The sequence below is a fragment of the Anolis sagrei genome, chromosome 1 (genome assembly GCF_037176765.1).
Source record: "Anolis sagrei isolate rAnoSag1 chromosome 1, rAnoSag1.mat, whole genome shotgun sequence".
Taxonomy (NCBI): Eukaryota; Metazoa; Chordata; class Lepidosauria; order Squamata; family Dactyloidae; genus Anolis; species Anolis sagrei.
This window is the reverse complement of record NC_090021.1, coordinates 277,305,618-277,377,706: the sequence shown is the minus strand read 5'-3', so window position 1 is coordinate 277,377,706 and position 72,089 is coordinate 277,305,618.

Below are 72,089 nucleotides of genomic sequence, written 5' to 3'. Positions count from 1 at the left end.
GATACTTCATAGTGACTTTGACAGATTATAGAATTTCTGGGATTCTGAATGTTTTATGACTTAAGTTCAAATTATTTGAAGGATGGTATTCTGCCTTACAAACCTGCCCATGCTTTGAGATCTTTTGAAGAAACGCATCTCTCTTTGCTATTACCTTCAAAGGTGCATCAGGCAGGAATGCAAGAGAGGGTTTTCACAGTGGCTTTATCCAGATTCTGGAAATTTCTTCCCAAAGAAGTTAGACTGGCACCCTCTCTTCTTCCTTTTGGACAGGGATTGCATGCATGATTGTGTAAGCATGGTGTCATTCAAGCAAAGTGCTGGATCTTGCAAATAGCTGTGTTAGAGCATTCACAAGATCATAAAACAGCTGGCCATTGCAGATGTGTGAAAAAATTACAATTAGTATCTCGGCAATTATGGTGACCAAACATCAGGGGGATATGAAAAACTATGTAGAAGAGTGTGCCACGTGTGCAAGGCCTAAACAGTTGATTGGGAAACCAATGGGATTATTATTATTTATTTATTATTTATTTACTTTATTTATATACCGCTTTTCTCAGCCCTCAGGTGACTCAAAGTGGTGAACAACATTGATACAAAACATCACGAGACAAATATAGGGCAATTAAAAACAATTGTAACATAAATCATTAAACATCAGTATAAATCATTAAACATCAGTATTATTATGGTCAGTGGCCATTCATTCTAGACCATGGAAACGGATTGCACTGGACTTTAGTGTGGATTTACCTGATAATAAAGGGTTTACCCATAACTGGACTGTCATAGACTTTCTCTCCAAACAGACTCAATTTGTGCCACTGAAAAAGATTCCAATTGCATCACAATTGGCGAAGTTGTTAATACAACATGCCGATCGTCTTCATGGGTGCCCTGAGAGAATGATATTGTTCCAGGATTCACAATTCACCACAAGATACTGGAAGGTGTTTCTACGCATGATGGGAACAGAGCAAGAGTTGAGCTCTGCCTTCCATTCCATGATGGACAGATGCACAGAACAAGTCCAGAAGTGTTTGGAAGAATTCTTGAGGTGCTCCATCAGTCACCAATAAGATGACTGGGAACAGCTGATTCTGTTTGCTGAGGTGTGTTATAATAACACGACTCACTTGTTTACAGGCATCACACCATTCAGGGTTGTGTATGGACCAGACTTGTGCCAATTAGGTTTGGCTGATAAAAAAAGTGGTTCAAAACTTGTTTCAGATGTAGGGGGTGCTGGTGATTTGATTCTAAAATCACTTCCAAATTTTTGCCAAAAAAGGTTGGAACTTTTCAAAGCTTCCAAAACTTCCAAATCGATTCGTTAATGGCTGACGCAATTGCACAATATGTGGAAATCAGCACTGGCACTGGGGAAACTCCGGGGCCTTCTTCCCTCCCTCATTTTATACCAATCTTGATGAAACTTGATATACCACTACAACACATCCTCCTCTGTTAGCATACCAAATTTCAACATGACCAGATGATCCACCAATTTTAAACAATTTTTAAACAATTGAAAAAAAATATTAAAATAAAAATAAAAGAGCTACCTCATTGAATTTTTAAGGAAATGACAAAAGGTTATAGGGGATCACTCCCTGCAACTTTCAGACACATTCATACTGTTGGAAGTCACCATTTGTGCAGCTGAGGCCCAGCAAGGTTGGGAAATGTAGCATCAAGTCCCCAAAACACACCCCAGAAAAAAGGGAGAGAGCCCAATAAAAATAGCAAAGCTTTAGTGCCAAAAAAGAAGTTTGCAGAAATGACTTTATTAATTTCACCCTCTCCCTGCCTCCCAAGCAAACTCTTCCTTCTTTCTCGCTCTCCTCTGACTCCAAACCCTTCTCTTTTCCCTTGCCTTCCTCCATTTTCAAAAACTCCTTTCCTCCAGCTCCAAAGCCTTCCTCTCTCTAAATCTTCCCTTCTCCCTTGCCTTCCTCCATTCTCTAAACCTACTTTCCTCTGGCCCCAAACCCTTTCTTCCACCTCACACCCAACAGCAAAAAGCAACAGCAACAGCTGTAACAACAACAACGGTCCAACCTCCCCTCTCCCTTCCGTGGCTGCAATGAGCTTTCCAGCCATGTGCTTGGGTTTATATACAGCAATGGCTGTCTGACACTGCAAACCCCTCCCCTCCCCAAAACGTAACCTCTCATTGGCTGGTAGGCAAGCATCTTAGGCTTTGCCTCCCAGCAGGCTTAGTTACATTAAAAACACTTCATCATAGTTCCAACTTACTTCCGCATCCCTGAAACCAATTGCGCAAAGTGATTTGAAACTATAGGGGACTACAGCCTCATGGAAATGTATCAGAAGTCCCCTCAGAAGGCAAAAACATCTGATTTTTTTCTGAATTATGCCACATCCGAGCCAACCTATCCAACCCTAGTGCCAATCCCTGAATTAAAGATGGGGAAAGAGGAGGGGGGAAGTCCCTTGATCGAGGCAAAAAGATAGCCAAGAGTTCACTTATCATCAAAAGTGCACTGGAAAAGTCCAGAGGGGACTATAAAAAAGAATTCTCATAGAAAAAGTTCTCTACAATGGGATTTTAAAGTCAGAGAGAAAGTCTATTTGCCAACCAAATTCCTTAAGATAACCCAACCATCCAAAAACTGGGCCCAACATTCTTGGACCCCTTTAAAATTATAAAGAAAATCAGTCCTTGCTCCACAGTTTGAGGAGAGTGCATCCGGTGTTTCACTGCAGCCCAACCAGGTGGCACACACCTGTCAAAGTACCTAACCCCATCATGGTAGATGAGGAACATCATTTTGAAGTTGCAGACATCTTAAACTCTTGGAAGCATCATGGGACTTTGCAGTATTTAGTGAAATGCTGAAATTTTAATAATTCTGAATGGGTGAGGTAAGAGAATGTTTGGGAATCAAAGTTGGTTAAGTGTTTTCATGTGAATTACCTTACAAAACATTGTTGAGGACACAGTAGATCGATATTGCTTGAAGTCTGTGTTTTTCCCCCAGAGAGAAATCATGTCAGGATCTGATTTCTGCTGTTTACTGAAAACATCATAAATCTTCTCTGTGACATCTAGAGGCCAGCAGGAGGTGTCAGGGAAGAGGCTTCAAAACCTATGAATGGACTCTTTCCCATGGAAAGGTTGTGAATGGGCTAGGATATGGGGGTGGGGAAGATCAGTAGAAAAAACCCAATGGTTGTTGGTGAAATCGCCATTAGCATCATTCTATAGCTGTAGAGATCTGACCAATTAGAGCCAATTTCAAAAGAGATTTTGTGAGTGGTCTTCATTGCTGGCTAGACTCTGCAGGGACAGACAGTATGTACTGATGTATCTTTTTATCTGGTTGTCATTTTGTATTGTTTAATCTCTTTTAACTTTTGTATTTTGTGAATTATTAACACTGGTTTTTGTGTGTGTTGCAAAATGCATTGAATCCTGCACTTGGAAAAACATGCGATGAAAATAAAGATATTAATAAAATTATTTGCAGTCTGTACAAGTACCTTTCCCAACATCTGAATTCTATTTTTTATTGAGACCACTGACACTAGTGCTTTATTCATTGTTTGTTTTTGCTATGATTTCACTGCTTTCATTCTAAGGAAATAAATAATTTAAAAATTATCTAATTAATTTTGTAGAATTAAAATAAATATTATATTCTCTCAGTACAAGTGATAATTTAAATATTATTAATCAAGCATACAGCTTCTCTTGTCTAAGCTGAAAAAAATCCCTCTTCTCCTAGTCATAGAGCTCTAGTCTGAAGAGATATATATGTTGTTCACAGCAATGCTAATGGGACGGAAATATTTTCATGCGTGTTGGATTATATTAACATCCACATTATACTGATGATGAATTAGTAATCATACGTACTATTTGATTATCTCCAATGTAATCTCAGATTCCTCATGCAATGGCATCCAGATTAAGTCCAATAATGCAGAATAATCAGAGGGCAAAAAATGATCAAGAAATGCACATGTTAAAAATAGGAATGTAAAGAATATTCACAGCTATTCTTGCCCTTGAAGGGAAAAGGTGCCTCTGCCTATGAGCTATATCCAAGTAAATCGCCATTACATTATACAGCTAATGAAAGGGAAGAACTGGGTGGTCACTTATTCATGAAAACTGATCTGAGTAAAAGTCAGTGAATTTGGAAACAGTCCCTTCATCTTGAACTGTAAAAATCAGCAAATCTAACCCAATTGCATTTCAAAAACCTTATATTAAAGCTCAATATATTTATATTCAACAGATTTTGTGCCAAAATAAATGGAGGTGAATGTGATTGGTCAACACATTCAACCACATTCCCTGACCATCAGGGAAACATTTCCCTCCCATACACATCAGAGAAACAGCTGCATCTAACCGATGCAGAGCAAAACCACATTCCACCCCAGAGCAGAAGAAAATAAAAACCTAGATGAAGGGAAACCATAACAGCTAATAGATGTCTTTGCTACCCAAGCATAACTTTCTCTGTGTGACCTTAGAGATTGGGAAAAGAAGAGAAATAAAAGGGAGAGGGGAACCCAGGCCACATTAGCAGTAAGACCAGCAGCGTCATAAATACAAATGCAAGTTAGTAAGAAGCTGAACAGATGCTCACATAAAATGAATGACTTAGTAGTGAAGGTTTCCAGAGTGCAGCATAAATAGTAAGCAATCCAATAAGTCATTGCCACATAACTTCTTTGGCCTTAAGGGCTGAGCAGGATTTGGAAGACTATTCTGAAGAAGCTAAAAATGTGACTGAAACAATGCTTTAACTATCAGTATAATATTCATGTATACATTGACCTCATATATAAGTTCAAGGCAGGTTTGGGGACCATAATTATGGATTTTGATATGACCATTCTGTAGAAAGAGGGAAGTGTCAGCATTCTCAGGGGGGTCAATCACTCCTGCTATCTTGTTTTCCCACCCAAGCATTCAAAGAGGCCATAAGTGGTATCATGGCAGAGAGAACAGAGGAGGTTGGTGCTTCTTATAGTTTCTCCCAGGACAGACTAAGCTCTTGCTTGCCTTTTTTCACTATACTCAGAGAAAGGGATGTAACCCTTTTTGATAAGAGTTTAGGTACATTATTCCCATTGACCTAAGGATAGGTTTTTTGTGTTGATTTTTTTGACTAAAAGTTCTAGACTTATACATGAGTATCCATAGTCTGGATAGGCCCAAAACATATGAATCAAGCAAATGAATACTTCTGAATGCTACAGACAGGGACAACGGTTCTGGCCCAGCTTACCTTTCCGGATGTATCTCCTCCTATGAATCATCTCGGAGATTAAGATCATATGGGGAGGCCCTGCTCTCGGTCCTGCCTCCTTTGCAGGTGCAATTGGTGGGGATGAGAGACAAGGCCTTCTCAGTGGTAGTCCCTTGGCTGTGGAACTCCCTCCCCAGCAATATTAGATCAGTGTCTTCCCTCCTGACTTTCAAAAAGAGACTGAAAACATGGCTTTGGAATCAAGCCTTTAGAGAATAATATAGTGCAATAGATGGATTTGGAATTATATGCAATGACTACCAGAATGGTCTGGATTATGACTGCAGATAGCATGGTTTATAATAGTAATTGTAATGTTTTTAAATGTTTTAATGTATTTTAACCTTGATTTTAGTTTTAATTTAAATATTTATTTAATTGTATATTGTTTTTAAGGCCTATGTTATAAGCTGCCTCGAGTCCCCTTTGGGGTTGAGAAAGGCAGGATATAAATATAGTAAATAGATGAATAAATCTCTCCACAAGGCTCTATGAGAAATTCCTTCCTGACACAGTAATCCCTAAAACCGTAAGACATGAAGCAAAATGTTTCCAATAAGCCACCTCCCACCAATGCATGAAAAATGCTTGCTATATGGACCAAATCCATTTAGTTTTCATGTTTCCTTTGGAAACAGTGGTCCAAGCACATATTCATAACTCCACTTTGTAAACCATACTGGGGCAATCACCCAAGAGAACTGGTTCTCATCCTGGGGCACAACAATGGGGAAAGATTATGCATACCACATCATATTAATAGTGAACAAATTGTCTGGATGAGTTATTGAATGGGGAAAAATCTGATTTCAGTCATTAGAGTAGGATCTTTCATATCCTATACTGAACATCACTTTGCATAGTGAGACAGCTGAGTATTAGAGCCCGAGTCCAGGAATCAGCTACAATTAAAGTAGATCTACTTTTTTTTCTTTTCTCCTCCTTGGGAAGAGATTGACAAAGCATATAACTATTACATTAACTTTGTGTGGGTTGTCAATATAAATAAAGGCTGATCAATGTGTATTCTCAGTTGGTTATACATTTCATTATGTAGCAGATTTGTATTTATTTTTCTTAAGAGAAACTATTTCCCCTAAAAGTAAAAACATGGTGCATTTTCCTTCCTTTAGGGCAGAAGTGTACTTTTTTAGTTTTGTCTGAGTCTACTGAGAACTGCAAGATGCCACCCCCTTCTCTTTCCCCATATGCTATGTTTGAACCAACTGAAGTAAACCGAGGATGAAAGGGGAAAGCAAGAGAAGACTGGGGCATTTAAAAAGCAGCTGCAAAAGTACCATGACAGAGGGATGATCAGGAGTGTCTCTGCCAAATTGGGACTATGTCATTAGAGAAAGGACTGATATAATTACAATATGCATTTAACTGCTTAACTGTTTTTGTGTGTGTCAGGAGTGACTTGAGAAACTGCAAGTTGCTTCTGGTGAGGGAGAATTGGCTGACTGCAAGGATGTTGCCCAGGGAATGCCAGAATGTTTTGATGTTTTACCATCCTTGTGGGAGGCTTCTCTCATTTCCCTGCATGGGGAGATGGAGCTGACAGAGGGAGCTCATCCATGCTCTCTCCGGATTTTAACCTCTGACCTGTCAGTCTTCAGTCCTGCTAGTACAAGAGTTTAAACCATTGTGCCACCGGGGGCTTAACTGCTGGCAGAATAGGAAAGATGCGGTAACAAACACTATACTCATTCCCATAACTACACATAATTAAGAGAAGAGCATGTTAGTTTTGGAGGCCACTTTATGTTCACCTTCCTGTCTGCTTACATTCTGATATTCCTGCTGGTAAATTGTAACATGCAACTGATATTTTACGCATTCTCCGCCAAACTCCTCAAAGGTGCACATAATGAACGCAGGTATTTCTTTCACCCTCAAGTACATTATCTCTGAAACTTCTTTCAAAGATCAAACCCATCCTACGGTTCCTATAAAAGGTCACCCTTTGCAATGTATCCTACAAAACAATGACATTTCAGGGATCAAGGAAAAGGTTAAAATATTCCAATAAATCTACTCTTGGGACTTTTAGTACCTCCTATGCTGAAGGAAATGTCATTTTTCTTCCTCAGGGCTGCCTGATAAAGTAATAGGTCTGATAGGCTTTCTGTGATAAAAAAAAGAAAAAGACACACTTTGCTCTTTGACTCATGGAAATGAAATCTAATTTAATTTTCCAAAGCTCATTTATTTATTTAGATTTAATCCATAACTCCCACATAAAAGAAAACAGAAGAAAACAACAACAACGAGTGGGGGACTGAATAAAAAGAAATTGCAGCAAGTCAAAATAAAACTCAGAGGAGCAGCCTCCACATAATGATATAAATTATGGCCTTGTCGAGCACCCTGGTCCGTGAAATCCTTTGCTCATCAAGACCAATGCCAAGCAAACACCAAGGATTTAATTCAGTTGCTTAATGCTCTGTAAATCTGAGCTGGCGTTGAATTTTGAGATTTGGAGCACAGTTGTTAGAATTACAGCAAGTGGGGTGGAGCAGCTTTTGTGGTGAGGAGAAAATGCTCCCATTCCTTTGCTCCCAAGGGTTCGTTTCCAGGTTTTAAATTAAAATGAGTTTACGGTTCCCACTCACTTCTTAATTGGCACTAAATTACATTCACACGGAGAGATGTTCTACACTGGGGACAATTGGTGGTAGTGCAGAAGAGACATTTGTTATCCCCCCCCCCCTTTTTCTTCTTCTTCTACAACTTAACATCATCCCATGTCCCTGGTGCTGCAACAGCTCTGTGTTGTTGTTTTTAGACATTTTAAACCAGGCCAAACCACAAGGATGTCTGTCCTTCTATTTAGAGTGTTTTGCCTACTTTCTTTACAAGCTGCTCTTGCCTTCTTTCTGGTCATGCATTAAAAGGTTATCCTCCCTCTGTGTCTCAACCAGATATGTGTCTGACTGTGGAGGAATCATAGGTGCAAGTGTATTCCTGAGAGTGTCTCTACATTGTAGAACCAATACAGTTTCATACCACTTTAACTGCCATGGCTTAATCCTATAGAGTCATGGGAGTTGTAGTCTGACAAAGTCTTTAACTTCTGCCAAATAGTGTTGGTGCCTCACCAAACTACAGTTCCCAGGATTCTATAGCATTTAGCCATGGCAGTTAATGTGGTATCAAGATACATTAATTTTACAGTATAGATACATCCTGAATTTGTATATTTGATGAGGGATTGGGCCAGGCCTGCAACTCTGTCTTTTAGTTGGTATCCTACTATGAAATAAGTGCACATGAAAATACAATTCAAATCCTTAACACAGTAAGCGATAACTCTAGGATATGTCCTGGACAGCATTACATGACCTTCAGACCTTTTCTGTTCCCAGTCAGTTGTGAAAATGATATCCTAGGGTAGTCCTCAGATGGCCCTTCTGACTTCCCCAATACTGTGCCCTCATAACACCATGGTCAGGTAGTTATCAGAGTCTAAATGCAACCCCACCAATTCTAAAAGGCTGAAATGTCTCTCCTAATAGTTGTTCATATTTAGAGGACAAACCATGGACTGCCAAAAAGACAAATACATGGCTCCAAGAAGAAATGAAGTCTGAACTCTCCCTAAAAGCAAAGATGACAGAACTGTGATTGTCATTCTTTATCCTTATCATGAGAAGACATGACTTATTAGAAAAGACAATAGTGCTTGGAAAGGTTGAAAACAGTAGAAAAGGGGGAAGGCTCCATTCCAGATGGATATACTCAATCAAGGAAGCCATGGTCCTCAGGCGGTAAGATCTGAAGAGAATTGTTGATAACAGAGTGACTTGGAGGTCTCTTATTCATAGGGCCATCCTAAGTCAAAATTGATTTGATGGCAATTAAGTAGTAAAATAAGCTTATATTTTGTTCCCATCCTTTCACATCAGGCTGTCCCTACGACTAGAAAGTGGCCCCTGATGCATTTTCAGAAACTTAATTAGCTCTCTAGCTGAAAAGGGAGCATACCTTTGTACTACAGGTTCTGGGTGAGCCTTTCTTCTTTAACTAAAAAAAAATAATCTGACAACCAATTACAACTCATCTTAGCTACTTGCTTAACACAACTCACACCTGCCCTGCTTCATCTGACCCAGCATATTGTTAGCATGAATGAGTAAACTATGTATATTTGCCTTGTAATCTCTATTTATTCCTATTTAAAATGAAACAAAAAAGGGGACAGTTACCTGACAATGTTGTGTTTTATTTGAGTTTCTCTTTCTTTAGCTTGTAAGATGTGTGTGTGAAGTGTGTGTATGATTCACAAATCTCTTTCCATCACATGAGCTATCATTTCTTTCCCAAGCTCTACTTTTAGTTCTCTGGGGAGGTCAGGTAAAGTGCATCTTTCTAACCACCTCTTCATATGCAGGATGGATCTGTGGTCACTTTGTATTGACAGGGGTGACTTTTTGCCAGAGAAGAATGGGATGGAGGCTGAAGGGTCAAGGGAGACACTGAGAGTGACCTTGTTTCTTTATTCATGTATCTGTCCTGTTCACAGTGTTTGAGGAAAGGAGGGAAGGGTAGCTTTTTAAAAACTTCAAAGTAGTACATGGTGGGAGAGCTAGATGTTCCCCTGCTCCCCTGCCTCACTTCTCAAGAAAACTGAAGACAGCGCCTGTATCTTTAATGGTTGTGTGGAAGAAGTGATTCCAGCAGATTTTGCTTGTTATTTGGTTGTGTGACAATCAATACCTGACTGCAGTTTCTTCTTCTGCACAACCATTAAAGGTATACAAGCTGCTTCTAGTTTTCAGTCTGGCAACCCTAGCAGAATCCAGCAGTTCAGTTCCCATTCACGCTCTGTGACTCCGATGAGAGAGAAAGCCAAGTCTGGCAAGAAGGACGGTTCAACCTCCTCTCACCTGTGGACCCTCTTCCTGTGTAGAAAAGTACACAGTACTCCCAACTCATGCTTCACAGCTGCACCAGGACAGACACTGAATAAACAAACAGACCTGCCCCTGTTGGATCTTGTTTGGCCTTGAAAAATGACAGGTTTGCAATGATATCTGAATTTTGTGAGCTTATGGAAATGTTATAGGGAGGGTAACTTCACCAGCCCCACCTTATGCTCTCAAAGCTCTCTCTTTGGAGGCTGAAGTAACCATTAAATGCCCGGAGGGCGGGCAGGAGGGGAGGCGAGGAAGCAAACAAGAAAGGAGACTGGCAGAAAACGGGCATTTGTGAGGGCATATCAACTTATGAGGTTTTCTTCACAAAAAGCCATTGCTTGTTGGAGACTGCCTGGCAGGTTCTTTCTGTCATCCTCAAGAGCGGTGGTATTTGCTTTTTACTTCTCTTCATCTTTGCTGGGGGAAGGGAGGGGTGCTGGGTTGAGAAGAATGTGTGCTTAGGATATCGGGTAATGTTCAAGTTATCAGAAATTCAGAGACAAAACAAGGGGAAAAATCAATCTCTCCCTCCCCCTAAAAAAGAAACAATAATCCTACCTGTATGTTAGGTAAAGGATATTTAGTCCATACAGTCCTGCCTGGATTAAAGGGAGATTAATGGGGTGGTGGAGAGAGACAGAGACAGAGACAATATGATTTTAGTCTTAGAAAGACTTCTGCAGCACTCAGGCGCTCCAGTTCAAGCCAAGAGGTTATTTGCAGCAGTCAAGTCTGACAATGGAAAGAAATCACCTGCTTACCCGCAGCAGCCTGACTAAAACCTTTATAATCAACAGGGATGCAAGAAATATGCCCCTCGGCTCAATGGGCTGGGTAAAAGCTTATGGAGGAAATTAGAAGAGCAACCGATTGCCCCCTTTCATTCAGAATAAGCTCAGGTGTAAGTGACACTTCAGAGAAGATGGCAGCTGTGAGGAGATATATCAATGAACGAGGGAGTGCAGGTGTTCTTTCAGCATGCAAAAGAAGTATGGCTTATGCTGGTTTTCCCCCCATAAAGATGATAATGAAAAGATGCACGAGAGGAGAGATAATCCTACAACATAAAGATTCACTTGACAGGCAGCAAACAGGCTGAACTAGTCAGGAATTTGGACAACCCCCCTCCTCTCGGCACAATATGCTCTTAAGCCACATTGAGAAAGTGTGTGTGTGTGTGTGGGGGGGGGGGGGGAATGGTCTCTTTCTTCAACAGCTAGATATTTGTGGTGTTTAGAAAAACAGCATGCCCTGTGCCAACTCTAAAAAAGCTCTACTTGTATTTGTCATTTTGAAACCTTGTGAAAATGGCCACAAATAGCCTTTCTGGTACTCATTTAATCTTGCAGAAATTAGGAATTTATTGTAGTGGCCAAGTGCTGGGAGATTCAAGTGCTTAAATTCTCCCCAGATATTGGAAAGCACCCTCCAATCTTCTAGGAAAATACAGATGCTGGGGAAGGGGTATTGAAGCTTGTCCCCAGCAACCAGTCTAATGACCTTATCCCTAGTACAACATTATCTGCATCACAGACAGATTTGGCAAAGCCCTCTAGTTTAAAAAGGACCAGGTGAGAAAAGCATAGGCTGCAACTGTTCCAATCTGGCACAGGCAAACTCAATATCTTTTTTCTCCCTCCATTTCTCCATTTTGTCCTTGTACTTGAGAAATGAGAGTAAGATGCCAAATTCTGTTCTTCCTGTAGGCTGATGTAAAAAGAAATTACTGCAGTCTCTCCTACCTTGTGCAATTATCACCTATAAAGCCCTAAACCAGTGATGGGCAATCTTTTAAGCTTGGTGTGTCAAAATTTGCCAAAAACCTGAGCATAACTTGGGTAGAGTGTCACTTCGAGGAAAAAAACCATAATTTTGCAATATTTATAGTTTAAATAAGAAAAATGTATAATCCATGCTGAGTTATGGAGTGAACAATGCTCAAACGTGCAGATGTTAAATTTGTAGAGCCTTTTACAAATTTAAGGATGGAATTAGATTGGCTCTTATAAGGTGTATTTCTCTGTATGTGGCCGCATGTGTCTGTGTGTCATCAAAAATTGCCATGCGTGTCAGTGCTGACACACGTGTCATAGGTTCACAATCATGGCCCTAAACGGTTCAGGTTCTGCCTATATTTGTGACCGCATCCTCCCACCCCCTTGAAATGGGATGGGCTTTAAGATCTGCTGGGGAGGCCCTCCTCATGGTCTTGCCACCATCTCAAGTGTGGTTGGTGGGGATGAGGTTGAGGGCCTTCTTGTTGGTGGCCCCCTGGCTCTGGAACACCCTTCCCAGGGAGATTAGGTAAGCCCCCACACTGTCCTCCTTCTCTAGGGACCTGAAGACCTGGCTATCCAAACAAGATTTTGAGAATGCCTAGTCCGTAGTTGATCTATGAATTTGTTATGCAGTGTTGCACTTTATCTCATGCCCTTATCCCATTGGTTACAACTTTGTACTTTTCCAATTCCCTGGCCCTATTGTTTACAGCTTGACCATGTTTACATTAGCTATTACCACTGACGGATGTGCACTGTTTTATTCTGAGTTTTATTTTGTTGTTACATGTTTATATGTTTTATTCAATTGTATTTTATATTGTGTTTTATGTCATGTTTTGTTTTAGTCACCTTGTGCCTTGTGTAAGCCATGCAAAGTCCCTTTGGGGGGATGGTGGTGGGATACAAGAATAAAGTTATTATTATTATTATTGACACTCAAACACAGTATGACACAGGAAAGGAGAGATATATATACTGAATTTCAAATCACAAAATCACAAGTCGAACATTTCTCAAGTGTTTAGGACTGTGTGATGTAGTTTTGAATGATGCGCATATTATTATTATTATTATTATTATTATTATTATTATTATTATTATCTCGATCATACACTGGTGTTGTTTCACCATATGTATTCAGTTTCATATGTGAAAGAGAGTCCGTGAGAGATGGGAAAGGAAGCAGGAAAAATCTTTTCCATATTCGTAAGTAAGGCATGGTTCACCCCATAACTGCCCTGCTTCGGTGGACATGGAGCTTCCATTTACAGCAGAGATGGGATTGGCCAGAGGTGACTCTACCTGCTAGCATTCTTTGGGTGGCTCCTTTCCTTAGGAGCCACCCAACTCAATTGGTGACAGCATGCAGAAAAGGCTCCTAGCCGATGATCTTGTGATCCAAGCAGCTGTACATAGGAAAAAAAAAATCTTTCCAGTAATGTGTCCCAATACCACTTGGGAGCTTTAAAGTTTAATATCAACAGTTCCCATAAAGAAAACACAAGGATCTATTGAAGACAGGAAGCTAGCACTTTCATGCAGAAAGCCCTTTGAAGAGTTTATAAAGGGAGAAAGAAAGAGAGAATATGGGTAAAGAACATTCTAAAACAACAACAACCATGACTATACAGAATTGCCTTTAGGCAGGCAATAAACAGCACAACTGTGATGCTACAATGGAGGCAGGAGAGGGGAAGACTTTCCAAATGCAACTGTCAATGAAAAAAGGAATGGAAGAAGTGAACTTAAACTTAAAGGAAGATATGACAACAAAGATAAGAATCATTCAGGGCAAAAAATTTTTGAGGATATGGGTCTCAGAGAGAAATATGGCACGGCTTTACTGAGTGAGAAAGAGAAAAGCTGTGCTCATCATTCAAAAGCTGGAGTTCAATGGCTGAAGATGAGGTGTCAAGGAAGGGTACAATTTGTCTGGAGATTAATGATGAAGTGTCAGGAAAGATAAAAGGTAAAGGTACTTCTAGTGTTTTGACTCATCTACTCCAGGGCTGGAATTTTCTTAGCCAATGTAAAATTGAACCAGGTCAGGGGACGGGTGGGAATAACCGGATGTTCTGAAAGCCTCAGTGTTTTGAATTGACACAAATTAGTGACATCTCCAAAGTTCATAATTATTTGATGACGTCACTAGCTTGACAACAGACACTGGCAATGCACGGCACATCAACCACACACACTAGATTGCCCAGTTTTTGGCTAACGTACTGCTACGCAGTTTATTGATGCACCACAAATTTCTAGTGATTGCTTTGACTATGTTTTTAATCTGTTTTATGTATTTTAACTTTTAATTTTTTATTCTTACCATTGATGTTTAATTCTATTTCAATTTTTGTATATTTGTAGGTTTTAAATGGAGACAAAAAACAGGGTATAAATAAACAGAATGATTATGATGATAATAAACAAATTAATTCCACATTTTTGTATTCCCAGCTATAGGTTTCCCATAGAGTTGCCATAAATTAGAAATGACTTGAATGTGCACAACTAGCACCACCACCACAAGGTACCGATCAGCACAGTTTAGGATGAAACACAAAACCCATTAAAATCAAAACCTGAGTCAATGGAACTTTTGTGGGAAAAGATTTTATGCAGTAATAAAGGAATCTGTCCATGGGGTAAACTTGACCAGTAGCACTTCTTTGACCTGTTGTATTAATCTAAGGGTCAATAACAAATTAATGGGATCAGTGGCCCCATTAATCTTTCTATAATGAAAACTAGCACAAGTAAGCTTCCTCCTAGAATTTCTTGAAGACATTTTATACTGGCAGCAAATTTGCCTTATACAACCTAGAATCATATAAAAGTGATTTAAAGGTACTGAATTGGACACATTCACTCAGAGACACTGCCTACGGTAAACTGGCACAGTAAATGAGTGCACTAACCTTTCACTTCTGCAGAATTAAGTGAAAGCACTATGGAAACACATTTGGTGATGTCTACAGAAGTCCAAAGGCAACAAGACCTGCCAATGTTTGCCTCAATGTGACAAATATACAAACAATACTTGTCATAATCTTTTTTAAAAGTTAAGGTGGAAGATATACAAGAAGAAAAGAGTTAAGACAGAGACCAATATATTTAAGTTAGGTTAAACAAAAGGGAATGACTTTCGAATAGGTGTTGTGAACAATCAGGTACAATGGAACCATATGAATATCAAAAATGTTTGGGGCAAGATTGTTGCATTGCCTTTCTAGCTTCACCGTTGATGCACTACTTCACTCATGGAATTTTGGGATTGGTGGTTTGTTTATCCACTACTTTTTAAATTTTTCATACTAAAAAAATCTATTTAGAGAATAACACACAGCTGCTTTTTATTTTATTTTATTTTTCTATTAAAAAGGACCCTAAGAAGCATTGTGAGACAGAAATCAGTCAGGATTTCTGTGACTAAAATGATCAAGGGTCTGGAGAACAAGCCCTATGAGGAGCGGCTTAAGGAGCTGGGCATGTTTAGCCTGAAGAAGAGAAGGCTGAGAGGGGATATGATAGCCATGTATAAATTGTGAGAGGAAGCCACAGGGAGGAGGGAGCAAGCCTGTTTTCTGCTTCCCTGGAGACTAGGACGCGGAGCAATGGCTTCAAACTACAAGAGAGGAGATTCCATCTGAACATGCGGAAGACCTTCCTGACTGTGAGAGCCGTTCAGCAGTGGGACTCTCTGCCCCGGAGTGTGTTGGAGGCTCCTTCTATGGAAGCTTTTAAACAGAGGCTGGATGGCCATCTGTCAGGGGTGATTTGAATGCAATATTCCTGCTTCTTGGCAGGGGGTTGGACTGGATGGCCCATGAGGTCTCTTCCAACTCTTTTATTCTATGATTCTAGGATTTAAGAGAGGAAAAATGCATCCCTCACATGAGCTCAAGCTGGCATAACAAATAATAAAAAAATACTTGAAGGTGCAGTCCAACAATATCCATAGGGCAATACATGCACAGCTCTGATTTAAGAAAAGGGAACATGACTAGGACTTCCATTAAGCAGTGGTCCTATTAGAACTTGCTTGCAAATGACATCTCCAAAGTTCATAATTATATGAGTACAATATAATGGCTGGAATATTGGAAGGCTGTCTGTAATTTATGCATATGTGCACATAGTATGTATGTATGCTTGCATGCATTTATATCCTGCCTTTCTTTTTTGCAGGAGCCAAGTGTCATGGAAAATCCATTATGATTTGCCAACAACAACAACAACAACAACGTCCTTGTTTCACTCTGTGTTCTGCATTTTTAAAACAAGCCTAAAATGTTCTTGCCTGTGTAAAAGACAGAGAAAGATGAAATGTTCAGGGTGAATTAGGATTCTGGGCATTACCAGACAAAACAAAACAAGATAAGAAGAAACTGACATAGAGCTAGCTTCTCCAAGGGAATCCATCTGTCACTGTATGGGCACATTGCCAAGCAGGTAAGTCCCACAGCTGGGCATACACAATAATGGAGTAATGCAATATAAGGGTAGCAGGAAGCCTGGGTAGGAAGCCAGAATTGTCATTTTGGTTTCCCTCAAAGAGTCTTGCTTAGGAAGTAACACTTTCAAGTTTAAGTGGTTGAGAAACTGATAACCAAATCCCCACAATTGATATAAAAAAAGATAAGGACTGTACCACACAAGGCGACTGAACTGCAATTACAGCAGGATAAAGGTGCTCATTGATGAGGCTTATAGCACAATGCTGTGACTGCCCCATAGTCATACTGCAATTAAATCCTGATGAGATCATGTTTTTCCTGATTGAAAAAACCCATCAATCAATCCACTGTTGTTTCTCCACTCCTCTTTTCGCGATAATATCCTTTCACTGTAGTCCCAGTACTGTGAAGAGAAGGAAGGTTCTTATAAGAATGGTGAAACTGGCAAATGTGCAACTGTGGCAAAATAGGGTGAATATAAAGAATTAAAAAAAACCCCACATTTCACATACATAGGTAGGGTAGAATGTGAGACTATGCAGAAGGCTATTCATGGGAATTTGCATCAACAAAGTGCCAGCATTTTATATCATTTTATATCAAATATTATATGTTTTTAAGGTTTTGTATTTTAATTAGTTTGACTCCTTGTGTTATATCATGTTTATTTAGTTCATCCTTGGTTAATTTCGGTTGTTTATAAGTTATATTTATTTTGTTTTATTTTATTTTATTTCATGTTTTGTCCTGACTACTTTTTGTATTGCACTCCAGACCAGGAAAAGCCCTCTGACTTTAAACACCACAAAGTTGAGTAGGGAAGCAATCCTTTTATTGAAGATAATTAAAAAGCGGTAAAGTAAAAAGTACTTTAAAGGAATAGGTAAATCCAATTAGGAAGAAGGATAAGCTGGAACAAAATAGTCTAGGGTACTTGGGACTTTTATCTCCTTGTTAAGGTATGTCCCAAGCACTCAGAAACTGGTTTCGCTTTAGCTTCGAATCTCTTATTTTTCTCTCTCTGAGCCTGACCGAAGCGACTGTTCAGCTCTTCTGTTTTGACTAATCTCCTCTGGTCTATCTATTTGCTCATTAATTTCTGCAGCTGGGCCAGGTGCTGAGTTGTTTTCAAGCTCCAAATCATGGGAATTCTCTACAAATCATGGGTATCCTGGATCTTCATCAGAGATCCAGGGTATCTGCATGCCCATCCCCCTCCAAACACCCCACCTTGTCATGCCCAGCACTTTTAATTTTAATTATTACATTTGGCCCGGCCAATTGAGTCATTGGGTGTTGTTAATGTTATTGCTTTGTTTTTTGAGTTATTTTGTTGTTGTTGTTGCTACTGTTTTTATTGTTGTATTTGGGCTCAGCCTCTTGAAAGCAGCACCGAGTCCTTCGGGAGATGGTAGCGGGGTACAAATAAAGTTTATTATTATTTATTGTTATTATTATAGGAATTCAGGGAGCACATAATCATCCCTACACCCTTCAGGGACATTTTCATGAGAAACTACACTTTGAACGGGGATCTCCTGGTCATTCTCTGCATCAATATCATTGACCAGACCATTGCCATCTTGAAACTTATTGTCAGCACCCCCCACATCTAAAGGACCCTGATCCTTAAACACAATCACAGGCTGAGCTCCAACGGTTTATTTGTTTTTGGCAATGAATGTTTGCCATTTTTGTTATGCTTTGGAAACTGCCCCGAGTCTCCTCGGGGAGAGTGGTGGGGTATAACTAAAGTGTTGTTGTTGTTGTTGCTGCTGTTGTTGTTATCATTCAAAATCACCAAGGTGTGAAAGTGATCATTCCAATAACAGTATGTGTTCATTTGCTTAAACAATGTGGTAGCACCAAGACAACAAGCTGGTGTAATGTAGTCCCAAGATTTTGCCTACAGGTATTGAGCCTGCTTGGATCGCTGGCTTAATGCAACCTGTAATTAGAAGAGTTTGACTTTACAATACAGTAGCCATTGGTATCCATTGGGGTTTGGTTCCAGAATCCCTCATGGATACCAAAATCCATGGATGCTCAAGTCCCATTAATGACATAGTTTGTGGCAAAATCAAAGCTTGCTTTTAAAACATTTTTTTTTATAAAACATTTTCAAGCCATGTATGATTGAATCTGTGGATGCAGAATCTGAGGATACTGAGGGTGGACTGTATTGTGATTGAAATGCCAGTTCACAGATAGAGGTAGAAATAGTTTCTATACAGAATTGAAAATAGTTTCTGAAGAAATGATTACAGCTGTGCTGAATTAATGCAGTATATTGGAAATGTTGAAGTGTTACTAAATGCTGAAATGAATGTGAATACCCAGTATGAGATATATCTATGAAATTCCCTGGCACATGAAATGTGAGAGATATGATGCCTGATATACTATGAATATATTGTGTAATATGGTGTTCCTTATTTTTTTGATATATACTGTAAGGATCATATGTCTTATCGGCATGAGAAATGTTCATTATAAGAAGATGTATGCCTAGACCAAATAAACTGTATGAATGAAAATGAACCTCTACTGGAAATGTCCTTGTGGTATGATGAAGCAGTCCACAGGGATAGTGTAACTAACTGCATAAGTAAATTGCTTTATATAATAAATATATAAGTGATTATAAAGCCACATGTTTATTCTCCTATAATATACATTTCCTGAAAGGTCAAAGCCTAAGATATTCCAATGGAAATGTTAATGTGGATGTACCTATTAGACAATACTGTTGTTTTCTGTCTCAGGAAGCTAGGCGACCAAGATACATTTGCTCTGTAGAATTAATGCTGTTTGACTCCACTTTAACTACCATGGCTCAGTGCATAGGAGTTGTGGTTCTATATGTTCTTTAGCCTTCTTTACCAAATAGTGCTAGTGCCTCACCAAACTACAACTGCCATGATTCCACAGCATTATTGGATGGGGAAGCCACCTGTTAAGCAAGGTATCTTACAAAGGATGGAGGTTACAGACAAACAGAACACAACAAAATAAATATAATATTCAAGAATATTACAAAAAGATTAAGTATCATTGGATGGAATTCAGTATGTGGCTTATAGCTATGTAAATGGACTTGTGTTTTCAGGAAATACAATTGAGCAGTTTCATATTGTTTTATTCAGGAAGGCATTGTAAAAACATTAAAATATTAAAAGGGTTCAAGAAGTACAATATTTCCTATTAAATTATTTGTTGTTGCTTTTGTTCAAGTCATTTCTGACTTTTGGCAATCACAACGTGAACCTATCACAGGTTTGTTTTTTGGAGGAGGGAGTTGGCAGGATTTCTTCAGAGATGGTTTGTCTTTGCTTTCTTCTGAAACTGAGGGAATGTGATATGCCAAAGGTCACCTGGGGGCTTCCATGGCTGAATAGGGATTTTGGCCTGGCCTTCAGAGTCATAGTCCAATGCTTAGACCAGTATATCATGCTGGCTCCAAGCAATTAAAAATTAATGGCCAAAATGCCTGACAGTGGGAGGAAGCTAGAGAGGGAGATGGGCTGTTAAAACACATTAACAGTTACGGAAGCTCAGTTCTTGTGGGTTTTTTTCGGGCTATATGGCCATGTTCTAGAGGCATTTCTCCTGACGTTTCGCCTGCATCTATGGCAAGCATCCTCAGAGGTCTGCTGGAGCTGGGAAAAGGGGGTTTATATATCTGTGGAATGACCAGGGTGAGACAAAAGGCTTTTGTGAGTTGAGCTAGGTGTGAATCTTTTCAACTGACCACCTTGATTAGCATACAATGGGCTGACAGTGCCTGGAGCAAACTCTTCTTGAAAGGTGATTAGATGTCCCTGCCTGTTTTTCTCTCTGCTGTTTTAATTTTAGAATTTTTTAATACTGGTAGCCAGATTTTGTTCATTTTCATGGTTTCTTCCTTTCTGTTGAAATTGTCCACATGTTTGTGGATTTCAATGGCTTCTCTGTGTAGTCTGACATGGTGGTTGTGAGAGTGGTCCAGCATTTTTGTGTTCTCAAATAAAATGCTGTGTCCAGGTTGGTTCATCAGGTGCTCTGCTATGGCTGACTTCTCTGGTTGAAGTAGTCTGCAGTGCCTTTCATGTTCCTGGATTCTTGTTTGGGCGCTGCGTTTGGAAGAATTCAACAGGTTCCTGGAACATCTTAACAGCATCCACCCTAACATCCAGTTCACTATGGAAAAAGAAAAGGAAGGAAGACTGCCTTTTCTAGATGTCCTAGTCATCCGCAAACCAGATCAACAATTGGGTCACACCGTTTACAGAAAACCCACACACAGAGATAGATATCTCCATAAAAACTCCAACCATCACCCAAGTCAAAAAAGAAGCACCATCAAAGCCTTGGCAGACCGTGCAAAAAGAATCTGTGAACCCCACCTCCTCCAAGATGAACTGAACCACCTCAACTGGGCTCTACAGGCCAATGGATACTCCACCTCAGACATCAGAAGAGCTGCAAGACCAAGAACAAGCCACAAGAGTAAAGATGAAGATCCACCCAGAGGAAAAGTGTTCCTGCCATACATCAAGGGAACCACTGATCGCATAGGGAAGCTGATGAGGAAACACAACATACAAACAATCTACAAACCCACCAGGAAAATCCAACAAATGCTACGTTCAGCAAAGGACAAGAGGGATCCTCTCACCTCTGCAGGAGTCTACCGTATACCATGCAGCTGTGGACAAGTCTACATAGGGACCACCAAACGCAGCGCCCAAACAAGAATCCAGGAACATGAAAGGCACTGCAGACTACTTCAACCAGAGAAGTCAGCCATAGCAGAGCACCTGATGAACCAACCTGGACACAGCATTTTATTTGAGAACACAAAAATGCTGGACCACTCTCACAACCACCATGTCAGACTACACAGAGAAGCCATTGAAATCCACAAACATGTGGACAATTTCAACAGAAAGGAAGAAACCATGAAAATGAACAAAATCTGGCTACCAGTATTAAAAAATTCTAAAATTAAAACAGCAGAGAGAAAAACAGGCAGGGACATCTAATCACCTTTCAAGAAGAGTTTGCTCCAGGCACTGTCAGCCCATTGTATGCTAATCAAGGTGGTCAGTTGAAAAGATTCACACCTAGCTCAACTCACAAAAGCCTTTTGTCTCACCCTGGTCATTCCACAGATATATAAACCCCTTTTTCCCAGCTCCAGCAGACCTCTGAGGATGCTTGCCATAGATGCAGGCGAAACGTCAGGAGAAATGCCTCTAGAACATGGCCATATAGCCCGAAAAAACCCACAAGAACTGAGTGATTCCGGCCATGAAAGCCTTCGACAATACAGTTATGGAAGCTCTTAATGGAAACTATTAAAAGGCTCATACACACAATTGCCATCACAAGATTCTTAAAATCTTTTCCATAGAAATAGCATTTTTTTCCTTTCATAGGCTATCACTCATGGACACATATGATTGCCTTCCAAGTGCAGGGTCTTGGTAGTGGGTCTACTCTTTATCTGCATGTTCTTGGTGGTGGGCAGAGGCCTATTCTTTATCTGCATGTTCTTCGGCAGTGAGGACATTGATTTCTAGATGGAAGGCAGTCCATCTAGAAATCGATAGGGTAGGCTTGATGCGCCTTCCTTTTGAGACATTTCTTCCTTTTGCCTGACATTTGCACCTCTTTGAATTCCTTAGCACTGTTGGTAACAGCTGACCTCCAGATACATTGCTTGAGGCCAGGGATTCCAAATTCTCAGTGTTTATGCCACAGTTTTTAAGGTTAGCATTAAGACCAACTTTAAATCTCCTTTCCTGTCCGCCAACATTCCCTTTTCTGTTCTTGAGAGTATAGTAACTGCTTTTAGAGACGGTGATTGGGTATTTGGGTAATGTGGCTAGTCCAGTGAAAATGATGTTGGAGAATCATCGCTTCAATGCTCATAGTCTCTCCTTCTTCCAGAATGCTGACATTTGTCGTCTTGTCTTCTCAAGAGATTTGCAGGATTTTTCAGAGGCGTCTGTAGACGGTCCACGTTTCACAGGCTTATAACAGGTTTGGAGGACAATAGCTTTATAAACAAGCACCTTGGTGTCTCTATGAATATCCTGATCCTCAAACACTCTGTTTCATTCAGCAAAATGCTAGATTTGCGGAGCTCAGACAGTGTTGTAGTTCAGTGTCAATGTTGACTTTTGTGGAGAGGTGGCTGTCAAGGTAGCGGAAATTGTCTTTTAACGTTACACTGTTAAATTGTATTTCTGGTATTGCAGAGCGATTGGCAGGTGTCTGCTGAAAGAGCACTTTGGTTTTCTTGATGTTTAGTGAGAGGTCAAGCTTTTCATATGCTTATGCAAAGGTGTTTAGAGTGGCTTGTTGCTCTTTTTCTGAATGTGCACAGGCTACATTATTATCAGCATATTGGAGTTCTATCACTGATGTTGTTGTGACCTTGGTTTTGGTTTTCAGCCTGCTGAGAGTAAATAATTTGTCATCTGCCTGATAGGTGATTTTCACACCAGTGGAAGGCTTCCCGTCAACAAGGTGCAGAATTATAGCTATAAAGATGGAAAATAAGGTTGGGGCAATAACACATCCCTGTTTGACACCTGATTCCACCTTAAATGGGTCATTTTGGGAGTCATTGCTGACCAAGACTGTTGCTATCATGTCATCATGAAGGAGCCACAGGATGTTCACAGATTTGTCAGGCATCTGTTTTTTTGGAGGATGGTCCAGAGAACACTGCGATTCACTGTGTTGAATGTATTTACAAGGTCAATGAATGCCACGTACAGAGGTTGATTTTGTTTCCTCCATTTTTCTTGGAGCTGTCATCCACTGTTCCTCTAGAGTGGCAGAATCCATTTTGGAATTCTGGGAGAATGTCTTCTGAAATAGGTAGAAGGTGATTTGCAAGGATTTTTGTGAGGATTTTCCCAGCAGAAGTTATGAGGGAGATCCCTTGATAGTTTCCACAGCCTGTTCTTTCAAAAGGTGCGTGAAAAAGGTGAGTAAGTGTCCCTGGAAGAAATGCTCCATCTGTTCTAGTATTATGTATATCTCTATTTTTCTTTCACTTTACAGCTGAAACCGTATGTGATTGTGGATAAGCTGTAAGGAAAGAACTTTTTATATCTTTTCTGAAGTTTGATTCTTTTATCAGCTAGACTCTATGTCAGAGAGGAGGATGACCTTTCAGTTCTGGCTTCTTGGTATGCTTTAGCTATGTTATCAAAACGATTCACCATATCTTATATATAAAACCAACAAAGAACAGACTTTTATTGCAGAGGACATTTCCAAAAGTTTTTTAAAAATAATACTAATTATTTTTTTAAAAAGAGTGAACTAATCACATTTTGGAAAGTTGTGCAGCCCGTTGAAGTTGGAGGGAAAATTCCTCCTCTCTTTCAGGTATACAATAAAACTTATTCCCATGTAAGCTGTAGTCTTTGTTATGTCAAGGAAGGCTTAACTAACAGTAGTTGCCTTCATATTTTTTGTGCACATGTGTGAACACACTCATCTGTGAGTGATCAATCATTTAATACACTCCTGATTCACAATTCCTGAGGGAACAGAGCTTTATAAAAGGTTTGGTGTGCTCACAGATGAGTGTGTTCACACATGTGCACAAAAATATGAAGACAACTACTGTTAGTTAAGCCTTCCTTGACATAACAAAGGCTACATGCTATCTATTGCATGCACAGCTTACATGGGAATAAGTTTTATTTATTCCTGAATGAGAGGATGAATTTCCCCTCCAACACTTTGCATGCTCATTGAAGGAGGGCTCAGCTCCCACCTCAGCCTAACCTTGGGGGTGTTTTGAGTCCCTCTTGTGCTCTTTTTGACCACAATTCTGTTGTCTGGTAGCACATTCTGGACTTATTGCTATATGGCAAGGACCTAAATATCCTAATAGACAACAGAACATGTTTGATCTTAGAAGCTAAGCAGGGTCAGTCCCAGTTATCAATTTGATGGGAGACTGGTAGTGAAAACTAGTTATTGTAGACTGTATTTCAGATGAAGGAACTGAAAAAACCACCTCTTGGGTATTCCTAGCTTTAAAAAGCCATATGACATTCATGGGGTCACTATAAGTCAACAGGTGACTTGAAGGTACATGCACATACAGCCAAGGTAATCTGAAAAGGCATTCCATTCACATTATCATGTTTTTGATTTTTGTTTACAGAAAATTCAGCTTAAGGCATTCCTAGTCTTAAGAAAATACCTTTGGTACCACAGTTAGAGCTCAGACACTCAGCTATAAATAAAAAGTTCAATAGCTTATATTAAAAACAAAAAAATGTCAGGATTAAACCAATCATGTCTTTGTCAGATTTGATTCCCTTATTTTTTTAAACAGCTGCAAGGAGGGAACATGTTTTTCTCATATATTGCTAGATGTTCTAACAAATTCTCAAAGAGAGTCTCTACATTTTGGATTAGAAAGCCAAAAAACTCATTTTGCTGCAGACACAAAACAAATTATCAAGGGAATTGAAAAAATATTTCCTAGAGCTGGACATATTCATACACAGAGGAGTGACACATGACAATCTATTGGGAATTCTATCTTTATGAGAGATTGCAGAGAGCTTGAAACAGTAATTCTAAGAATCTGGGGCAGAAGATGGGTGGAATCAAGTTTTTAAAATGTACATAACAAATAGTTCAGTCTTCATTACCTTTGACAATAACATGGCAGCTCAACTGTCCATCAGGTTTGCGTTCATGCTCAGCAATGCCATGCATATTTCCATTGCAAATTTCCTTTGCTATTTATTTCCTCACCCAGAACTCCAAGCTGTTGTGCAGCAATTGAAACAACTCTCCATTTATTAAAAAAACAATTCAGACAAGAGTCATGAAAAGATGCTACAGGGAAGGTTATCAGTGCACATAGGAATGCCCCTTATTTTATTTTATTTTATTTTATTGCACAACTTCACAATGGTCTTTTCATGCAGAGAACTCAGAGGGGATTTGAATACATTTTTGCCCTGCATTTACATTTCCCATTAAAGATATTGTGATTCCTTCTGCTTCACTGGTGAAATTGCTTAAAACGGCATGAAATTGAAGCCCCCACAAAATAAGTGCAACCTGACAGGTCTGATAATGCAAGTATTGATACTGAGACTCAACAAGATTAAATTCTGCTGTTTAGAGTGAAACAGTTCATAATTAGGGCTGCAAGGTTCTTTATGACACATTTAAAGTAAACTCCCACTGAAGACAGTCGAAATATCACCAAATGTGATCAGTATTTCAAAGCATAGGGAAGAAAAAAATATTTTTATTTTTATTTAACAAAAACATGTCATGATAAGGGAATGAGATAATTCTTCACTTATCAATAACTGCCCAAAATGCTTTTATTAGGAGAGGGGGAGAAAGGTTGCTTATCCAGACAGTATATTAATCTATTTTAAGCACTTTGTGGAAGTAAGTAGTTACAAGCAAAATAATTACTTGTAATGAGTTATCCCAAACTTTGAGGTAAAGCGGACAGAAGGAAGTTACATATAAAAATAATGTAACAAAGTAGTAGTGATATTTCTTTAGTGATGTTAATTATGTTTAAAATTCTGAAAGCTCATATAGCCACCAAATTTTTTCCAGTGCGTCATTCCTTAATCTAGGGGCAGCTAACAAAAAGGCCCTTTAGGTGACAGTTGCCAAACAAGTTCTTGTTGTTTGGGTTGCTGTAAGTTTTTTGGGCTCTATGGCCAATTTCCAGAAGCATTCTCTCCTGATGTTTTGCCTGCATCTGTGGCAGGCATCCTCAGAGGTTGTGAGGTCAGACCTCAAAACCTCTGAGGATGCCTGCCACAGATGCAGGAGAAATGTCAGGAGAGAATGCTTCTGGAAAATGGCCATACAGTCCAAAATATTTATAGCAACTTTTTGTTGTTTATTCACAGTTGCTTCCAACTCTTTGTGACCTCATGGACTAGCCCATGCCAGAGCTCCCTGTCAGCCATCGCCACCCCCAGCTCCTTCAAGGACAAGCCAGTCACTTCAAGGATCCATCTATCTTGCCCTTGGTGAACCCCTTGTCCTTTTTCCTTCCGATTTCCCCAGCATCATTCTCTTCTTCAAGCTTTCCTGTCGTCTCATTATGTAGTCAAAATACTTCATCTTTGCCTCTAATATCCTTCCCTCCAATGAGCAGTCGGGCATTATTTCCTGGAGTATGGACTGGTTTGATCGTCTTGTGCTCCAAGGCACAATTTTCTTCCAACATCATGGTTCAAAAGCGTCTATCTTCCTTTGCTCAATCTTCCTTATGGTGAAGCTCTCACATCCATAGGTTACTACGGGGTCTGGCTGGTTGAAATAAATGTCCCCCAGAGCACCTGAGTTGTGCGGTGGATTGTACATAAACTTTGCAAATATTAAACTAGGACTTCATCACACACACTTATGCCCCGTAGCTGATGCTCTTTGACTATTGGTGGCTATGGGTTCCATCATATGGTGCAAGGTCTGTGTCATTGGATACTCGTGGGCATTTGTAGGCAAATAATCTGCTGTGAGTACTTTTTAAAAAATCGGAAACAATCAACATTAGTGGTCTTTAATTTCACCATACACATCGGAAGCACATTTTTTAAAAAAATATGTGATGGGCAAACCTGTTTGCATCTCATCTTCTGTGCCAGTGATGTGTCTTTCAGAGCTTGTTTTGGGAGCTGTTTTTTCATTCTGCTCAATTCTCATTTGCCGAAATGGTCAGCAGTACACTTCCAGTGGCAGTCAGAAAAAGACCATGAGTGAAGCCATACATGTTTTTGCTTTCCAACTATTGTTTCCTTTTTAAAAATTAAACAATTCAGAACTGCAGAGCTCCATTGGAACAAAAAGATGTTTTCACATTTCTCTGTTGGGACAAAGGTCATGAACTTGCATAATTGTACAAAATCTGCAAAAAAGGTAAAAAACTGTGTGATAAATCCAATGTGCATTATTTTATTAAATATAGAAGGTGAAAGGCATGTGAGATGTGGTGAGTAGCATTCTTAAACAATTGGTTGCCTACTTAAAGATGTGTTTTCTGAGATGTGTCTGATAAGTTCTCTATTGTCTTATCAAAAGCTTCTGTTTCCTGAAAAAAAATTAAAATACATAATGAAAAAAATAACTAACCACTTTTAAGATATGTTAATAAATAAAGTCAACACCTTAATTTCCAAACACTGTAGCTAGTCATGACAATGAAGGACTTTTAAAAACCATTTCACAAGCTTGGTTCTCTAAGATTTTTTTTAAATGGACTACTAGAAATAGCAGCTTGAGTGCTCTGCAACACACAAAAGCTTCCTGGCAGCTTTTGTGTGACCCACGCACTAGCTACTTTGAAGCTACTTGAACAGCTTCAGTAATGAATACACATAATCACCCCAGCTTCCTTAACACTATGGCTTTACAACAACTACTTTGTAGATTCTAACAAAAATGACCTAGCAACTGGAGTTATCAGCACTGAACCCAGAAGAAGAAAAATACTTTTGTGAGCATGGGTCATATTATTATACTAACTGGGGGAAACATGTAATTGCCCAACAATATCCTAACTTTGAGACTATCCTATGACTCAACAACAGAACACTCGTAAACCAAGACCTGTTGGTATAATTAATGCATTACAAAGAAAAAAACAAAACCCACACATCAAGATTATGCATTTAAAAGAACACTACTGTGTTTCTTTCATTTAAATTTCAAAGTGGATGTCAATGTTGTTTCATGTCTACAAAGACAATTATTCCATGCACTGTCAGGTTACTTGCAAATCATCACAAGTTCACCAGAATCTACTAGAATATAGCTTTCAAAGTATATTGAAATGCTGCGATCTTTGTTCTGTAGTAAGTGGATAGAAAGCATTCCCTAGCCTGTATTTTCACTCATTAGGAATGTTTTTAACCTTTCTAGATGAAATGGCTGAATATGTAATGCAGAGTCTTCATGTAATCCTGCAAAGGTTATTTGGCTCCTTGAGGTTTGATCTCTAGGTATGTAGACTGCCTCTACAGGCTAGCTTGAAAGTAAGAAGCTATAAATAATTAGTTATTTCAAATTAAATCTGTTTTTCAACAGCTAAGGTATAAACAACTTGCATTATAACTGTGGCCAGATAAGGAATAACTTAATTTCTTTTGTTGTATAATTGATTTTTAGAATTACACTAGCTGTACCTGCCACGCGTTGCTGTGGCCAACCTTCCCCCAATCTCCCCTTCTTTCCCTCCTTCCTTCACTCCCTGTTTCCTTCCTTCCTTCCTTCCCGTCTTTCCTTCTCTCCTTCCTTCCTTCTCTATCGCTTTCCTTCCTTCCCCCTTTTTCTTTCTCTTCTGCTGTCTCTCTTTTCTTCCTTCTCTCTTTCTTCCTTTCTTTCCCTCCCTCTTTCTCTACATCTTATCCCCTTCCTTCGCTCCCTTTCCTTCCTTCTTCCTTTTTCTCTTCTGCAGTCTCTCTTTTCTTCCTTCTCTCTTTCCATCTTTCCTTCCCTCCCTCTGTCTCTACATCTTCCCCCCTTCCTTCGCTCCTTCTTTCCTTCCTTCTTTCCCTTTTTTCTTTCCTTCTCTTCTTCCTTCTCTAACTTTCCTTCCTCCCCCCTTTTTCTTTCCCTTCATCTTTCTCTCCTTTCTTCCTTTTCTACCTCATTCCTTCCTTCCTTCTTTCCCTCCCTCTTTCTCTCCCTTCTTACTTGGCAGATTAGAAGGGGGCGTGGCTTGGAGGTAACGTGAGGAGTAAGAGGGAGGAGGGGAGGGGAGATGGGTTTAGAAGGGGGCAGGGCTTGGAGGTAACGTGAGGGGTAAGAGGGAGGAGGGGAGGGGGGATGGGTTTAGAAGGGGGCGGGGCTTGGAGGTAACGTGAGGGGTAAGAGGGAGGAGGGGAGGGGGATGGGTTTAGAAGGGGGCGGGGCTTGGAGGTAACGTGAGGGGTAAGAGGGAGGAGGGGAGGGGGGATGGGTTTAGAAGGGGTGCTGCGCGGGAGGGGTGAGGGCGCGCTCGCACGTGTGCTGCGCGGGGGGGGGTGAGGGGGGCGCGTGTGTGTATGTGCTGTGCGGGGGGGATGAGGGGGTGCGCGCGTGTGTGTGTGTGCCGCGCCGGGGGGGTGAGGGGGGCGTGTGTGTGTGTGTTGCGCGGGGGGGTGAGGGGGGCGCGCGTGCGTGTGTGTGTGTGTGCCGCGCCGGGGGGGTGAGAGGGCGCACGCATGCGGGTGTGTGTGTGTGTGCCGTGCCGGGGGAGTGAGGGGGTGCACGCGTGCGCGCGCGTGTGTGTGCTCCGCCGGGGGGGAGGGTGAGGGGCCATATGTGCGCGCGCGTCGGGGAGTTTGCGCCAGTGCGCATGCTTAGTTGCTTTCCCGTTTTTTGTGGTTGTTGTTGTGTGGTTTTGATTTCTGAGTGGATTAGTTTGTACCTAGTGGGTTGTCCTTGGGGCATGGCAATTTTGGTAGAGTTTTGTGGAGGGGTTTTAGAGTTTTGCTTCTCCGTTGGACGCCAGTAGGAAATTTATATATATAGATTTCTTGCTATGGACCGGTGACTTCACTAAATAGTCTTATAGCATTCAACTGGGGAGGGGGGTTAAAAATAAGTGTTTATTTTTATTTATTTGCCTTCAAAATGGGGAGCTAACAGCGTCTTGATGGTTTAGAGAGGTATCTGATTACTATTTGAAGCCTCTAAACTCTGTCCTGCTAGTTTCCTTGTTTCAAACTTAATGAACATTATAGCCTGACTGCTTGTGTACCAATGTGATATAGAAGTTGAAGGTTGGACTAGGATGCTGGGAGATTAGAGTTCAAATCCCTGCTTGATCATGGGAATCCATGGAGTTATTTTGGGCAAGTCACATATTCTTAGTCTCACAGGAAGGCAAGAATAACCCTTCCTGCACAACTCTTGCTAGGGTCCCCTTCGAGTTGCCATAAGTTTGAAGACACAACAAGAAAAATACTGTATATTTTCTAATTTTGTTCTTAAACCCTTCAAGAACTCACTAATTTAGGAGGGCCACCTGGCCATCCAGAAGTTGTTGAGCTACAAGTCCCAATAGTCTTAGGACAATATCACATTAGCATTTTCTGATTGTGTGGCTGCCTCCTGCAGAATTCTGAGAAATATAGCCTTTGTAATTCTCATCAGGAGCATCCACTTTAAAACTCTAATGCGATATCGTCCATAGGCAGGATACCCAGTTACAGTCCAACACCATCTGAAAGTCTGCATGATTCCTAACTCTACCTGAACCAATCTGAACAAAGGTTTGTCATCAAATGGACTTTGATTTATAGTAACTATGAATAAGAGATGTTCAAGATCACACGAGTCATCAACTGTTCTGCCCAGGTCTTACAAACCCAGGGCAGTGGCTTCCAATCTCTCTGTAGTGTGGTTTCCCTTTTCCCTACTGTTTCCCACTTCACCAGCATTATTGACTTTTCCAATGTGTCACATCATCTCACAATATTTTCAAAGTACTGCATGACAATCTCTGTTCAATGGCATATTGGCTTTATGGCATATTGAAGAATTCTTCATAATTGATTAGCATGCATGCAACTTACAAAACATGTCTGGACATTATTCAGATATTTGATGGGTCTCTTTTAGTTTGTCTGGAATTTGTTTGTGTGCATATTTGAGGAAAATTTTATATTTTATATGTTTTCAGTATGGTGAATAGTGCCCAAGTATTGGATTGGAATGAAATTAGGTTAACCAAAAATAGAACTGTCATCTTACTGAATTTTTAAAAATAACTACCTTTAGAAGATGCTTTTCAGGAATTAGCTGATGAAGTTAATTTAAATACATCTACAAAATGCAAATCAAGGTTTTTCTTAACAACCTTAAATCAAGGTGACAATTAACAATTAATCTTGTTAGAATCTATAATTACCAATAGAAAAGCTACAACTCTATTGAGCATTTCCAATCTTTCTTCCCACCAATAAACAAACTACCGGAGTGAAGTTTCATTCCTGATAGTGGAAAAATGGGAGATAGGGAAGAGAAACATCCTGTGCTGATGAAGGGCATATGTTCAGAGAAAGATTATCAAAATGGTTACGTGTCTAGAAGCAAGTCCTACGAGGAGTGGCTAAGGAAATTGGCCATGTTTAGAAGAGAAGGTTAATAGGCAACAAGATAACTTTGTTCAAATATTTGAAAAAATGACATATTGAGAAGGGACCAAAGTTGTTTTCTACTGCTCCAAAGAATAAGATATGGAGCAATGATGGAAAGGATTCCACTGAAACATTAGGGAAAACTTCCTGATGGTCAGAGCTGTTCAACAGTGGGATATGCTGCTTTGAAATGTGATGGAGTCTCCTTCTCTAGAGGTTTTAAACAGAGGATGGGTGGTCATCTGTTAGGAGTGCTTTGTGTATTCTTGCACAACAGGGGATTGGACTGGATGGATATTGTGGTCTTTTCCAGCTCTATAATTCTATGATACTACCACAACCATGCTCCTGCCATGTTGCTGATTAAGGCCAATGTGGGAGAAGTGAAGAAGCAGAACAGATTCCAGGGGGTGAGACTGAATTAATTTAGGGCTACTTTTCTGGATATGACAGGAAAATGGATTCATGCCTGTTCCAGACATGGTGTGGAGACATCTCATTTTGCCTCTCTTGAGTACTGGAAGAACATTGCTAGCATATATCTAATCTACATATCTACATCAGTCTCTACAAGGAGACAGAGCATAGGTATTGTTCCATTGATAGTCCACTTTGTGACTGGTGGAGCAGCATTTATTAAACCCCTTGTGATCAGTCAGCCAGACACCTAGTGTGGTACTTGCCTTATTGTCTGTGTCACATCCTTTCCTTCTTGTCAGTTTCAATGTAGAGAGAAAGATAGAAGTTACTGTACTTCTCCAATTTTTGTTCCTATCTACATTGTTGTGCTTATTTTAAGGTAATAATTACATTAAGAATAAGAAAAAGAGAAGTCCATGTTACATTAAAATACCCATGGCCTCAAGTTTGCAAGACATATGCAGGGCAGTTGGTAACATGGCAATTAACACAGTCAACAACAATTAAATCAAAGTATTTTATAAATATATAATACACAAATATATGTTTTACTCTTAGAATTCTAGAGCTAAGCATTGCCATCTTTAATTTTTTTTGAAGATATGATGCCCATATAATAATAATAATAATAATAATAATAATAATAATTTTATTTCTTACTCGCCTTTCCTCACGGCTCTGAGTTATAGCATAATTAAAACACATAAACATCGTAAAAATTCTATAAATACACTTATTAAATGTATTTCTATAAAACGTATTTCTATAAAATATGTATTAAAATACACAGAACACAGATTAAAACACAGGACATGAGTTTAAAATTCATACTTAAAACTGGCTGGATAGGCCTGCCGCAAGAGATAGATCTTAAAATGGTTTTAAAATTCCGACAGCTCAATAGAAGGCTAGGATTGCTTAGAAAGATGGGGCAGAGCCTAAGTTGTCTGAAGGAAAAAAGTGACTTTTAAACTGAGGCTTGAGTTCCTAGTTTGCCAGTTTGGAGTTGGAGCTTGGAAAGGGTAGAGCGAAGATGTTGAGTGTTAGTGAGAGCAGTTTGGGGTTTTGAAGAAGAACTTTGGAATGGCCTTTTGTTTAGTATTCAGGGTAGCTATAGAGAACTACAGCTAGAATACTGTGTGGAGCAGAACCCTATTAGTGGTCTGTTTTTTTCCTAAGGAAGGTTAGTTCAGGTTTTGGCTAGATTACTAAGGGGGATTTTTGTGGGAGTTACTTTCAGAGATTCATTTCCTGAAGTAATTTTCTATGTTGAAACTTTAAGATTTAGAACCCAGAAGTTTTTAAGATCTTTTTTCAAACATAACCACAAGCTTTTTGATGCAGAGTTTTACTGAAACCATCAAGCATTTGTACCTGAATTATTCAAGCCTGTTCAATAAAAAGTTCTTGTTATTTTTACCAACTTAAACCACCCTTTTTGCGAATACCTTTGTGGTAAAAGTATTATTTAAGTCAGCTTTTTAACAGCCTCTAAGAAATCTAGAGTAACACAGAGTGTGTTACTGAACAACCTCTCAATAGTACCTCAGCCTGTTCATTGGTAATATGGTGGCAGCAGAAACCTTTTAAAGAATCATTTTAAGTCTCTCAGTTCCAGTGGTTCCCAGTTCCTAGCTTCTAAATAGACAGTTGGCTCAACAACTATTCTCCATCTATATTTTGATGAGCTATTCTGGAGTGATGTCATCATTATAATTTGATAGGCTACTGTGTAGTCTTTATAATTTGAAGCAGTGTTGGGATTTTTATTATCGAATAAAGTTCCCTACTTTCCCTACATTTGTTATAAGCAGCTATCCCCAAGCACCACCATTTGGAACCTACCTGTGAGCTACACAGTGTATCTGATTCTCACTCCCCTCCCCAGGTGTTCCAGAAGGATACCATGATCAATGGTACTGAAAGCTGCTGAGAGGTCTAGAAGCACCAACAGGGACACCCACCTTGTCAGTGTTAAGACAAAGATCATCCACTAAGGTGACCATAGCAGTCTAAACTTTATATCCTGCCTGAAAGCTGGTTTGAAATGGATCAAATAAGTGTGTGTCATCCAAGACTGCCTGGAGTTGGAGAGAAACAGCATTCTCAATCACCTTGCCCAAAAAAGGAAGGTTAGACACTGGTCTGTAATTATTAAGGTCCAAGGGATCCAGGGAAGCTTTTTCAGCAGCAGTCTAACTACTGCTTCTCTTAAACAGGATGAAAAGCTCCCCTCCCTGAGAGATGCATTAATAATTTGTTGTATTTAAGATCAAATTGCATCTCCTTCCTGGTTGACCTGCTAAGAAGGACAGGGATCAAGAAAGCAGGCTGTCCTTACTAGCCTCAGTAGCTTGACCACATCAACAGTTCTTTCCAATTGAAAATGATCCAGTGTGATCACATACACAGAGTTGCTGGACACCTCAGTGTTGACTTCTGTTCCAATGACATTGTATAAGTCAGCTCTTATGCTAGAGATTTTATCTGCAAAATGATTGTTAAAAGCATCACAGTGAGACATTGAAGGTTCTAGCAAAGGGTTTGGAAGAATGGGTGCCTGAGTTAAACATTTCATCACTGTAAATAGTTCAGCTGAGTGTGAATCTGCTGTTTATCGTAAATATTTAAAATAAATATATCGTATTCATATACATGCTTTACCTTTAGAATTCTACTGCAGGACATGGCTGAAAAAGCTCGAGCTCCAGGTATCGTATAATGTAACTGCTAAACTGTGAAGTTCAGGAGCCCATCAAATCAATTTGCAAATCATAAGAAGAGTCCACTGTCCTGCAGACAGTATGAAAACTTAGGCAGTTGGATTGAAAAATAACCACTTGGTTCAACAGGGCACATCCTATAGGCTTTCTTAGACTTTTATGGAAGTTTAATAAATTGAGCTACTATACTTCTAGATAGTTTCCTCTAACCCCTCTTTCTGCTTTTCTCTGCTTTTGCCGAAGGGATGCACAAGCAATGCAGAAAAATGGGAAATACGTTATATGAGAATGCCTGATATATAAAAAGGAATGAAAAGGTGTAAAAGGGGGAACTGAACATAGGAAATAATGGAAACTATCTCAAAAAGAGCAGAAATGTCACTTTAATTTGTCACTATCATCTCCCAGTACTAGGAGTGTTACCTATGCCTTCCTTCCAATACAAAGTTACTCAAAGCACCTGCTGAAAACTACTTAAGGTCCACCGCTCAGTTACTCCTAAAGGTTTTTCAGTCAGTCTTATGTCCTCAAGCAGTATGGATTCCTTTCCCCTTTTCCCATCCTGTTGATGCCTGTGGAGGTAGTAGTCAGGACTTTTACTTGGTAAAACAGTTCAATGAAAGCTGACCCTAAACTGAGTTCCAGAATGGAGAGATGAAAGGGAAGAGAATCATTTCAAATTAGGCTAGATTCAATTTGTTGCTGTTGGCTGCCTTCAAATTGATCTGGCTCTATTAGTGACCCTATGAATGATATTCTCCCATGCACTCTATCCCCAATAGCTTGTTCAGGTTGTGCAGATTTAAGGCCATGGCTTCCTTGATTAAGTTTTTCCATCTGGACTATAGTCATCCTTTTTCCCATGTACCAATGAATTTTGTCATTTCTAGTGAGCCATGTTTTCATGCGATGTGGCCAAACAATGACAAGCTTCAATTTAATCATGTAGGCTTCTACACAGAGATCATGGTTGATTTGTTCTAAAACCCATTTGCTTGCTTTTTAGTAGTCCACAGTATACACAGAACTCCTCATCAGCACATCTTAAATGAGCTGATTTTCTTTTGGTCAACTTTCCTTACCATCTAAGTCTCACATCCATACTTTGTGATGGGCAAATTGATGACATGGATAATCCTCATTTTTGTATTTTAGTGATATAGCTTTGCACTTAAAGATTAAGAGTATAAAGAGTATAAAGATTTGGCAGCATATTTTGTACATATATACTTGGGAGTAAGCATGATGGGCTTCACTAGGACTTGCTCCCAGATTTATTGGTATAAGATTTCAGTCTGTCCAAGACATTTGAACAAACAGCAATGATGTTCAGCTGTTTGAAAGCTGTATCAGGGAGAGTCTGCAGGGGCCTTCTACCAGCTATATTCCTCACCTTCTCGTACTGAACAGAATATTCTGAGGCAAGCATGATGTAAACTTATTCAGGCAGACATGGTTTCTTTGTTCAGAGACCCAGAGCTGAACACTCTTACAACCCCCCTTCAGACTTTCTCGCTCAATATAATAATCTGAGATGTGGAAACACTAGATTAATTGCTCATTGCCTGTGACCCCTCCATGAATGCTATCTTTGAAAAATGAATGTTTGATAGAATTAGAAACCCTTCAGAATTTAAGGCTCTTAGTATTACCTCAGTAAGACACTTGAAAAGTATTTGAGACCCTGTTGATTGTCTCAGGACTCTCAACAGCTTTCAGCACTATCTCTACCCTTCAAAGTACCATGGCAACCTTTCAGATGGTACTCTTCAGCATGGAGAAAATAAGATACTAGATACGTATGATTTGTCTGTTGCAACTCAAGCATAGATGTTTTGAAAAGAAGATTGATTTTCCTGTGTAATAAAAAACATTAAGAAATGTTATTCTGTTACCAAAGATCTAGTCAACAAGACTTTGCCAAACAGACAAACAAAACTCCAAACACCACAGCCATATTTGAAAATTTAGGTGACACACTGTTCAGTAGTTAGACGACTGTAAACTTATCTTTTGATCTTGTAACTAGTAGGAATTCACTTGGACCAAATGTAATATGACCCCTAAACCCATCTTTTCAGCCTGGCAGCTACCCAACCAACGTTTTCCCTAGGTACTAGGTAATGACATCTGGAGTTCTCTCCTGATTGTGGAGCACATTGAGATGGGCAGTTGCATTATGATCCTTATGGATTCCTCCAGATACTTGTTCCTGATGATGTGAATTCAGCTAGGACCGCAGATAATGTCAGTGTCCAGCAAACTGCCACTAAACCAGATCAGCCCAGATTGACAATAAGTGCTCCAGGTTGAAGGCAAAGCTACAGAGGTTTATTATAATTCGACCAAACAGGATGCTAGCACATGCAATCCACTTCAAAAGGTACAAAAACAAATTCATAGAAAAATACATGACATTTTATCCAGTTCTGATTTTCAGACTTCCCACTCCCTCCCCTGATTGGCTGAAATGAGAGATGGGCTAGACTCTGTGCTGGGATTGGCCAGGGGTTTCCCTGGTGTCACAGCCTGCAGGAGGAGATTCACATGGCAGGAAAAACGACAGCTGGTAATTGCAAAGATGCTCCTTGGGAGGGTGCAAACTTGGAGGAAGTGATGATGTAGATATACTGATGAGTTTTGCCCATCCTACGACAGCTTGATCTTACTACAAGCACTGAGTTTGCCAGATCCCATCACATGATATAGATCTACTTCCGGCGGGGCTCTGTGCCAGAAATGAGGTCAAACTGTTGTAAGAAGCAGTGGCAGTTTGACCTCACTTCAGGCATGGAGCCTAACGGATCTCATCACATGGTGTAGATCCACTTCTGACAGGGCTCCATGCTTGAGGTCAAACTGTCATAAAAAGGAGTGGCTACAACACAAGAGGCTTCACTTGTTCCATAGAGAAGAACGGGGGAAGCTGGGCAGTAATGCTTGCAATTGTGAGATGAGGTGAGGGGGAAGGTGGGTGATGCAGGGTGTGGGGTGACAGGTTTTCCCTCACCAGATTTACCACAATCCCCCTGCTATCATTTTCAAGTTTGATCTCAATGTGATTAGGTCCTTTGATTAATTCAAGTGTCCAGTTCCATTTGAGACAAAGGATGTAAGACAAAGGCAGTAATTCTAGATAATAAAGGGCTTTGCTGTGCATTCAGAAAGTTAAATTTATGTTCACTGTGTTGCCTCTTCTGCAGGAGCAGCATACTCTCAACCTCAAATGAATAGACAAACATTCTGAGCTCATCTTGGTGAGAAAGAGGGTCATCTGTCTTGCACAAATACACAAAAGTTTTGTGTTTATCTAACTTGGGAAATAGCTGGAGGAACCCTTGCTATGATCTCTGCTTCCAAGGGATTATGTGAACTGAGGGCACAAAAAAGTAGCTGCCTTCAAGATTCATTTTGATAATTTAAGAATTGATGCAGTATATAAATCATACAAGTTACACATAAAACATTAATTTGATACATTTATTAAAGGGTTAGATTTGATAGCATTTTTAGGGTACAGAAACTGCTAGGTCCACCCCAGAGCCTCTAACAGCTTTGACATTTCACAACTTTGGAGCCATGGAAAATGTATTAAAATAAAGAAAAAAAATCATATATCTTGCTTAGAATTTCTTTTATGTCCATAAACTTTGGGGGAGGGGGTGCCATTGCTCGACAATACTGATGTATCTCGCAACCAGGATAATACAGCAGGCATTATTTCCCAGGCCATGAGCTGAACTCCTTTAAAAAATTCAGTTGGGCACTGCCAGGCTGAAAATGTGGGGTTTTGGGGTGTGGAGCCCTGTCATCATAGTTACATCTGACGATGTAAGATCTCAACTTCAGTCTTTACTAGAACCACAAGAGGATATCATTTTGTGAAGAAGAACCTCAAACTTTTGTGATGTTAAAGATATTCTAGCTTTCATTGCCCTCTCTTCAACTTCTTAACAGCCACTATATCTTCCTAATTTTTATAAAGACATTGTGCCTTATCATTGTTTTCAAACTTCGGGGTTCCAGATGTTTTAGACTTCAACTCCCAGAATTCCTGACTCCCAGAAGCTTGCTGATATTTCTGGGAGTTGAAGTCCAAGACAGCTGAAAGAGCAAATTTTGGGAATCACTGGTCTAACTGTGACTTAGTTAGTTATTAACAATTAACAGTTGATGATATAATTCATTATCAATAATACCCGTTCTGAAGAATTCATGTTTCATTCATTTTGCTCCATTGCTTTTACATAAGGAGTCCACTAAGAGTTAAACTTCCAATCACTTCTGTGCTAGTTCTACAGATTTCTGTAGTATTACTCTAGAGCTCTCTGATTCAAGGCTGGTGTTTAGCTTTCTTAAGCATTGAGGATGCACTCATATATTTATTCCAGTCTGCTCAGTTTCAAAAGCTCAAAAGTCAGAAACATGTTTATAATGTATGCTTTGAAATTAACACTGTTAAGAAGTAAACAGCATTAAACCTCCAACATTAGTCGCCGAATAGGCTGATAAATGCGGTATAAAAGTGAAGCAAATAAATAAATAATAAATAAATTATTAATTTGGAGTCAGAGATGACAGACAGGTGGAGTTGTCTCATGGGGGAGGAAGAAAGAAAAGCCAGGATATAGTATAGAGCCATGATTTCCAATTCCCTCTGGTCTTGTACTTTCACTGGTTGATGGATGTATTGGGACATGTGGAATTCTTTCCCTTTTAATGGGTAGTTTCTGATAGTTTTATTCTTTTACATTTTTTTCTTCCCCAATGATTCCAGAGCTGGAGTTGCTCCATGGTAGGAGTGTGTTAGGAACACCATCAGTATATGGTGGAAACTCATAAAAGCCATGGAAATCATTGGGCAAGGGGTGGTCTCTCAGCTTCAGAAGAAGGAAATGGCAATCATGCTCTGAATACATCCATCTTGGGACAATCATAATCCAGAGGGACCTTGAAGCCACACAACAACAAAAAAGCAATGTAGCTTTGATTCCTGTAGATCCATGACCAATCTGGTTATGCTCAGGAAGCACCTCCTCCCCCCCCTCCTTCTCCCCCCTCCTCCTCCCCCTCTCCTCCTCCCCCTCTCCTCCCCCTCCTCCTCCTTTTTGCTTTAGTTTTACAGAACTCAGATTTGGGAGCAGTTGGCAAGCTATTGCAAAACCTCACAGAGATAGCTTCTGAGGTTTGAGCTCCATCCCCTAGATCTTTCTATATATCATTTCAATTTATTTTATTTATTCCCCATTTTTCTCCCAGCAGGATCCACACTGCAGAATGACAGTAGTTTGAAACTGCATTAATTGTCATGACTCAATGTTACAGAATTCTGAGATTTATAGTTTTATGAGAAATTTGCCCTTTTTGTGTTAGAGAGCTCCAGTGCCACAACAAACTACAATTCCTAGGATTTCATAATCCAAGGAATGGCAGTTAAAGTGGTCTTAAAGTGTTATAATTCTGAGATGTGGAAGGTTTTAAAGGTTTACGGCATGCTTCCCTGGAATAAGTGTACAATGCACATATTGTAAAACCTGACTAGTGCAATATGCACAATTGAAACAAAATATTCACAGAGATCATTGGGGAAAATAGGGTGATATAATTGCACAAATAAAACCACAAATAAAGAAAAAACATTTCGCTATTGGAAGAAAACATAATCGGATATGAAACAAGAATCCATATGAGACTCTGAGGAAGTCAAAGAAACTAAGGTTGACAGAGTTTCCCGTACATAGTGGGAGGCAGGAGTCATTTAATCAACCCACCTCCCCCACCCCTGCCGCCTATTTTCTTTGTACTACAACTCACTTCCGCAAATCTGTTTCCATATTGTCTCATTCAACATAGCTTCAAATGTATCTTTTTACCAGATGAACTGAAAATGGTTTTCTGCTAGAATGGATATTTTTTTTCTAGCCAAGTGCTCAGAATTGTAAAAGAATCATAATACAAAATTAACCTACATAGAAACAATGGTGGTAGGTTGAAAAAAAGAGTAAAAAATGAAAATAAAGTAAATCCTATCATAGCATTAATTAATAGATTATTATTTTAACATTAATGAACAAAGAAAGAGAAGCACAATTGACTATCAGAGTAATATGAACAGCTTTTACAATGGTCAGCCTCCTGAACAATACAGAAAGATATTAAAAATAATTTAATCAGTATTTAATTGATACACCCAAAGTACACTTCTTTAAATTAGTACAGAATAAGGAATGCCAGTTTTAAAAATCTATGATGCATACTCATGTGTATGCCAGTCACATGTATAAGTATTAGCCAGGTTTTGAGGCCAAAAATATGGATTTTGATATGTCCCACAGACAAGTTGAGGGTCTTTCTGGGGAGAGGGGCAATGTTTCCTGAAGGTGGCAGCTTTCCTTGGCTGCTGCCAATTCCCCACTCAGGCATTCAAAAAGGCATAAAGTGGTCACGTGGAAGAGAGAGTAAACAGGAGCCAATGTTTCTTTTAGATTCCCTCAGGATGGATTAAGCTCTTTTTTTTTTTGTTACTCCACTCAATGAATGGGATGGTTCCTTTTGTGATAAGAGTTAAGGTATACTACTGACATTGACTCAATGTCAGTAGTATACAATCTATCGGGGGTGTTTTGAATGGGATTTTCCTGCTTTTTGGCAGGGAGTTGGACTGGATGACCCACGAGGTCTCTTCCAACTCTCTGTTTCTATGATTGATGGATAAGTTGGCCCAGTTTTCCAAGGCAATGTTTGAACTAAAATGTCAAAACTTACACATAAATATATACCTTAACTCTTTTTTGAGATAATTTTAGAAAATATGATAATATTATCAACTGTCATGGCTTGTTTTATCTACACACCATGTTTCGCATGCAAAGGCTAGAGACATGATTTGTCTTGGATATGAAAGAGAATTGTTTTCTTATTTCTGAACTATCTTTGTATACTGCCTGCCTGGTAATAGGAATCTGTGGCTGTTAGCATCTTCTCTAGGACATGGCTGGAACATAACACAAGCAAGCAATTATGGAAAAGACACAGGTTCTCTTCAACCACCCCACCCACAAGTCAGGCAGTCTTACCAAAGGAAAGGAACAGGGTCATATATACTTTACTAATAATGTAATATAATATAATATAATACAATATAATATAATATAATGAATATACATCATATTTATATTATTATAATGTAATACTATATAATACTAATAATAATGCAATATTGTATGTATATATATCTTGTAAGCCATGGCATACAAATGTTGTAAATAAATAAATAAAATTAATATATGCATCCTCAAACTGCAAAAATTCCAGTCAGTCTGGGATTCTTCTTATCAAGCTTGCCAACATTTGCAAAACTTGTTTTTTTAACCATTTTGTGAATATTTCTAAATATTATTTCTTTATTCTATCACATCTGATTTGAGAATTACACCTAACCGGGGGGTGAGTCATTTGGAAGAGAAAGCCTTGTTAATCTTTTAAAGACCTCTGTTTATTGTATCCCTTTTGTGGAGCAGCATCTTTATCTTAAAAAGAACATAAACATTCATTTTGTGATGAGTTCTTTCTTCGGCCAACAAAAAGTTGCAAAATACATTGCACTAGCATTAAAACTTCACTGGCTTAATCATCAGGCAGAATGGGTAAAATAATATCACTGTTGTGGTCATGGTGTCTACTTTGTACTGTGAGTTGTCTAAAAAGTATATGCTGATGAAAAATGAAGTTCTCCTATGGATGTGGAAAGAAAGGCAATAAAACAGGCAATTAAATTTGGATTCTGCTTTTGGAGTTCAACTGTTCTATTCCTACTTGATCATCTCTTGTGTCTATCCAGTATAAAGGCTGTGGGTACTATGATGATCACCTAGTAGTCTCTTTGAAAAGTTTCTATCCTCTCAGATGTAGACATTGTAACATGGAAAGCATATCAATACATGCTGAATTAAGTTGTTTTACCTGGCATTGGAGGAGTTAACTCTCAAACAAACTATTCTCAGAATATGATGACATAAAATTTACTTCCTCAAAATAAGTTTTGCCTGTTGTGGCTATATTTGGTATCTTCCTGTTGCAGCTATATTTGGAATACAGACACATTTCATCCTTGTGCACTTCCGAAAACATTTCACAGTGGAATGTAGACATTGTGATAACATAGTCATATTTTTCTCTGCACACTGTTTTACCATCTCCAGCTGGTGAAGCTTGTGAAACTTTGAAGGGTAATATGTTTGCCATGCCTTTAGTTTGGACTACTAAAGGTATCAAGACAAAATAGATTTGGGATATTGTGGGTTTTTTATTCTTCATCCAACACAGCAACACCTTCAATGTTTTTTCCAACTTTACTTGAGAAATACTGGGAGCTATCCAGAGTCCTGATTGTCTGAACTCACCAAGACAATGCTTTAGTGAATTTGCCAGGAGCCCCCGGTGGTACAATGGGTTAAACCTTTATGCCCACAGGATTGCTGACCAAAAGGTTGGTGGTTTGAATCTGGGGAGCAGGGTGAGCTCTCATCTGTCAGCTCTAGCTTCTCATGTGGGGCCATGAGAGAAGCCTCCCCAGGATGGTAAAACATCCATACGTCGCCTCTGTAGAAGCGACTTGCAGTTTCTCAAGTCACTCATGACATGAAAAAAGCAAATTTACCAGCCCTGTCCTTTTCTGGCTTCTGTGCTCTGCTGGTCTCTAACCTGGCTAGACCCCATTGACTCAAACTGATCTACCTGATCTACCTTCATTCATATCATATCTCATATAGCCTTTTCACTTCTGGAATCCAAACTCTGACCATCAAGACACCTACATTCCATTAAGTCATTATTTGAGGAATGTTTAAAAATGCAGAGAAGTCTAAAGATAAAAACCAATAGCACAAAGATATACTGGTCTATAAAGAAAAGGAATGAGCTAGGCTATACTGTTAGTTCACTGCAAGGCAGAGGTGAGCTGAATACCATTTTGCCTGCAGCATATTTGTAGTACCTGTACAGATAACACCTGCATAGTATATTTCAAAATGTGGTCTCCAATGACTCAAATTACATTGTTTTTGCTAGAGCAACATTTGCTGATTAAAAATAAACTTGATGAGGAATTAAAATGAGAACAGAGAGTCAGGGGCTGCTAGTGTCCTAGTATGCTTGCAGCACAGCTGATCTATGGAGCCCCACACCAGCCATCACATGATGTAGGCTCACTTCTGGCAGGGTTCTGTCGATGAACTGGGGCGCAAGCATCCTACAACACTGCGCCCAGAACACAGGAAGCTTCCCGTGCTCCATTGGAAACTACAGGGCCAGTGCAGGGGGAAGTGTGATAGGGAAGCATAGCTGCTGGCAAGGCAGGGTGCAGAGCATCGGGATTGCCCTGCTGCCCCACCAATTCCCCACAAAGGCTGACATATTGCCCCAAGGGACCTCATCAAGATGATGAGGTCCATACTGGATCAGATCCATATTTCCCTCTTGAATACGAAATATTGATACACATTCCTTGGACACCAATAATCTTTCAGATCTTTTTTCAGTTATAAGAAATAGCATAAGAGTGAGGTAGGTGAGCAGATCCTTTGAAACTCATCCTCATGACTGTATGAAAGTAAACTAATGCCACCAAAGCCAGGGGACGGGGATAGGGTAGTGATGTTGGACAAACAGTCCACCATTGTACAAATACAGTGTTTCCATTGAACTCCGCAGTAATTTAATGATTTGTACTCAGTGCATGATTTTGGCACATGGAAGCTTCAGCATTGCCTAATCCTTAAATGGAAATATATGTATGGATGAGAAGGAATCTCTGTTTTGCTTTTAAAACTAAGTTTTTGAAGGACTGCTATAATTCAGCTCATTTTGATGTCACAATATGCAACAGTCACACCTACTCTTTTCAGAAATCTGATTTGCACATGAAAATATGTTTAGGCACTTCCTTCCTTTGCTATCATGTTCACTAATAGGCTTTTTTTCTTTTTGGCAGCACAAGAATAAGCAAATCGGGTGTCTGTTAGTATGAGCTTAAAGTCTAAACAGTACTTCACATCTAAACAGTAAGAGAGGTATTTATACACAGCTGCAAAAGTCCATGACTTCTGCTATGCATTCGCTCAGCAGCATATACACCTGTTTGTTATGTTCACAGAGTTCTGACCAATACAATGACTTTCAAAAGCATCAATAGCTGTGAAGGTTGCTTACTTGAGAATGTGCTACAAGACATTTTCAAGGGTCTCATTTTGAACACTCAACATCAGCTATATACTACAACTGGTGCCTGGAATTCAAAAAGAACTGAGCTTACATTTAATGCAAGGTGAGCAAACATTTTGGATTGGGGGAAGGCTGCACTGGTTGCTCACCAGGACTTTGGATGCAACACATTTTTGCCAGTACTGTGGCAGATGTCAACATGGAAGAAAGTGTCAGAGGATATCCACCCCCCCCACCCCCCACCCCAAGTCCTTGTGCTGCTTGATGTAGCAGTTATGATTTGGGGTTGTATGATTTGCAAGGATGGCAGCTTTTGTGTCTCTGTGTGTGAATGCTGGAGGGCTACCAAGATAGGATCATGGGCCTCATGCTGCTGATATAACTGATTATGTAACATCAACAGTGGTTTCAAATACTTACTTTAACTGTAGAGGGCATGATCAAACTACACATGATATATTATTTCCGTGACTGTAATTTTATAGAAAAGCAATGGAATGGAATAAGCAAATGGGATCTGGGCTACATCATGAAAGAAGTAGGTCTAATCCAGTGATTCACAACCTTTTTTTTGACCAGGGCAAACTTTGACCAGGGACCACTTAACCAGGGACTACTTGACCAGGGCCCACTTTGACCAGAAAGTACTCTCCAACATTAGTACCAAAAGGGGCGGGACTAGTCAGCTCTGCAGAAAGAAGAGGAAATAAAATAAATAAAATAAATAAATAAAGAGGAAGGAGGTTCATGGACAGGATTTTCATTCTTGCAACCCACTGCTGGGCCATGGCCCAAAGGTTGAGAACCACTGGTCTAAGCTAAAGGTTTTATTTTTGGGTGGAAGGTAAACTGAATTGGTAATACAGTAGTGGTGCAAATAATTACATTCTATTCTCATCCCTATGTACAATGGCCCGAATCCAAACAACTCCTGAAGCATTTGGAGTTCCATATATATGATGTCATGTATAGGTTGATAATAGAGAGCTCCCACTTTGTAACTTACAATGCTCTTAATAGCAGCTCAGAGTGAAAGAGTTCCAGGGTTTCACTGATGGTTTTTGGATCTGCAGTTTGAAGTCAGAGCTTTGAGCTACCCTCCTTTTCCTTAAAACATATCGGAAGAACAAAAGTGTGTACCTTAGTGAGTTTGTAACTTGTCTCCATTCCTTGTCTAAAGGGACCTTCTAATCACTTTCTTTCAATACTTGGGTCCACAAGTTCAAAGAAACACATTTTGCTTTTAACAACCTCCACCAGACTCCCTAACCAGATTGTCAATAAACAGAGCATATTGTACAAATGGACTAATAACACAGCCTTAATTCAATTGCTTCCAACAATTTTCTGTTCACACTCTATTAAAAACAGCCACTCAGCCTGAATGCCTGAGAAGCCAAGACAAGGTCCCTTTCTGTTGAAAGGACGGGAAGGTGGACTTGTTCACATCACATGTCACTCAGGTTTCCTGGATGTTTCATACTGGCCTTTGAAGCAAACCTATGCTATGTGTGTGTGAGTATAGTTATATACAGAAGGCTCCATGTACAATGTCATGTATGAAAATTGTACACACTGAATAACATAGATAATAGTTGTTGTTTTTGTTGTTTGTCTGCAGGCCATTTCTGACTTATGGCAACCCTATGGAGAATGCATCATGTGATTTTCTGAGGTTAAGTGTATGTGACTTGCCTAAGGTAGTTTTTCATGGCTGAGCAGGGATTTGAATCTTGGTCACTAGACTCATAGCTCAAACTAATATATCCACTGGTCATGTGTAGCAGCACTTATTATCCATGTGTTGAGTTATATTTGTATGTAGGATCCAGTGTAGTTTGACTATTGGAGAAATAGGATACAAATTCCTGTTCAACCAGGCAAATTCATTGGGTGGTCATAGATAAATCACACTCTCAGCCTCAGAGATTGGAAATGGCAAATCTCCTCTGAAGAATTCTTGACAAGAAAACCCTATGATAGGGCTTCCATAAGTAATAGTTGACTTGGGGGCACATAACAGCAACATGTATAACATTCATAAATGCAACCATAGGATTCTTCTGGCTCAATTCCTGCTGGAGGGGGTAGCTAAGTTGTCCTGTTCCAACAAAGCCAATAAAGAATCAGCACCTTACAAACTAAAACATTTAATATGATGTAAGTGTAAGTGAACAAAGGTTAACTTCATCAGATGCATGATATCACATCTGAATTCCACATTGTTGGAAATAGGTGATTGGAAACACTGAGATCAGAAGAAATGTAATGTATACAATTAAATAGAGACAAGCTGGAAACTTGTTGATGACAGTATTCAAGTATTCAAGTAGAAATTCCCCCTCCTTCTCCCCCTCCTCCTTCTCATGTTGCCATTGTGCAGTGAATGGACATAATGCATGGTTTAGTTCATGGGAGTTGTAGTTTTACAAGCACTTTAGCCTTCTCTGTCAAAGACTGCTGTATCAAGCTACAAATCCCAGGATTTTATAGCATTGCACCATGTATTTAAATTCATGCCACAATGTATTAATTTTATAGTGTATGTTCTGATTAAAGTTGAATCACTGAATCAATTCAATCTGCTATTCAGCAATTGACTGAGTGGATCTATTTCAGTTGGAAATGACCAACAGGACTCCGATCATGAAGCTGTGTATTCTTGGATAGTGTGAAACAATTTGTCAGTGTCTTTGGTACTACTTAATTCATTTGGATTGCAGAAACAACTATAATACATTCTTCATTCCACAATGGGATAATAAGCAGGCCCACCAGCACATTCACAGTTGCATGGTGTTGGTATTCAGTAGATGGCTGGTGTAATCCAACCACTATGTAATTATGGGACTGCCCATTTACATTACACAAATATGATGTAGGATCTTATCCAGGGATTACATTGTTCTTGCCATCCATTCTGAAAGCAGTTTCTGGAGTTTAATTCTGCACACCAATGAAGACCCAAATAAGGAGCTTTCTGAATCGCAAAGGTTTGTGCCCCAGACTGAGTTGTACATGCACTGACAGTTAAAGGTGTTTGCTCTTCACTTTGGTTAATCTTTTGGACTCCTGCCTCAGCTCCAAATTCATTTATCCTCTTGACCTGGATGTGTCAGACATGGTTTCCCACTAAACCACTTAGTTATTTCCATGTGTGAGGACTGAGACACTGCTCAAACACTCAAATTTAGCCCTCTGATGTTTGTTTTCCTCCTATATTTTCAAGGAGACAAACAACTCCTCAAGCACAATGGGTTTAGTCAGAGGCGGAAACTTCTAGGCTTATGATTAATATATGCCTGAGCATCTGCAAATTTTCCTTTTTTGCCCTCACTACTTGTAACTTTAGCTTTGCACCTCTGTTTCTTAAAGGTTCAATCTACAAAATCCACGTATCTGATAAATCTAGATTTTCAGCCTAGGGCTATGATAGATCTTTAATTTTTAAAAAATTATAGCAAAGGTTGGAGGTGAGATGACATAACTTCCTTTCCTTACAGTTTTCTTCTGTTCTGGCTGTCTGCAAGTGCTTTCTTCTACATAGCTACTAGCTCTATAGAACTGCTGCCTCAATCTTTGAGCTCAGTCTTTGAAGAAAGAGCAGAAGGTGAACTGAGCAAGTAATACAGAAATCCAATGGTGGGAGGAGAAAAATCTCAAATAAGCAGCTAGGTCCCTGATTTTAGATATCTTTAATGCACAGAGGATGGAAAATAAGACAAACCTGTATTCTTAACATAGTAAAACAAATACGATATAATACATATCACCAAAACTTGGACTGTAATGTAGTAATGGAGGCCATATAAGCTATCTTAAAGAAAAAGACCAAACAGAAAGGCAAAGGAGTAGCATTATACATCAAGGATGTTTACACTGTGAACCGATACATGCCTTAAATCCAAGAAGCAAGTTTGAGAGCATCTGGGTAAAGGTTAAGGAAAGAAGAGAAGCAATATTGTATGGGTTTCCTAAAGACTACCCAGCCAGACTGAGGACCTAGATTATATCTTCCTAGAATTGATGACCTAGAACTGATGGCTGCAGTAGTAATGGGTAATTTCAACTACTTTGACATTTGTTGGAAGTCAAACTCTGTCAAAATATATAATGTCCAGAACATTTCTGACTGGCCTTGCAGACAATCTCATTGTCCACAAGGTGGAGGGGTCAACAGGAGGACCAGCTATTTTCATGATGTGTGAGGCTTTTTCAAAGTGAGATATTGAAGGCATACTTGCCTTCAAATGAGGAAATACAATAGGATGTGTTTAAAGAAACTAGGACAGATAACTGAAGAAATTTCAAATGAATGTTAGCCATGGAAGGGAATACCTGAGAGAGCAGGGGACTTTCCTTTGCTGGAGATTTTTAAACCTAGGTCCATTTGTCAGAGACTCTTTCATTGTTGGCAGGGAGGTAGATTAGATGACCCTTGTAGTGTCTTTCAACTTCACAATTTTATGTTTTTTTCTGAATAGAAATAAAAAAAAGAATATAATAACATTAAGAACAAAATACAGCCCCCATATTCAGGGAACTAATATTTTATCAAATATGGCCTCTCTAGGCATTTTCTATGCCCTCCATTGTGACTGTGGTATTTCTGGGCCTGAAACCCTTCATTTCAAGAAGATTCACTATTATGTCTATTTTTGTGTATCCACACAAAGTCTAGGAATGTGGATATGGCAACTATACTATACAAGGAAAGCAGTAATTTAATGCTTAATTCAATTTAGTACTGCAAACTTAATGTACTAAGACCGGGGGAAAAAACCCTTAAGCTATGCAGTAGCTGTGAAATATATTTTCATTCTAATGATTGCTTTCATGAAACTGGATGGATACATTTGTTTTGCTTGTGATTGATGCAACACAGAGAAGAAAGGTGTCAGGAGAAACACTGTGTAGAAAAGGAATCACGAATTGTGACAGTGTTAGAAAAGAGTGCAACTACCAGAAATTTTAGCATGCTGCTCCTTGACTTGTGAATCTCAAATCCCTTCTGGCACCTGAGATTTTACCTGTGTGCTCCCACATTTTCTTCAAACCAAAAAGTGTGATGTTGGAAGAATCACACATTAAGAGAGACAGAAAGGCAGGCACTGAGACTAGCAGACAGTTCATAGCTGGTGGAGCAATTTGTCTGGTTAATTCCAAAATCAAGACCTGTTTACCTCGAAAGATGGATTATGTATATCATAATGTAAATAAATATACATAGACATGTATGTGAGGTTTCCTCTTCCTTGCTATTTCATTAAAATGCTTAGCCAAAGCTAATTCTCTGGTAGACATTACTTTTGAAGTTCATGTGACTCGAATCAAATGTGAGAGAATGGCTTGCGGCTTTCTCAGCAGACATTGCGCTCAAGGCTAAGGAAGTCCAAGGAGATGGCAAACTCATTCCTCCATCTGCAATCCAGATTGAAATGGATTTTTTTTAAAAAAAGAAAAACAAAAAAAAAGGCCAAGATGGAAAGTTCTTTATTTGCCTTGTGCTTCTTCTCTCTATGTGTATGTGTGTGTAGAACTCGAAATTCTGACAGACATCAGGCCTCTAGGAAACAGCAGCCAACAAAGTAAAGAAAGGTTTTTAATTGTTTCCCTTTTCATGCCTCAAGCGTGCTGCATTAGTGCCCTTGACTATGCAAGCCTGGCTTTTGCTAGAGGAAGTATTTATAGAGTGCCCTGTCAAGGCTCACATCTCTCTCAGCCTCCTTCCACTAACTGTCAAACTGGGAAAGCATCTTGAAATCTCTAAGGGCATCCCTTCCTGTTCTTTCTTGCTCTGGTGAAGTATCAATATGCTTGAAAGAACTGCAAAGTACTAAACACTTATTTTGAAGGTAATAGAACTGGATAGCCCACTGTGGCCCATTGGGATTGATTCATAGTTTACTCACACAACAGCAAAGCTTTTTCCAGCTCTTGGCCTGGTAGCATTAGCTGCCTCTTTGCCGGTTTTGCCTTCCTATTTGCTTTAAATATACAATACTGTCTTTGTTTTGGCATGACCCTTGGGGAACCTTCCTGCATATTATCTTGCACAGTATTTGGGTAAAGTCATTGCCTTCCTTGCTCCTTTTCTTCTCCTCTGGCATCACAATAGCTGTTTGGCAGAACAACCTGAAAGTCTATAGGACCATTTCCATGCCCGAAAATTCACTCACAATATTTCCAGGGGTAGAAAATGGACAAAAAAGTAAAACAATTTTCATATTTATCAGGACAGTTGAGCATAATACCAACTAAGGGACAGCAGTCAGAACAAAGAGGGTTGTATATGTGGAAGCAGCCATTTAGAAAGATCATATGTTACCCTGAATAAGTAAATTATGTCCTAGCAATCTATTAGTGGCAACAGTTATAGATTTAGCTAAAACCATTCACACTGTAGAATCATATAGTGTGACAAGTGAGTTTGTATGACAGCAAGAGCCACAATAATCAAACAAGTGAAAATTTAAAGATCAGTAAGCTATGAATACAAATATCAGATCCATAACAGAGGAGAGTATGGTATATACTTATATACTTATATATGTCTAGAAAATTTAGTCAAAAATCAATCTAAAAATCTGGGCTAACTTCTCATACTGCATCTTTACTCTTATCAAAAAAGGAACAGTCACTTTCTGAGTAGAGTGTCAAATGGTGAAAACTCATTTTTTAAATGCAGATGTTCCTGGGATAAAGTCTTGTTTGGAAAGGCCCTTAGTGAGCCTGATCAACTCCATTTTGACAATAGCTTATGTCTTCTTGAAACCTGTATTGTTTGCTGAGCTCTGTCATTTGTGTTATGTTAGCAATGCTATAACTACAGTATTATGTGACCATAGCCAACAACCAGATATTATGGTTACATACCATGCCAGACCCTGAGAAAATCCTCTTAACACATAAGTCCTGGATACATTGTGTGCTGGTCACCAAAGACCTCACCAGATGGGGCAATTTGCCAGTTCGTATGCCGTTTGCTCTCCCCTTTCACCACAGAGCCCATTACAAGATGCACAGCTACTTCCGGCCAGGCTCTGTGGCAAAATGGGAGAACAAGTGGCATAGGTTGCCACGGCAGCAACATGGGAGGCTTCCTGTTTTGCCTTTGAAATAACGGGGGAAATGCTCTTATTTATTTATTTATTTATTTAGTTAGTTAGTTAGTTAGTTAGTTGTACACCGCCCTTCTCAACCCCGAAGGGGACTCAGGGCGATTCACAGTGTTGGCAACAATTCAATGCAATTGATAAAATACAGTATAAAACATCAAAATTGACCCTTCCCTGATAAAACATTAAACATTAATTACAGCACATAAAATCATATATCACACAAAGACATAGCCATTGTTCACAAAGAGTCCTGGGTCATTGCACTTTGAACTTTCACTTTAACTGTAAATATCTTATGATGGATCGAATTCTTGGTTCCACAGCCAGGTCTTTAGCTGTCTTCTAGTCAGGAGGGAGGGGGCTGGTCTGATCTCACTAGGGAGGGAGTTCCAAAGCCATGGGGCCACCACCGAGAAGGCCCTGTCCCTCTTCCCCACCAGCCGCATCTGTGAGGCTGGTGGAGCCAAGAGCAGGACCTCCCTGGAAGATGTACTGTAAGTTGGACCATGCAGGGCATGGGGTGACGGGTTTTTCACATACACCCCACTGGGATCCCATGGATTAACCATGATGCGTGGTGAATTCATATGCCAATGTGATAAGATCCATAGATTTCAGTTAGGAATTACCACAAATGTGTTAGATACTGTTTATGTGCATTACTAAAATGCTTCTTGAAATATTCTCACTGTCATTAATAATTAGAATATGGTTTCATGACAATACTACATTGAATACAGTTAATCTCTTCATTTGAAAGGGAATCGGCCTATAATGTACAACCTAGATGATTGCCTAAGCTAGTATTTCTCGACCTTCCTAATGTTGCAATCCCTTAATACATTTCCTTATGTTGTGGTGACCCCCAACCATAAAATTATTTTTGTTGCTACATCATAACTGTAACTTTACTACTGCATATCTGATATGCAGGATGCATTTTCATTCACTGTACCAAATTTGGCACAAATATACAACACACCCAAATCTGAATACTGGTGGGGCTGGGAGGGGGTGTTTGATTTTATCATTTGGGAGTTGTAGTTGCTTTCATTTTTTGTTAACCTACAATCAAAGAGCATTCTGAACTTGATGGAATCAGACTTGGCACTCAGAACTGCCATGACTACAGAAAATATTGGAAGGGTTTGGTGGGCATTGACCTTGAGTTTTGGAATATGTAGTTCACCTACATCTAGAGAGCACTGTGGACTTAAAGAATGATAGATCTGAAGTAAACTTGGCACAATTACTCAATATGCCCAAATATGGAGCTTGGGGAAAATAGACCTTGACATTTGGGAGTTGCAGTTGCTGGGGTTTATATTTCACCTACAATCAAAGAGCATCCTGAACCCCACCAAGTATTCCAACATTGATGATGATGATGATAATAATAATAATAATAATAATCCTGCTTTATCTCCCTAAAGAGAGACCCAAAGCAGCTAACACTAAAAAACAATATAATATGCAATTTATAATCTGAAAAACATACAAATAATAAACAGAATTAAACATTGAAACTATTTAAAAATAAAGTGTTAAAACATTACAACTATTAAAACACCATTAACATATCTAAAACACTTTGATCTCAAGCATTTCAGATAATGGATACTCAATCTGTACTAGACAGGATGAAAGCCATAGTTTCAGCTTGAAACTTTAACCAGGATCACTGAACAAATTTATCTGAGTGATAGTAATTACTACATAGGACAGGCACATGAGCTTGACCATACGTTATAATTTGTGGGAGTCCTTCATCAGGGTGAAACATGTGTTGGGGTGGCACAGTCATGGCATTGTGATTGTGAAATGCTGTCTGCAAGGAGGTTATTTTTTTCTCTACAAACAAAATCTTTTTCATTTTCCTTTTAACCAATTTAAACTTTGATGTAACTGATTCTACAGATTTTCATGTGTTCTCATTTGAATATTATTGACTTTTATTGATTTTTTTCCTCTTTATATGTTGGTTAAGTCATCCTGGGAGATAATGCCCTTTTTAGAATAGTGGGATAGAAAATCATTAAATATTTTTAAAAATACATATAGAATTGATTTAGCTAAATCTTTCTGCAACTGTACTTTTAAAGGTCAATTATTGAAACAACAATCAATAGGCACAGCATAAAAGAAGAATAATCATGATTTTTTTACTCTTTAGGAATTGATATGGAATAATTATAAACCACTGGTTCTAGAATAATAAATATCATAGATTACACTGGCCAACATATATTTTGGTGCCTCAAACATTAGACCTGTTTCTGGATGTATTTGGCCTGCTGATTTCTAAAAGGGCACCAGTTTTTCTCCAATCTACTCTAGTTTTTTATATAGAGAGCATATGTCATATACCAATTTTCATCCAAAGACAATACAGTAATGATAATGATAATGATAACCATATATAAGAAACTCGCACTGATGTGGCCTATTCGGAACAGTTTTCTGAATCAGTGCCCCAAATAGACCCAAGAACAGGCCTAAAAATTAAGACACAAAGAATGGTTTTTGTTCGGCTGTGTTATATTCATTCTTTCTTTTCATAGTTAGCATATATTGATTCTTTCAATATTTTTGAGCCAACATAGTATAGTGGTCTGAATACTGCTGTATTTGAGGGACACTCTGTGAGACTAGAGTTGGAATCAATGCTCAGACATGGAAACTAGGCATGGTTAGGTTCTGTTGGAATCTTTGTAATTTGGAATAAATTAGGAAATAATGCTTTTTGAAGCGATTTTGCAGTTTTTAAGGAAACAGGACGTCCCTTTGTCCTTCTGAAGCCTTTTCCACCATTTCTGTTATGAAGCAGCAAGTGAGTTGGAAATTATTCAGCTCTTCCCTGCTTCTGGTCCCTGGCCTTTGCTCAAGCCTGGGAAGCTGTTTTAAACCAGAGTGGATGATTTCCTCCTTCTCCTATCCCCTCGCTTCTGTCTCAAGCCTGGGAAGCATTTTAAACCAGAGTGGATGAATTTCCTCCCTTTGCTCCCCCCCCCCCAAGCTTCTGGAGTAAAACAACTACTTTCAAAGTAAAGACCACCCAATGAAACAGGAAACAACACTTTCAAAACATTAAGGAAGGATGTGGAAGTCTCAGAAGTTTTGAAAAGTTTTGAATTTTTTTATCTGTGAAAATCGGAATTGACTTTAGAATTGAACCACCAGCATCTGAAATGAGTTTTGAATCATTTTTCTTTTTGATCAGACAAGTCTAATGGAAACCTTTGGGCAATTCTGTCATCTTCAGGGAAAGGCAGTGCCAAACCTCCTCTAGATAATTCTTGCCTATTAAAGGGCCACTATTACTTAGACCTCTTCCACACAGCCGAATAAAATCCCACATTATCTACTTTGAACTGGAATATATGTCAGTGTGGACTCAGATAACCCAGTTCAAAGTAGATGTTGTGGGATTTTCTGTCTGGATATTCTGGGCTATATGGCTGTGTGGAAAGGTCCTCAGTCAACTTGACAACAACAGCATCATCACCAACAGGAATGCGTTAGGATCATGGTGAAAGTATACTTGTAGAGCTTTTTTAAACAATTACAGGATAAGAAATATGTTTTAAGTAATTTTGAGCATACCTCCTTTGAAAGATGAGGTTGGTGCTCATTTTAACAGTTTATAGATTTTGAAGATGCATAGAAATTCAAATGTGGGAAAGTGTTAATTTAAAAAACCCAGTGAGATAGACATCTCAGCCGTATTGTCAGTTGCACTAGACAATCACAACTTCCTAATTTATTCTTGGGGCAAAATACTTTTTACAGTCTGTGGGTACACATGATATTGGTGGACTTGTGTTTTAAGACAACTGCATTTAAATGAAGTAAGGTGCTCTTCATGTGAAAAGCATGACAAATTGTGTATAACTTCAACAGGCAATCCAAATGAGTGCAACAAGGCAAGAGATTCAAAACAGGCAATAGGATATTGCTTATTAGATTAGCTACAATAAATGAATGAGCATGCCAGCTTTTAAGTACAGTTAGACAGTTAGCTCATTCACACAGTCATACTCTTTCCTGGAATTCTCAATAAATCTTGTGGGGGATGTGATCATTTTATTAAATATGCTCTGATGCTTAGCAACATCAGTGCCATCTTAGCCCTCTCTGTGGCAACCCCATGATAGCATGTTAAAATTACCAAACAGTTACTGAAAAATTCAAATCGATTGAAAGATGCCAAATAGGAAGGGAGCCAGTGCTAAGGTGATTTGTAAATTCCTGGAAAGGAACAAGTCTGATTTTTAATTTGGCAGAGGACTGTTCAGGGAATTGCTGGGGACACAGAGAAGTCTCATTTGGTTCAGAATGGAAGACAAAGTGTCCCTCAAATATTATTTTTTTATATAGCCACCAAGGTGATTGATGCTCTTTGAAATGGCAGCTTTCCTTGTAGCTTACAGAATTGCAATTAATGGAATTAAAAAAAAAAAAAGCCTTCACTCCTTCCAGGGGCAGCCCTCCTCCTCCTCTGCCAACACATATATCCTGAATAGGAACCTTTTCCCCACCCCCACGTTCAGCTAACTCTCAGGCATTTTTTTTCTTTTGGCACATTCAGAAAGCAAACTTTGGATGAAAATAAATGTAGCCATGAGTGGAATCAGAGGCAGGTTTCAGCAAGCAGGAGGAAGATAGGAAGCTGCCATATATTGAGGTAGACTGTTGGTCCATATAACTCAGTATTTTTTACCTACAGATAGTGGCCTTTTAGAGATTCACACAGAAGTCTTTTCTAGCTCTAGCTGGAGGCATGAAGGACTGATGTTTGTATATAAAAAACATGTGCTCTCCCAATGATCTCCTCTTCTATTCATTTTTTAAATTGTGAGGCAGTCCAGACTTCTTGTCAGTGAAGTTTTGCAAGAATAAAGCCAAAGAACTCTCTACAATGGGCACACCAGGCTTAAACACAAGTTTTTCATGAACGGGGGTTTCATACCCTCCAACAATCCCAAACTGGAAAGGTCAGCCCTGATTAATTCTTTGTCATTACACTTTTCAGTTGCAATGAAAAGTTTTCGGTGGTACAGTGGGTTAAACCGCTGAGCTGCTGAACTTGCTGACCAAAAGGTCACCGGTTCGAATCTGTAGAGTGGGGTGAGCTCCCTCTGTTAGCCCCAGCTTCTGCTAACCTAGCAGTCCAAAAACATGCAAATGTGAATAGAACAATAGGTACTGCTCTGGTGGGAAGATAATGGCGTTCCATGCCGTCATGCCGGCCACATGACCTTGGAGGTGCCTACAGACAGCACCGGCTCTTCTGCTTAGAAATGGAGATGAGCACCAATCCACAGAGTCGGACACGACTGTACTTAATGTCAGGGGAAAACCTTTATTTTTACTTTAAAATTCTCCACTTTCTCTCGGCGCCTCTCATTTTCCTCCTTTGTCCTCAACTTACTTCCATTGGTACAAATTGAGCTCAAAGTGCAAGAGGGAGGAGAAGGAAAGAATCATGACCTTCCCAATAGATGCAGGAAAAAGCAAAATGTTCCTGTCTCTCCTAGCTTGTGTGTTCTTCCCTATTCAAAACTTTTTCTATGTTGACTAATATTGGTAAGCCTGGACATACATATCCCAGTTTCTATCTGTGAAATGTATGGGCTCTAAAGAGAGATCGCAGAGCCCCCCTCCCCTTTTCCTAGGGAAGATTCTTTCTAACCCTGAGTCGAAATTAGTCAGTTCCCCCCATTTTTTTTCAAAATATACACCAGGATAGATTCCCTCTACATAAAAAACCCTTCACTCCTCAGAAGCCACAGCACAACACAAAGAAATGCTGCATCCCAAGAAGAGAAGCATAAAAGAGCACTTTGTAATCATACCCCAGAAAGAATTCTGAAGGGAGAGTAGATGAAAGGAAAGAAGCAGAGATATGACAATGCATAATAAGGAGAAGGAGGCAAATGTTTCAGCCACAGAAACAGAAAGGCCTGGTGCTGCTTCTCATTCAAATGTTAGATAAGTAGGAAGGGATGAAGGGTTGCTCTGAAGTGGACTACAATGCGGAAGAATGCAGATGGGGTGCAGCCCTTCAATTTTTGTGAGACTGTGTATATGCAGTACACAAACAACTCAGTCACTATGCTAACTAGGCCAATCTGGAAACAAGGAGGACCAAATGCTGCCCATCCCTGCTTTATATTGTTCCTCTGTCGATAGTGTCATTATAAAAATTAATCATTAGGTGGCACTACATTAGACTGACAAGATTCCTGGTTCTTTTTTGTCTCCATAAAGAAACTGAATATCTTATCTAATTTCTTGGTGTCCTCCAAGTCTCCTGTGATATTTTTAATACATAAGAGATTAATCAAAGCATCTGAATCAGGTGAGACACCTTTACCCTTCTCCTGGCCATTTCTACAATTCTAGACCAGCTCAGGGTAGCTCCTTCTCTGTGACCTTTCATCTGTAGGGAGAGATAAGACAAGCTGGACATCAGAGCAGCCAAATGGCTTTTTGTCTCCCTGCACTGATTCCATTCAGGGCAATTATTACAAGAACTTTGTAACTTTAAGAGCTTAGATGCTTTCTTCCTCCTTCTTCTCTCTTTTTTGTGCTGTTTTTAAGCTTGTATGCATGTGATCCTGTTTGCTCTTGATCATATAGAAACTACTCTGGAAGGCCCTTGGACCCAGTAATGACACAAATGGCATAAATAAGCTTAAATTCAGTAAAAAATGAAATAGTTTAGATATTCCTTATTCTAACTTACAGGTAGGCAGAACTCTTATTTTGAAGGCATATGGAGTTGAAGGTTTGTTTCATACTATTTGAAGGCTTCATTCTATACAGACAGATGTTGTGTAAGCTGGGAGAACTGTCCATGTCAACAACCTTACATGTGATACTCCCTTGTCTATAGCCTTAGTATGAAGAAGATATTCATAGAATCATAGAGTTGGAAGAGACCTTGTGGGCCATCCAGTCCAACCCTCTGCCAAGAAGCAGGACAATTGCATTCAACGCACCCCCATCTGATGGCCATCCATCCATCTGGTAAATTCTCAGTTGGATTTGGAAGCCTATAATCCGAAGTGACTAATGTGATTGGATTCTCCCAGGCTGCCTTGTATGTGGAGCCGCCTAACTTTATATCACAGATTACTGAGTGTGGCATTTGAGTCATATTACATTCTTGAGTTTTTTTTAGAAAGATTATTTCCTCCAAGCAAGTTCATAAAGATCCTGATAGAGATCCTAACACATTGTATACAGACTGTAAGCGATACCTATTAAGAATTCTGTCCAACAGAATTCTCTTTCTCTCTCACTATTTCTCCCTATGTTATTCTATTAAAACATGAATGGGAAAGTCTGTATCCCTCCATATTGGACTACAAGTGTCACCAGTTCTGAATACTGACCATGCTTTTGGTGACTGAAATTTGAGTCTCCATAATATATGGATAAGAACTACTTTACAAAGTAGTTTTGCTTGGGATATCACAGGCCCTTATCACAATTGACTTGTTGCTATTTACCAACAAGTGGACTTGGACTTATGAAGATCTATGAATGAGAGACCTACAAGTCACCTTATCATCAGCTTCCATCTTGCAGACTCAGGACTGTTCCTTCCCTAATTGAGCTTATCTATCTGGAATGTGGTCTCCCTCTTTTCCCACTGCCCTCCACTTTATCAAACATTATCTAATATTTTCTAGTGAGTCATCTCTTATCATGATATGACCAAAGTATGATAGCCTCAATTTAGCCATCTTGGTTACTACTGAGAGTTCAATCTAATTTGTTCTAGGACCCATTTATTGTCCTTTTAACTGTCCATGGTATTCACATATGTCTCCTCCAGCATCACATCTCAAATGAGCTATTTTTTATCCTTAGACTTCAGGATCTTGTCTAGTTTCTTCTCAGCTGCCCTTCCAAATCCTAGTCCCCCCATTTATTGACTACAACCTCCATTTTTATTAATGATTAAGCCAAAGTATAGGAAATCTTTGATTATTTTGCAGTCTTCACTGTCTACTTTAAAGTTATGTGAATTGTCTGAGGTCATTATTTCTGTATATTGTCAAAGGTTTTCATGGGCAGAATCACCGGGTTGTTGTAGGTTTTTCGGGCTGTATGGCCATGTTTTAGAAGCATTCTCTCCTGACATTTCACCTGCATCTGTGGCAGGCATCCCCAGGCAGTAAAAGAGCACACCTAAAAACTGTCAGGCCATCAAATGCTAATCAAGGTGGCCAATTGAAACATTCACACCTAGCTCCAACAGGCAAGAGTTCTTTCTCCCACTGTGGACCTTCCACAGATATATGACCCCAATTTTCCTAGTTTCCAACAGACCTCACAACCTCTGAGGATGCCTGCCATAGATGCAGGCAAAATGTCAGGAGAGAATGCTTCTAGAACATGGCCATGCAGCCTGAAAAACCTACAACCCAGTCATTATTTCTGCTTTCCTGTTATTCAACTGCAAACCTCTAATACCATGCATCAATTCAAACTAGGCTGACAAAGCTAAGGCTATGTGATACAACGCCAAAAGAGACAACAGGTCTATTTCCCAAACTCCTTCACTGCCCAGGTAACTCTAATGTTCAGTTGGCCCCTGTTAGCACTAGCCAGCTAGGCTGCCATGTGCTCAGTAATGAATGATATCACATACAATGCAAAGTTGGGGAGCATAAGATTGGGCTCAAAATGATTTGCAGCTGATGGGAACACGAGAAGACCAAGTAAGTAGAGGTCCGAGCTAGTATTGTTAAGCCAGGATAGCAAACAGAAAGAGAGAAAATAACAACATTCTTTATACATGTGTGTTGCATCCTGTCTTGGAATTGTTCAAAGCCAAAGAGAGAGAGATTGCACTCTTCTTGACATGAAAAGACCAGACTTATCAATATAGAATATAATAACATTGAGGCAATAATCCCTACTGTCTGCAAATTTCTGTAGGCAGAGTATAAACACTAATAGACTCAATAACTTTGCATTGAAGCTGCCTGGCATTAGAACAACTCAATACCAGACCTGTGTTATTTAAAGCTGTTGTCCCCAAGGACCCCCAAGGATGTCTTTAATCATTGAACTAAATGCAGTGATTTCACAGCTGGAAGGCACCTTTTAAAGCCTGTTTTATTTAATTATTCTTTTTGGGGGTTCATATTAAGCAGGTTTTTAGATTGAACGTTCTTTCTGGTGAAGGAAACAAAATGGACAAAATGAGCTTCAAGCTCTAACTGTAATACTCTGAACTGCTAATGATTTTAAGCCCCAGACCTGGAGGGCCCATGGACTCCACAAGGGAGATTTTCAGTTTCCCAATTAAATGCAGCTGCATTTGGCTTTGTGTGAAGCATTTGTGTTGAGCCTACTCAAATGTGGCAGAGGGCTGTTTTTAAAAAAGCGCCCCGCTTGCTATTTATTGCAAAGATGGCATAGTGCTGTAGTAGTCATATTATCAGCACGGACCAGAGTCCTATTGCTTTGGAAAAGAATGTCAGAAAATGGTGGAGCAGCCTGAGGGAAATGCCACCTCAGAGATCATTCTTTAAAGGTTATCAGGCTATTCTAAGGCTATTCTGTCTGGTGAAACACAGAGCTAACACACATCTGCCCAATGGGAATTAAGTATCAGAGAACCTCACAGATTCCAACACTCATTTAATTTTATTTTTAACTTTTGGAAAACTATTAAGTGAAGGAGATGACATATAGAGGTCCAGATGAAATGAAAGAAGGCAGACAATGAAAGGTGCTGCATTAACCAATATTGGAGAGTAAAGTCTCTTGCCTGAATTCTCATCAGAAACCAGAATGATGAAATGGAGGCTGCTGCTGCTGCTGCTGTTGTTGTTGTTGAGTTGTTGTGTGTGCCTTCATGTTGTTTCTGACATACTGATTCTAACATGAATTTCAGCAAATTGGTTTTTAACGTGTGTGTGTGTGTGTATTATCTGTTTTATTGTAACATGTGTTTTTATACTTTACTTTGTTGTGTGTGGGCACTGTCCTGTGCCAGTTGGTAGCCACCCTGAGAACCCTCTGCAGAGGTTGAGAAGGATAGGATACAAATTCCCTAAATAAAAAAAATAAAAAAAATAATCACAGAGTTTTCTTGGCAAGGGAGGGAATGCTTTTACTTCCTTTATAATGGGGAGTGTGACTTGCCAAAGTTCACCCGGTGGGTTTCCATGGCTGAATAGGAATACAAACCCTAGTCTCCAGAATCCCACACTTAAACCACTACACCACAGTGGCTCTCATCAAGGCTATCATATGCAAGGACATATTATAAGATGATATGATTTACTGGAAAATACAATAATGCTAAGTAAAGTAGGAAAAACAATAGAAAAAAAGAGGAAGACAGTATAGCAGATGCATTGATTCAGTCAATGAAGCCACAGCCCTGAATCTGCAAGACCAGAGCAGGAACATTGTTGACTGGGATTTATGATCATATCTCATTCCAAAAGTCAATATGGGCTGAAACTGAATTGATGGCTGTCATGAATCTAACCTTTTGCCAGGAAGGCCGAAACCTGGAAAGTCAGTGTGATTTTGTGAGGTAAAAGTTTTAGCCAAATCGTTTCTGAGAAAGTTTTACCTCAGAAACTGCCTTAGTACACCATTATACAGCAACATGGCGCCTCCTAAACACAAAAAGGCTCCAGTGGTTCACACGCAAGGAGAGGGACAGGAGGAAGCTGTAATGGAGACTGAGATTGAAGAGAGGGGAGACCCGGAGATCGTGGCTACCTCTTTAGAAATGGAAAAGTTGAGGCTAGAAATGGAATTTAAAAAGATGCAGCTAGAGGCTGAGAGAGAAAGGGAAAGAGAAAGAATGGAGTTTGAAACTAGAGAAAGAGAGAAAGAAAGACAGCTAGAGGCTGAGAAAGAAAGAGAAAGGATGCAGCTTGAGGCTGAGAGAGAAAGAGAAAAGATGCAGTTTGAGGCTGAAAGAGAAAGAGAGAGAATGAAACATGAGGAAAGGATGATGGAGTCACGGGTGCGAGATAGGCAACCCACATCCAACCCTAGTGCAATCCCTGCGGAACCCTTAGCTTCCTATATAAAATACTTTCCCAAATATACGAAGGGCGATTGCGTTGAGAGTTTTCTCACTAGTTTTGAGAGAGCATGTGGCGACTTTAATGTGCCTGAGGCAAAGAGAATGGCACATATAAGACCGCGAATCTCTGGAGTGTATGCCAGTTTGCCAGATCAAGAATGGTCCAACTACATGATGTTTAAGGAGAGAGTGAAGGTTCGGTTTGGTCTAACCCCAGAACAAAGCCGAAAGACCTTCAGAGATATTAAGAGGAAGCCTGGGGAGACATTTTCCCAAGTGGGGGCTAGGATTGAAAAAGCTCTGATAAGATGGCTGGAGGGTAGTAAGGTGACCACCTTTGAGGCATTGAGACACTTGATCTGTCTGGAACAGTTCTACAAACTGGTTCCAGCACAATGGGGATGGTTTATCAAGGATAAGAAGATCCAGACAGTGGCAGAGTGTGCTTCAGTGTTGGACGAGATGGAGGGAGAATTTGAGATGAGTTCCCCATTGTTCAAGAAGCAGAAGGAGTGGGTCCCAAAGGGCAGAACTGACAAGGATGGTCAGGGAGCCAAGAAAGGGGATGCCAGCTCTAAGTTTGTGCCACGTAGGATTGTGTGTTACCTCTGCAATCAGGAGGGACATGTAAAAGCCTCATGTCCAAAGCTATCAAGGGAGAGACCTGTAAGCCCGCCAACATTTGTAAAAGTAGTAAAAAAGACTCAACCACAATCTGAAGAACCTACTCCTGAGGGAGAGCCCATCAAAATAATGAGGGTATGGAGTATGGACCATGGTGTGAGCAAGGAATACTTGGAGAAGGTCCAAGTTAATGACCAAAAGCTGATGGGACTGAGGGACACAGGCGCTGAGGTGTCTTTAGTGCGCCCTCAAGTAGTGGAAAAAGAACAGATATTGCCAGGAAAGAAGTGGACACTAAAAGGAATAACTGGTCCCAGCTTTGAGGTCGATGTGGCAGAGATCCCAGTCCAATACAAAACTATCTGTGGGAAATGCAGAGTAGGAATTTTGTCAGACTTGGAGGTCCCTCTGTTAATTGGGAACGATCTGTCAGAACATAATCTGAAGATCAATGCTGTGACTAGAAGCCAGGCAGAAAGAGCGGGAAATTCTGAGGAAAGAAAAACCAGTGGGTGGGATTGCTTGTTCCCCCCTGCCAAGGTTTACGTTGATCTTCTTTACACTGGTGGCAGCGGTGGGATTGCTTGTCCCCCCTGCCAAAGCGGTCGTTGATCTCCTTTATAATGGCAAATAATAAATAACAAAGCCTTTTGCAGTACCACTGACAACAACACAGATAATTCTGCTCTGAACAGAGCATTTCAATAAATGTTGACCCACCTTTCCAAAAACACAGTGGCTTTGGGAAGCTGAGAAATGAGTGCCAGTGTAAAAATACCCTGAGAACTTCAATCCTAGTCTCATACGAAGTGAAATAATAGTTGCCTCCCTACTCTTTTTGCTGCACCAAGAGCAAGAAAAATATAGTGTGGCCTCCTTTTATCCATGGAACTGACACTTGTGGATTCAGTTATCCATGTCTAGAAAAAAATACCCTCTAGGCATATTCTATGTTATACAAGTTATTCTAATCTATGATATGCTTCCACTAGAATTTATTTATTCAGTAGTGTTCATAGTACCCACAGGTTCATACATCCACACAAAGTCCTGGAAGGAATCCCCACCGATATGGGGGTTTTACTGTTAGTCTTTTTTAAGAGAGCCAGAAGGTTCAATAGCCGTGTTGTCCATCAGAAGCAAGAAACTCTGCTGTACCAATGGTTATTTTCACTGTGAAAGTACATACTATTTGAAGAAATTTGCTAAAAATAGAGGGCCACCAAGAAAGAGGCAGCATCAAAGGGAGTTCTGTTTTTGAAGTGTTCCACACAATATTGCCTGAGTATGGACATCAGAGTTCTGCTAAACTGCAAGTTTTTACGTTCTTAAGATCAGCTTCTGAATTAATCTTCAGCAGCTCAGTCCATCTCCATCAGACTGTCAAACAGTGTGATCAACACACACCAAACAGATCCCTAATTTGTGATACTGAATACCATGCACCATCATTCAAACTTAGCTAGGTCCTTAATGAAGTACTTAGTGTAGCAAAACTTTCTCACCTCCCCACAACTCAAACTGGGATTTATGCTGCATTCTATAATCAAGAAGAGACATTTAAGAAATTTATAGGGATGTAATTACAAGAGGAGGGGAAAAGCGGGGGGGGGGCAACATGAATGTAGTTATAAGGCCTTCGTTTCCTCAAATACACATTCTGTCACACAAATGAGACTTTCCTTGAATTCCCACATGTTTTGCATTTTTTTCATGTCAGGAGTGACTTGAGAAACTGCAAGTTGCTTCTGGTGAGAGAGAATTGGCCATCTGCAAGGACAATGCCCAGGGGATGACTGTACATTTTGATGTCTTACCATCCTTGTGGGAGGCTTTGTTCATGTCCCCGCATGGGGAGCTGGAGCTGACAGAGGAAGCTCATCCACACTCTCCCCGAATTTGAAACTCTGACCTATCAACCTTCAGTCCTGCTGGCACAAGAGTTTAGCCCATTGTGCCAACTCAAAATTTCAGCTGAGCCTTTAGGAATGCAGTTTAGGCATCTAACAAAAAGGGACAAGCAAAGTTACCAAGAGACTGGGAACACAGTAAATAATAATGTGAACAATTTTCAATCTCTCTCTCATTGAATGCTGTAGGTGGGGTCAGATGGTAAAATATAAATAACTAGCCATCCCCTGCCATGTGTTGCTGTGGCTCAGTCTGCGTATATGTGTTTTGTGTGTATGTATATGTGTGTGTATATGTGTATTTGCATATATGTGTGTGTGTGTGTGTGGTTTTGCACATGCATTGTAATGTATTTTTTGTTTTTTGGCTTTTTAAGTCTCTTCTGCTGTGTTTTTCAGTGTTTTATGACTGATGGTCACTCATTGGTCTGATATGTGTATTGTATCCAAATTTTGTGTCAATTCATCCAGTGGTTTTTGAGTTATGTTAATTCCACAAATGAACATTACATTTTTATTTATATAGATTGTGCACCTTGCCTTTTTGATCCATGATGGACCTGTCTCTTCCCACTCCATTGTCATAACACATTCTGCTTTCAACTGCTTCTTTGGTTTCAATCTCACTAGGTACTGGCATGCCAATATCTCTCAAATAGAAGCTGTAAACTAAATAAGACTTTTGGTTGCTGTATTTTAATCTGTGACTCTGTTGGCTGCACAATAAGCCCATCACTCCTATGGAGATGTTTACGTCCTGGCTCTTTCCAGTGCATCTTCCTCATAGGATCTTGCCATAGGGTCAAGGATTTCCCAGATTAGTGGAGGGAGAGAGGGAAACCAGCCCTTGATATTACAATTCCTTCCCTTATGCAATTGTCACATTAGATTCTTGGCTGGAGAACTATAACCCACTCTCCTGAAGTATAGCTACCAAGGTACTCTGAGGATTAAATCAGTTTAATTAATAACATGCTTATGCATAATAACAAGTAATAACATGCTTACTTTGTCAGGCTTTTAGAAATTGACTGTGATGGGTTTTTAATGACACGCTGTGCTGTTTTGTTGATTTTTACATGGTCTTTAATGCATTTTAAAGGTTTTAGCTTTACAGGTTTTAACAATTATTTTTAAAATAACTGTATTATTTACATATTTTATTAATGGCATCATCTCCATTTTAATCTATTCTGTTTTTAATAATTTGTAGCCTGCCTTGACGAAAAGATAGGACATAAATCAAGAACAACAACGTGGCAAAATTACTTTGGCAGAAAACTGCAAACCAACAAACAAGGTAACTAAACAATGAGCTTGAAATGAATCAATACATAGCCATATCTAAGCCACACAGAGGCTTTTATCTCATATTTTGTACACAAATACATCAGCACTTTGAAATGTGCAAACAGGGATGTAGCAGAGAGAACAGTCCAGAAAACCAAATCTATTTTTAAAAAGAAAAGAACAATGAAACCTGCTTACATTTTAAAAGAAAATTTTCGGAAGGTTCTTTGACAATTACAAACAGTGGTGAGATACAGTAAATATATTAGCTGTTCAAAAACTGAGAAGGTAAAAGGAAATGAAGAAGAGAGGATGGAGGTACAGGCAGAGAACTCTACTGGCCCTTCCTGTATTATTGAAGAATTGATGAAACTTATAAAATACCATGATTGATTCCATTCCCCGCACCCCCAGCAATGTCTTGAATCAATAGACTCATATGTGGTGTGATAATTTCTCCATAACCTCCTTTTTGGAAGTTTTCTTTCTCCAACCTAATTTAAGAAGTGACAACTTTTTAAAAATGAGGATGGCAGAGAAGCCTTTGGCCAAATTGCTGTTTAAATGGTATGAGTACTGATGCTCTGGGGAAGCTCTTCTGTGCTTTGGAGCACAGCCTACAATAATTTGTGCCCTCCAAGCATAGGCCCGGATTACTTTATGCATTATTCCTGATAATAACACCAGCCAGAAGAGATAAGGTGCAATTGTCTGCTCATTTTATGAGGCTTAAGAACAGAAAAGTGAACACATTGACTTTAATTTTTGGCATGTTCTTATTCTCTCTCAACACAGCCATGCCTGTTTAATTTTCTGTAAACAGCCCTTTCCTTTTGATATCTGAAGAAAACGTGCAAGTAGGGGAGAGGAGAAAGAGAAATAGTAAGTGGAAGACTGAGCTGGATACATCTCTAGGAGGTAATATTATTACAGCCCATAAGAATCTATACAGGAATGATGGATTACATTATTTCACATATGACTATAGCAATGCCGCACCGTACAGCTTTCCTCTGGTATCCATTTGTTATCAGTGTACCACTTCTCTCTGGGACATGGTGGGTTTCCTATTTATCAGTTTTCCCCGCACGGCTGGTCCTCCAAAGTCGATTCCGCCATCTAAGCAAAACCAGACATGTATCTGGCAGCCATTGGGTGAAATTTTCACTTCATCGAAGAAATGCAGGGGGGAAAGAACATCATTTTGTTCCTTTGATGAAGATGCCTTGCACATTTTGACAAACTGAACTCCCTCCAGGGTGCTTACTGGCCATGAAGCTCTTTCATATCTCATTCATTATCAGGGAGAGATGGGAAAATACTTCCTCATTTCTCTCGCGTATGAGTAAATTAGCGAAAACCACAGAGACTCGGTTTCATTAAAAGTGATGGAGTGAGAATGGCTGCAGTTTCTGCACATGGGGACTGGGCTGATCTGACACAGTGTAGCCTAGCCTACAATTTAAGGCAGGAGGGAAGAGATTACTGGGAAATTTCTTTATCGAAATGCTAACCACCTGCAACAGCAAAACCTAGAGATGGATTGATGCTGGCAAATCCAGGGCAGTGGGCTCCAGCTCAAAGCCCCAGAACTATCAGCTCCACACCTAAGCCTCTGCTATGTCTCCCTGGCAGCCAAGGCAGTTCAGACATCTTTGCCATATAAATCTACGTTTGCTACACTCACAATCCCTGTCTGGTTTTTATGTCAGCTATTACAAGCAACAACTGCTGTCATAATTTCTCTTAAGTGATGTAAACCAAGCAATAGGAGAAATCCATTTGTTCGTATACAGAGATGGCATTGCATCATAATTTGGGGGTTGATGCTTTCTCACTGATGTTAGATTACTACAGAAGGGACCATGGGGAGGGAAGATGCTTATAAGAACAATAATTGATTCAATCATTCCTTATGTTCCTTCCTGGTTTCCCTTTCTTGTAGTTATGAAGGTTTCTCTTCTTGTAGTTATGAAGATTGTAGACACTTACTACTGCATTCAAAAGATATGAAAAAGTGTACAGTCATACCCAAGAAATCCAAATTTGGTAAATATGTCCCTGAATGCCAAAGGGACATATGGTCCACAAGAAAACAAGAAGGCAATAATAATAGGGGTGTAGCTATAGTGCGAAAGCAAAATTACTATCTTCTTCCATTACATTTCCTTCATTCCTTTGGTTTCTAGCACTGCAGTGAATTAAATCTGCAGGTGAGACTGCAGAAATATAATTTAGGTGTCCAAAGAAAGGGGGCAGGGAAAGTTACCACGGAAATGTAAATGCTGCACAAAGAAGTTCTGGATGTGAATGATTGTCAGTGTCTCACTCTCTGCCATTGTAGCAATTGGAGAACTAAAGGAACATTTGATGTGTTGGGAGAGGGAAAAATTCCTATTGCAGAACAATGCTTTGATTTCTTCTCTAGTACATCTCTGAGTAATATTATGTTGAAGGTTTACAGATCTGCAACAGATATTTAGGATAAAAAACCCTAAGACATCACACAACAACAATGATTCCTAAGTGCACTCTCTGGACAGAAAAAGAAAAAAGCTGTTAAAATAGGGAATGGGAATATTGTCAAGTATGTGGATTGGAAGAGGCCTACAGGACCGGGATCCTCAATAAGAAGAATGCACGTCTTGTTAAATGTCCCACTGTTTTAAAACTCTTACTCTGGTTGGTGACGTTGTGGTTTTGTGTGCTTTTATGGTTTTAACCTTGTTTTTAATATTGATGATATTTAATACTGTTTTAATATTGGTATATTTATATATTTTAAATTGCATTGTAATGCTTTTAATTGTGAGCCACTTTGGGTCTCCATGTGGAGAGAAAAAGTGGGATATAAATTAACACAACAACTTCTTACTGTTGGTTTACCTGTGGCAGAGACACCAAGGAAGATCAACAAAACCAAGGGGACTAGTGTTTGAGGAAATCATCCATAGGACAAATCTGTCTCTAATCTAGAAGGAACAAGTGATTGCACCTCTTCAATTACGGCATTAGGTAAAGCTAAGAGAATGAACACAGTAGATAGCATTTACTGCCATCCAAAGAGAGGTAGACAATATCAGAGAGTAAAGCCATGTGGACAGCTTCCCCAAGGGAAGAGGAGGAATGGCTCCATCATCTAAGGTCTCTGTGCTATCTCTGGATGCTAGCTAGCTGCAGTTTCCTGATCAGTTATTCTACTCGGGATAGTCGCAGAGACAGGCGTCTAATATAAAATGCACCAAAGACTTTTCTACCCTGTAGACAATTCCTTGAGCTACACAAGGTCAACACTGAATGACACTGAATAAACCCAGGTGGTGATACATTACCTACTGCTAGATGTAAACTGGTAGAGAAAGAATACATGAAACTGCTATACACTAAAAGTGACTGTGGGTACATAGACTCATGGTGTTGTTTCTTCAGCCTGTTTTCGATTTCCTGTGGCTCCTTTTTTCTTCCTCCTGTCTTCATGATCTGAATTTCCTCCTCCCTCCTGTGATGAAGCATTGATTTTAACTGTAAGTTAAGCGTAGTTATGTATATGCATCTCTACGGTTAAATATGATTGTGTGTGTGTGTGTATATATATATATATATATATATATATATATATATGCTTAAATGGTTGACTATTATTATATGTATGTATTCAGGAGGTAAAAGACAGTTATAGATGTACATAAAGGGTTAACCATTTAGAAATGGCAGAACTAGGGGGATTGGACTAAGCTCAGCACTCTGAGTTAGTTTGCCATGGAGAAAGGGGTGGAGCCAACTGCACTTACCAGAGGCAGACATTTTGAGGTTTCAGTCCTTTGGTCATCGAGCTAAAGGGAAGGTGGTTCCAACGTGTGGTTAACCAAACTAAGGGAAAGCTTTTAGCCTGAGTGATTTAATTAAGTAAAGGGGACTCATTTAGGTTTGTGGTTTAGCTGTGTGCTAATAGGAGAAGAAATCCCACTGGGAATCTTTACTTCAGCAGGCAGCTGAAGGGAGACAAGGGCATTAGCTGACCTTAGTTAATCTGTCAAATAAGGAAACATATTTAGAAGTGTAACAACTAAAGAACTAGTTGGTGAAAAGACATCCTAAAGTTATATTAAGATTTGTTGAAACTGTAACTCGTGAAGCTTTATACCGCAGGAGAAGAGAACTCTGAAACCATTAAGACCCTTCTATACTCCAAATAAACTTGTTCTTGTTTTAGTAACTCAAGTCTCAGTGCACTATTTCGAAAAAATGCCCTCGCTACACACCAAAAGAAGCACTACAGAGTGGTAGCAGTGAATCTATTTGAAAATAGGGGAATCCATTAATAAACTAAATAGGAAACCCTTATTAATTAGTGGCAGCATAGCCTAGTACCTCACAGATAGTGGCAGCATACTAGATTGAATAGAATATCAGACAACAAAGTGGAAGCCTTTATATCTCCCTTCTCCTATCACTGGTAAAAAATGTAACAGTGGAGTAGTCTGTCCTGGGAATGATAGCTGCTGAGGGGAAAAACAAGAGATAACCCCCGAGATCCTGTCCAAAAATGGCCATATAGTTGGCCCTCCAAAATCATGAGTTTAACTTTTTGAGATTTGGTTATTCACTGATTACACAAGTCAACATAATCAAACTTTATGTAAACTTCAGAAATGAGGGTAGCACAGTTTAAAACAATTTTTAATGCTGATTTTAAATATGTTTTTATTTTTTCCATCACGTCAACTTTTTAACATATGATGAATGGTGATTACAGCTGATTACTGTAAAATCTGCACATTTCTCATCATATTTGTGTAACACAAGCCCATAAGTATTTTTCATCAGATATTATTTTAGATCATTCTTATAAAAAAAAATTGTGCTGCATTCAGTTGTTTTTCTATATCATGTGTAATTTTTACAATGAAGTTAATCAAATAATTAATGCATTTACACACTGATATCAATTAGATTCTGTTGATATCAGTGTGTAAAGAATGAGACAGTGCAGTTGTTGTAGTACCTCCTCTCCCTCTCCTGAGCCAGCACCAGCAGCATGATGACATCCAGACTTCATGATTTCTTGTTATATCTGTTGTTATTATTCATTTATTAATATGTAATATATTCTATGTATTG